General features: G+C 36.7%; 6 protein-coding genes and 1 pseudogene across 6 annotated transcripts; 3 read left to right on the forward strand and 4 right to left on the reverse strand.

Annotated features, from left to right (window-relative positions):
- Nucleotides 1-4,953: 4,953 nt before the first annotated feature.
- On the reverse strand, nt 4,954-6,088 carry LOC145584306 (uncharacterized). Its single transcript, XM_081641174.1, has 2 exons — nt 5,434-6,088; nt 4,954-5,309 (listed from the first exon to the last, which is right to left on the reverse strand). The coding sequence occupies exons 1-2, from the start codon at nt 6,086-6,088 to the stop codon at nt 4,954-4,956; spliced, it is 1,011 nt and encodes a 336-aa protein (XP_081497300.1).
- An 11,270-nt stretch (nt 6,089-17,358) lies between these two features.
- Nucleotides 17,359-20,272, forward strand: LOC145584307 (uncharacterized). Its single transcript, XM_081641175.1, has 3 exons — nt 17,359-17,532; nt 18,083-19,356; nt 19,825-20,272. The coding sequence occupies exons 1-3, from the start codon at nt 17,359-17,361 to the stop codon at nt 20,270-20,272; spliced, it is 1,896 nt and encodes a 631-aa protein (XP_081497301.1).
- Nucleotides 20,273-31,225: 10,953 nt separating this feature from the next.
- LOC145585321 (protein PHOSPHATE-INDUCED 1-like) lies at nt 31,226-32,534 on the reverse strand. Its single transcript, XM_081642030.1, has one exon. It carries the CDS (start codon nt 32,495-32,497, stop codon nt 31,568-31,570), a length of 930 nt encoding a protein of 309 aa, XP_081498156.1. The 5' UTR covers nt 32,498-32,534; the 3' UTR covers nt 31,226-31,567.
- A 10,201-nt stretch (nt 32,535-42,735) lies between these two features.
- On the forward strand, nt 42,736-43,971 carry LOC145586515 (protein PHOSPHATE-INDUCED 1-like). The gene has a single exon (XM_081643365.1). It carries the CDS (start codon nt 42,827-42,829, stop codon nt 43,790-43,792), a length of 966 nt encoding a protein of 321 aa, XP_081499491.1. The 5' UTR covers nt 42,736-42,826; the 3' UTR covers nt 43,793-43,971.
- A 3,740-nt stretch (nt 43,972-47,711) lies between these two features.
- LOC145584308 (uncharacterized) lies at nt 47,712-50,345 on the forward strand. The gene is made up of 3 exons (XM_081641177.1): nt 47,712-47,720; nt 48,169-48,432; nt 49,571-50,345. The coding sequence occupies exons 1-3, from the start codon at nt 47,712-47,714 to the stop codon at nt 50,066-50,068; spliced, it is 771 nt and encodes a 256-aa protein (XP_081497303.1). The 3' UTR covers nt 50,069-50,345.
- A 3,978-nt stretch (nt 50,346-54,323) lies between these two features.
- LOC145585322 (protein EXORDIUM-like) lies at nt 54,324-55,669 on the reverse strand (annotated as a pseudogene).
- Nucleotides 55,670-59,493: 3,824 nt separating this feature from the next.
- On the reverse strand, nt 59,494-60,745 carry LOC145585323 (protein EXORDIUM-like). Its single transcript, XM_081642031.1, has one exon. It carries the CDS (start codon nt 60,661-60,663, stop codon nt 59,728-59,730), a length of 936 nt encoding a protein of 311 aa, XP_081498157.1. The 5' UTR covers nt 60,664-60,745; the 3' UTR covers nt 59,494-59,727.
- Between the last annotated feature and the right edge of the window lie 203 nt (nt 60,746-60,948).

Consider the following 60,948-nt stretch of genomic DNA (forward strand, 5'->3'; position numbering starts at 1 on the left):
GGGGTGTTAGTTGGTGGCTTGGTGATATGTGGATAATTAATCATACCACTCTCTCTCATTGACTTAATCACTTACCCTTCAACTTTATTAATTAAGCCTTAATATCTTTTGTCTTAGAGTCCGTGTTAACCCATTTGTTGCACATAATGCGTGAAGGAGGAAGTACAAAAAAAAACTTAAAAAGATTATTGCAAAGTCTACAGTTTGACTACTTAATTTTTCACTTTTTTTCCTAAAGCAAATTACACCAACTTTCAAATGTTGTTCCTAAAAATTTCTTTCAAAAAAAAAAATGTTGTTCCTAAAAATTGAAACGTAACTTATACAAAGTATTATCTAATGAAATAAATTAAGCAATTTATTATCTGCTAATTTTAAATGTCAATATATATCTTGATGTATGCAATGATTGAATATCACATCATGCATAATCGGTTGTTGTTGGACGATTAATTAGGTTCCCAAAATTTAATGTTGATCAATCTACGAGTATATACTTTATAGGGTCATTTTTACTTACAACATTTAATTTTACACTATTTGTACACTTTTCTTAACAAGTTTTTGTGATATATGTTAAACAAAATGTTCTAAGTTTTTATTAGATTTGTATAAAAATATATTTCGTACAATTAATAGATCAACTTTTTATAATGTTAACATATATTAATAAAAGATTAAAAAAGACAATTGTTATGACCAATATCATGTATTAATAAGCTTGAAACTTTATGTGCGTGATGTAGGGATGTTCATTTGTCTAAGCCGGATCGGACCGGACCGGACCAAAAAATAGAATTTTAAGAACCGAATATCGGACCGATTAAGCTGGGACCAAACTCAGACCGGATCGAAAGAATCAGCCCAAAACCGGACCGGACTGCTTTGGACCGATTAAAATTTTTTTTTAAAAAAAGAATTCTAAATTTTTAATAATTTTATGGAAAACTCGAAAAAAATAAAGGAAAAACTATATTTTAACGTCTTTTTTTGTATGTTTAGTACAAAAAACCTCATAAAATTGAAGTTTTCTAAGCTTATTAACGATAATCTTAATTATCATTTAAGGTTTCACGCATATTTTTATTAAAAAAAAATCGATCTGGTCCAAAACCGGTTTTTATAGGGTTTTGCGGTTTTGGACCGGACTGAAGACCGGAAAAATAAATTTCTAAACCCGAAAACCGGACCGATTTGTCCGGACCGGTCCATTTTTTCGGTCCAGACCAATTTATGAACACCCCTAGCGTGATGGTGCAAGTAAATATTAATATATGAAATATTGCATATTAATTACATTTTAAACATAATTGTTAATGTACATTTTAACTAGTACGCTTGTCAATGTATATACAACTTTGACTCATTTGATATTTTTTAATGAGCAAACATTGGGTGCACCTAGCACCCGAGGATACATTAAAAATTTTATGTCTTACCCTCGAATGAATTCTCTTATAATTACATTCAATTACGTTCAAAGCTCGTCTTGCAAGTAAACACGTTAGTAGAAATATGAGCAATCAATATCATCACAAAAATGTATTTATTATTGACTATATCTCATATCTCTAAGCTCTAACCGAAGTAGAAGACATTCAGAGTTCATGTGTAGGGTGATGGAAGAAAACAATTCAAATAAGAACCAATTAAAGTTATAAAAAGAGAAATTTTCAAAAATAAAAAATAAAAAAATTGCGTGAATCGGTGAAGAATACATACGTCGGTGCAAAAAATTAATTAGACATTACTCAAATCATATGTGACATAAGCAATTATGCAAATATATTAAAGTAGGCAATTTGCCAACTTTCTTTTAACACCCCTACAAGTTTTGTTCTTTTTTTTTAAAAAAATTATTAATTTGAACATAAGACTTATAATTCACTTTAATATCTAATACTTTTTTAAACAACACCACAAAATCTTTAAAATCAACGTAAAATTATAGGTAATTGACACAAACTCATTATTTTTTTTTCAGGAAAAACGGACGGTGCTTTATATTATTAATTTATCCATCAAAATATATGGGGTAATCTCACAAGGACTATGGTTCTCCCATATCTGTTCAACACCAAAAGGCACAATGCGGGCTAAGTTATGAGCAACAGAATTGCCCTCCCGCTTAACATGACACCAAGAGATAGAATCGAAACTAGAGCTAGTACATAGAATATTCTCAAGCAATAAATCGAGATCAGTGAAGTAAATAGAACCCTTGCAAAGTCTGTTGATAAGAACTTGACAATTAGATTCAAGAATGATGTGGGCAAGATTATACCGTTTAGCCAACCTCAAGGCCATGATAGCAGCCTTACATTCTGCAATGAGAGGGGGCCAGAAGGCACGAATTCTTCTTGTGGCAGCAAACATCACATCCCCCTGCCCATCTCTAGCCACCACTCCCAATCCCACTCAGCCATCATCTCGAATTGAGGCATCACAATTGAGCTTTATGACCTCTGATGGTGGAGCAACCCACGTCTTGGAGCTGCTGGCTTTCTTTCTTCCACCAACACAGCCATAAATCTTCGTAGTGTAGGGTATGAAATCGTCTGCTAATTTCTTCACTCGGTCAATTAGTGCAGGGTGGAAAGAATCAGACCCTTTGAAGATCTTATCACTCCTCCTATTCCACAGGCACCACATCAGAATTGCACTTTTACACTTCAATTGCGACTTGTATTTGCCCCAAGACTCAAAACAGTCAATGAAATTCATATCTTGCGGCCATAATCTAAGCTCTGAACACCCACACTCTTCCCATAAATCCTTCACTGTACAGCAATCAAAAAGAGCATGGCGCATTGTCTCTGGAACACCAACACACCAAGGGCAGTCCTCTGTTTCAGCCATGTGCCGAAACTTTAAGTAGGCTCTAATCGGAAGTGTACCTGTACACATTCTCCAGAGAAAGTGACAGATTTTGGGTGTAACCTCAAGCTTCTAGATTTCAACCCAGGACTTGTGAAAGTCGTCGAGGTTACATGATTTGCCCAACATATATGCAGTCTTCACTGAGTATCTCCCGTCCACTGAAAATGCCCAACTCGGTATATCTGAAACACTTCTCGTACTTAGTGGCAAAGCAAGAATGCAACGACTATCATCCTCATTGAAAGAGTTCAAGACCCGGTCTTCATCCCATTCTCTTGTCTCGTGCTTGATTAAGTCACTTACTCTCTGCAGCTCGTCACAAGGAGGAGAGGAAATAAATCTACTTTCTTCACCAACAATCCAGGGATCCTGTCAGATATTCACTGAAGTGTCATCCCCGATTCTCCATAAAATCCCTTCCTTGATCAAAGCCTTGGATGACCATATACTACGCCATGAGAAGCTGCTTGACCACTCTAAACGTGAGTCTAGAAAGGTCTTTCTAGCATAGTATTTTGCTTGAAGCACCCTACTAAGAAGAGAGTTCGAGTGACTAACAAGCCTCCAAGCTTTTCTACCCAAAAGCGCATCATTGAAGACATTAAGGTCGCGGAAACCCAAGCCCCCAAGACATTTGGGAGTACATAAATCACTTCAACTCTTCCAGTGAACTTTCTTTGAATTGTCATTGTTGCCCCACAAAAACCGAGCCATCATACGGTGAATGTCATGAATAATTCCTACTGACAATTTGTAAACACCCATAAGATATGTAGGAATTGCTTGAATCACCGATTTGAGGAGAATTTCTTTACTAGCTCTAGATAGTAATTTTTCCTTCCAACCATTCAATTTTTTCGAGATTCTATCAATAAGAGCCACGAACACCATCCGCTTAGACCTCCCGATGATTGTAAGAATGCCTAAGTATTTCCCATGCTTGTCAACTCGCTTCATGGCTAGAACTTCTAACAACTCCTCTTGCGTATCAACATTGACCCCTTTGCTAAACGAAACCTCCGATTTTTCATAGTTAATTTTCTATCCGGAAGTTGCCTCGTATGTGTTGAGAATTTCAACAATTTTTGAGCACTCCCTTTGGTTGGCACGTGCAAAGAGTAGACTATCGTCCGCAAAAAGATATGGGAAATAACCGGCCTTTGTCTACTAGCTCTTGCTCCATGTAAAGTTCCCTCTTCAATAGCTTTGTGTGGTAGACCAGAAAAAGCATCAGTAACGAGAATAAACATGTAGGGGGGAAGAGGGTCCCCTTGTCGGAGACCACGAGAGGGAGTGACAGAACCGCATACACCACCATTGACAATGAAGGAATAATTCACCGTTGTCACACAATCCATTATCATGGTAACCCATTTGTCCGCAAAATCCATTTTAAGAAGGAGCTTTTCCAGAAAAAACCATTCAACTCTGTCATAGGCTTTGCTCATATCCAATTTCATCGAGACCACTCCCTTCCTTCCTTTGCACCGAGTCTTCATGGTATGAAAAATCTCCAAAACAATTAAGGCATTATCAGTGATAAGCCTTCCCGGAACAAAAGCACTCTCATTCTCAGAAATGATTCCCGGAAGAATATCCTTCAATCTCACAACAATGGCCTTGGAAGCAATTTTATACAAAACATTACACAAGGCAATAGGTCTGTATTCCGCCATATATGAAGGATCCTTAGTTTTCGGGATCAAAACAATGTTAGTATTATTTACAGAGCTAAAGGAATCATTACCCTATAGAATATTACTAACAAGACGAGTCACATCATCACCAACAATATGCCAAAAATTTTGATAAAAATAGCATGCATACCATCGGGTTTCGAAGCTTTGCAGGGATGCATTTGATTCAGAGCAGCGAAAATTTCATCTTTCGAGTATGGGCGCAACAACATCTCGTTAATCTCCGAATGATTTTGTTAGGAATCGCATCAAGTTCTGAGTCGCATGCTTCATTGGATGGCCTCCCGAAAGTGAAAAGATTATGGTAGAATTGTTGAACAATGTCTTCCAGCTTCTCTTCCTCTTCTTTCCATACTCCGTTGTCATCAAAGTGACCCTAGATTTCATTACGTTGCTTGCGTTGAGATGCTTTATGATGGAAATATTTTGTGTTCCTATCCCCTTCCTTAATTTCAGATACTCTCGAACGCAAGTACCAATATGCCTCTTGTTTGTCCAATAGATCATCTAATTTTTTCTCCAACTCTACACATCTAGCTATCGACTCCTCAGAAATGTCATCACCTTGCGCCTCTTTAAGGGCCTCCTCCATATCATCAACCTGCTTCCCCAATTTCTCGAATTTTCGGCTGCTCCAAACTTTGAGATTACTTGCCACATTCTTAATTTTCTCAGTTATTTTGTCACCAGAGTCCCTCCAAGAGCTACGAACAACTTTCTCACACTCGCGGTCTAACAACCAAGTTGTCTCAAACCGAAAGCCTTTTTCTTTTTTCTTTTTTTTCTTTTTTTTTCTTTTTCTTCCTCCTGTGTTCCCCAAATTTAAGAAAAATTGGAGAATGGTCAGATTTAAAACGGATCAAGTTTTCAACAACCGGCTGTAAATGTAGCTCGAACCATGCACTATTGGCAACAAATCTATCAAGCCTCTCTTGAATGATGGTATGGACGGACAAGCCCTTTTCCCAAGTATACCAATGGCCCGTGAAACCTAAATCTTTCATATCACAATCATCCAAAGCTGCACGAAAATCAAGTAATGCCCGTCTCTCATTATCCACACCCTCTTCTTTCTCATCGTACCTCAAAATCTCATTGAAATCACCCCCAAATAAAATTGGACCATCAAAATCAGAGCACAAATGACGGATGAGAGTCCATGTTTTATGTTTATTCCTTGTCTCCGGCCATCCATACAAACCAACAAAACGCCAATGTACATAAGAACTAGTTCTAATGTCACCACAAATGTGATTTTGAGAGAAAGAAATCAATGTGAAATCAATATTGTCTTTCCAATAAATACACAGACCACCAGCTCTACCTACACTACTGACTCCAAAGGCATATGGAAAACCAAAACTATTTTTATTATTTTCAGCAATGCTTTTATTAATCTTAGTCTCAGACAAAAACAAAATATCAGGAGCTAAAGAGTTGCACCACTTATGTAGCGCCTGAACTGCACGGGGACTAGCTAACCCCCTGTAGTTCCAACATAAGGTACTCATTGGACAGGGCAGGGTTGATCAACATCAACCTCCGCCGGACTAGTAGTAGAAAGAGACACCCCAGGGATGGATTTAAGCCGCCTCCCAACTGATACCTCTTCATCTGCCACTTCAGAATGTGTCACATTTTCCTCCTGCTTTCGCTTCCCAGATAAGGTAGGAAGATCGCCCATAGAATTGTCTGTATCCCTGTCAAATCTCTTCCATTTCTTCCTAGCAACACCAACCGAGTTGAGAGTTACCTCCCTGTTGTTAGTGCTAACCTGCTTGCCATCACAATTTGAGGAGTCAAAAGTTGCAGGCTGATCTACCAATTGAACAGGTGAGTTTTGAAGTCCAGACATAGGAACACTCTGAGGAAGTTCAAAGCCTGGTGGAGTAATCTGAGAAATGGTGTTCGGTACAGTGACTGAATTAGCATTGGGGTCCGAGAGCCCAATGTTCTGTCTCGCAGTCTCATCTTCCAGGTTGCTCACAGACGGACTCGCTTGGGGGGTGAGAAGAGCTTGCGTGCTACTCCTGGAGGTTTTTTCCGAATTACACTAAGGTCGTTGTAGCCAGGAAGTTTGGCGGTAGAACCCTTAATCCAAGACAACCATGATTTCTCCTTTTCCCGGTCTAAAACAAAGAATTTCGGGAGCTTTTTAGGGGAAGCTCCAAGCCAAGGACCATATTCATACACTACTCCATTCTTCATGGCAGCCTCATCAACAAATTGGCATTTAATGTCAGTATGATCCATCCTACCACAGTAGTAACAAAAGTCCGCGAGTCGTTCATATTGTATCCCACACCACTCGAAGGAAATCTACCATTAGCAATTTTAATACCTCTTCGGAGCGGCTTGTTAATGTCCATCAAGACCTTGACCCTTAAGTACTCATCCTATCCTAGGGGGTCAGAGTCATCGTACTCTAAGAAACCTCCCAGATGTTCTCCAATATCGTAAGCAAAATCAGCAGATCGTTTGTTAAAGGGAACATCCCTAATTCGAAACCAGAAAGGGGATTTGCCAAATTGAACCTCTGATGGTTGTTTGTCACCAAAAATTTCAGTCAACAGAAGTAGCTTTTTGTCAAAAAACCAAGGGCAACCTTCAAGAACTCGAACTTTATCCTCTTTGCTAAAGAAATGGAAGACGAAGAGATTAGTTTCCACCATTCGAATTGCTACATTGTCTCTGACCTTCCAGACATTAAGAAGGGTGCATTTCATTGCCTTAATGTTAAAAGGTCTATTTGTTAAAAGTTTCCCGACTAAAGTCAAAGATATCTTAGCTTTTGTATCCTCATCGTCACTAGTTGTAATCTCACCTCCAAGAACTCTGTTTTCCTCTTCCGTCAGGCTCAATTTCTCCAAATCCTCTAACAATTTCGATTCCATACTTGAATTGCAGGTCAAAATCACGAATCTGAAACAGAACTCAAAAGTACCACAGAATAACGAAACTCACGAAACTGCCCTAGTCGAGGGACGAGAGAACTTTAACCCTAGACGAGGGACTGTTACATTAATTTTATTATAAAACAGTCTGACACAAACTCATTATTGAAATGTCCATAGTTAATTATAAATTATTAAAGGAAATAACAAAAGTATCATTTGTTGATTTGATATTCACATTTCATTGTTAAAATTTGTAGCTTCTATTACATAATTTTTAAAAATAAGTAAATTTAAGAATTATATATACATACATATATATATATATATATATATATTTCAAAAAAAAAAAAATTCCACATGTCACAAATTATGTTAAGTTTTTTTTTTCTTAATGTTTTTTTGTTTAAGTTTATAATTGTTAATTTGTGAGAGTGAAGGATAGCTCAAGTGGTTAGAGCTTCTCTCTCTATTCCAGGAGATCCTGTGATCGATTCTCACCTTACTTTTGTGGCTCTCTAAACACCAAAAGAAATAATTGTTAATCTGTTTATTTGGGAAGGATGCATTAAATCTTCTATTGTACTCCATAAATAATCATTATAATATATATATGTAAAGATTTGTTTCTTAAATATAAATTTATTTATCTATTTTTTTTTTTTTAAAAAAAACTAAGGACACACCAGGAGATGACACATGTCATTGCTGGTGTGTCTTTTAGTGTGTGTGTGTGTATATATATATATATATATATATATATATATATATATATATATATATATATATATATATATATATATATATATTGATGCTTGATTATTGATTGATTGATATCCAATACAAACATTTAATTATTATGAAGTATAAGTTACACTAGTACGTACATATTTATCTTAGAAATTACTACATGTGTAAAAATGACTAGAAAAAAAAATTACAATTAATTTGAAACTGAAAATATCCATGTCCACATATAACAGATTATGAAAGCAATGATGCAAATGAATTAGGTAGCTTGCCAACTTCCTCCACACACCACTAAATGTTTTAATTGATATTTTTTTTTTTTTTGAGAAACCTCCCCAACAGAGGACTAATTTATCATATCATGCAAAGCAAAAGAAATTACATCACTTGGTAAGTTATCAACCCACACTCTTAGCCCCAAAATCCCATGGTTGGAAATGAGCCAAGTAGTGAGCAACACAATTACCACTACGTTTAACAAAAGACCACTTAACCTCTTCAAAACAAGAACAAGCATCTAAAATATCATCAACAATTAAATGGAAATTGCTACGCCCTCCAACAGCTCCACACAAAGCTTGTATGGTAGTCAGGCTATCACTCTCGACCACAATCTTCTTAAAGCCCCTTGCTTGCGCCATTTGGATCCCGAACCATACTGCTTTAGCTTCTGCATCTTTCACACTCCAATTCTCCCTAAATTGGTTTACAACGCAGCACCTCACATCCCCTTTATCATCTCTGGCAACTGCACCCAAACCAATCCCCACATCCCCCAGCAAACCCGCATCAACATTAACTTTCATCCAACCCTCAGCAGGAGCACTCCAACTAGCAGTGTGTTGCACAGCACCCCGAGGGACCTCTCTACTCGTAGCAGCCCTCACATCCCTCACTTCTCCACACACCTTCCTTGCATATGCAACTATACTCGTGGGATCAGGTTGGGTTCCTTCAATCACGAAGGAATTTCTAGCACCCCAAATAGCCCAACAAATAGAAAAAATAATCTTTACATCCACCTCATCCACCTCCTTCAATAAATACTCCCACCAGTCCACCACACTTCTAAAATTTTGATTGAGCACAAAATTGTAGCCACTGCAAACCCATACATCCCGAGCCAACGCACAGCCTTTGAGAGCATGGAGCACATCTTCTACCTCCTTATGGCACACGTAGCAAGTGTCATCATAGCCAGCAATACGAGCCCCTATCCCTTTGCGTGTAGGGAGTGCATTTTGACACGCTCTCCACATAAACACCTTCACTCGAGGTAGCACATTCACATTCCAGATTTTTTTCCAAATCAATCTCGGGGACGAAGTTGCTTCTTTCTCCTTCTTCCAATCATCATCAAACAAAGCCCTATATGCAGACCTAATCGAGTAAGTACCATCCTTTTCAAGATCCCAGCAAAGAGTGTCTTCTGGCAGCCTAGAGCTTAAGGGGATACTCAAGATTCTCTCTTGATCAATAGGGAGAAATGTTGATGAAACTGTTGTAATATCCCAACACTTCTCAGCCGAATTAATTAAGTCACCAACCACCAAGTTCGAGTTGTTGGTACCTCTCGAAGAGAGCACTCTCAAGGACTGGGAATTAGGAATCCACGGGTCATCCCAAACTCTAACCGAACTCCCATTCCCTACTCTCCAACGCAACCCTCTTTTTACCACCCATCTTGCTTCCCAAATACCTCTCCAAGTATAACTTGGACAATTACCCAAATCAGCTTCCATAAATGAAGAAGAAGGATAATACTTACCTTTGAGCACTTGTTCAAGAAGACTATTCGGCTTTAATACTAATCTCCAAGCTTGCTTACCAAGAAGAGCCCAATTGAATAATTTGAAATCACGGAATCCCAACCCACCTTCACTCTTCGGTCTACATAATTTCTTCCATGCCAACCAATGAATCTTTCGTTCCCCTTGCTTTTGACCCCACCAAAATTGAGCTACCAACGAACGAATCTTGTCACAAAAAGAGGATGGAAACTTAAACACACTCATCGCATAAGTAGGGAGAGATTGGGCCACTGCCTTTATCATAACCTCCCTACCCGCCTTAGATAGAACCATGCCCTTCCAACCTTGCAATTTCTTCCAAAGTTTCTCCTTCACACCCTTAGTAATCACTTTCTTGGACCTACCAACAAACGTTGGAAGACCCAAGTACCTGTCATGTATATCAACAAGCTTTACACCAAGCTTGCTAGCCAAATCCACACGTCGTCCCTGAATGACCCCTTTTGAAAAAGAGACAGTCGTCTTATCAAAATTAACCTTCTGACCCGACGAATTTTCATAGAGGCTAAGGACATCTTTAATTGCAGCTACATCATCATTCGAAGCTCTAGTGAAGATAATACAATCATCGGCAAATAATAAGTGATTAATCGAAGGGGCCGCCGGGGCAATACTCACTCCCTTTAAACTACCTCTCTCCTCCGATCTCCGTAATAAATCATAAAAAATTTCAGCACAAAGAATAAATAAATACGGAGAAATAGGGTCACCCTGCCGAATTCCCCTACTCGGAACAAAATCCTCAGTAGGCTTCCCATTCACCAACACTGAAAAAGACACAGACTTGACACACTCCATAACACACGTGCGCCAACCATAATCAAAACCAAACTTCTCCAAGACCACCTCTAAAAAATTCCACTCTATCCGGTCATAGGCCTTAGACATGTCTAGCTTCATAGCCATACTCCCCTCAACTTGAGTCGAATTTTTCATATGGTGGAACAACTCAAAAGCAACCAAAATATTATCAGTAATCAATCGCCCCGGGGTAAAGGCACTTTGATTAACAGAAATAATTTTATCAAGGAAAATTTTTAATCTGTTTGCAAGCACTTTCGACACAAGTTTATAGGCAACATTGCACAAAGAGATAGGCCTAAAATCCGACATACTCTCCGCATCTTTCTTTTTTGGAATAAGAGCAATAAAATTTTTATTTAAATATGACGGCATAGGCATACCTCGCAAAATAGAGAGCACAGTACTAGAAACAGCCGGGCCCACAATATTCCAATATGATTGGAAAAATAAAGGGCACATTCCGTCTAGACCCGGAGCTTTAATCGGATGCATCTGGCTAAGAGCAACTTTAATCTCATCCTCCGTATACTCAGCACACAACACTTTATTCATATCATCAGTGACTCGAGATTGGAAACTTTGCACTGCTTGCGTGATCATGGTGGGATTTGAGGTTGAAAACATATTTTTAAAATATGCTACTGCCACTTCACTAATCTTCTCATCACCAACCTGAACATTCCCATTATCATCCACCAACCTTCGAATCATATTTTTAGCCTTCCTACTCGAAGCTCTCTGGTGAAAAAGCTTGGTATTTCTATCCCCCGACTCCAACCATAACACTCTCGATCTTTGGCACCAATAAACTTCTTCATGTTGCACCAACCTCGCAATATCACGCACAAGACACCTCCTTTTCTCCAATTGAGCCGCAGATAATCCCCCCTCATTTAGCTTGCTGAGTTGTTTTCTTTTTTTCCTCAACTCCTTGAAAACTTCACCAAATTTTTTCAAGCTCCACTCCTTTAAATCTGCTGCACATAAGACCAACTTCGACTCCAAATTAATACCCCCTAGCCACGCATTTTCAATAACTCCCTCACATGACTCCTCTGCTTGCCAAATCTGCTCAAACCGAAAAGGTTTATCCTTCGGTCTCTCCTTCTCCTTATTACAAAGAACAAGCTTGATTGGTGCGTGGTCCGACCAATCCCTATCAAGATGAAACAGGTGAGCATCCGGGAAGCAAGACATCCATTCTTCAATTGCTACAGCTCTATCCAGACGACACTGAGTATTCTCTCCCTCCTCCCTCCCATTATCATAAGTATACTTGTACCCCGTATAAGGAATATCCCGAAGTCTACAAACAGCCAAAGCTCTTCTAAAATTTTCCATTTGCCACTCCGCTCTATCATTTTTCCCCAACTTTTCTGAAGAAAACAAAATCTCATTAAAATCACCCAAACAAACCCACGGCATCTGAGATTGAGCAGCAAGATCCTCAAGCAATCTCCAAGACAAAACTCGATTCTGTATCTCCGGCCACCCATAGACGCCCGTGAGCCTCCATACTACATCCCCCAAGCCATCCCTCACCTCAACATCGATATGATGAACCGACATCGTTCTAAGAACAATATTAATCCCCTTGTGCCACAAGAGAGCCAAACCACCCGACCTCCCCATCGAATCCACCGCTAATCCCTCAAAATCACCAAGCCTTCGTCGAACCTTATGAAATTCAATCGAACTCAATTTCGTCTCTGACAGAAAAATCACAGACGGGGCCTCTCTCCGAATAAGGTCTCGGAGTCCACTAACTGCAGAGGGGTTACCCAGCCCTCTACAGTTAAGACTTAACACACTCATTGAGCTTGGCGGGGTTGCTCCTCGGCAACCTCCGCCTTCCGCCATCCATATATAAAAGCATCATCATTCGAAAATTTTTGAGATTTTTTGGCAGTCCCCTGCTCCTTACTGCCCTCCCTATTACGCTTCCCTAACTCAACATGATTTTGTGCTTCAGTCATAACACTATCATACTCTCCTACTTGCCTAGCCACTTTCTTCCATTTTTTGCCCTTGTCAACACCCCTACCATCACTTCCTGACCCACTAGCAAAATGAAATATTGTGTTTATCTCCTGCTTCCCACCATCCCCATGATCAGATTCGAGAAGAGGTAAAGGGTCCTGTACTACCTCCTTATTACATACTAAAGCATTCGAAATATCTTCCTCAAAACTTTTCTCCTTCTCATCATCAATAGGACCTGTCACAATCTCATGAGTATCAACATCAGAATTTTTAGTCACAAACTGAGTCTTCTTTGCAGCCACAATTTCACCAAGCTCCTCCAAATCTCTGATTCTCCCTATTCGAGGAGAGGCACGCAGCCATCTCCCCCACCCCAGTCTCTGCTCACGGCTCTCCTCAGAAACAAGGCTACAGTCCCTTTCGGCATGTCCCATTCTTCCACAGGCAAAACAGAAGAAGGGAAGTCTTTCATATGCAAACTCAATTCGCAATTCTTTCCCTGCTTTGTCCAGAATACGCTGCGATCTTCTAAGGGGTTTGGTTACAAGCATAACCTTCACACGCCTAGAATGATCCAACCCCAACACATCCTCCTCAATCTCGATAATTTCACCCAAATTTGCAACCAAAGCCTTCACATCCTCATTCGAACGACAATTAAAGGGAAGATTTTTCAATCTGATCTAGAATGGGGAATGAAGCAGGGGAATTTTCTCAGGTTGTTCATCACCTTATATCTCCTTCAACAACACCAGCATATTATCGAAACACCACGGACGTCCTTTTAAAACTTTCTCCTTATCACGCCAATGGAAGAATTGAATTGCATACAAATTCGGTCCAAGGATCCTAATTACTAGATTGTTCGTAGGAGCCCAGGATTTCTTCATTGTAGCCCTAAACGCTTCAACGTTATAAGGGCGTTCAGTCAAAACCCTCCCAATCAGAAGAAGGTCAAAATTATTTGGTTGATCAGTCGATCGCACTCCACCCAAATCAACAACACCAGCATCATCATCATCAATTCGCAAAGACGAGCATTTAGCAATGATCTCCTCTGCCATCTTCTCAGAGAACAAGAGAATGGTAGAAGAGCCACAAAGAAACGCGGCAGCAAAACCCTTTCTTTCGAGGGAGTTTTTTGCTAAATCTCTGATTTTGTTTTAATTGATATTTTATTTTATAAATAATATTGCTTAGGATAAGAGCAATAATTTTTTATTCAAAAGAAAAAAGGATAAGACATTTAGACGAATGATCTAAAATTATCTTTTACGTTGGTTTCGACTTTAGAGTACTGTTTATCTCTCCTAACAGGTTTTTTCAAGTGCAAATGACATAGAGCACAAAATTTTTTTTATCATTATTAATATTTTTTTTTTTGAGAAAACACAAAAATTAGCTACCTTAGCATAAATTAGTATAAAATAGATAAATAAAAACATAAAAATATACTTGTATATACTCCATCCGTTTTATAATAATCGCAACACTTTGGCCAGCACATATGTTAATGAACAATTTTGACCATTAATATTTGTAATTCTATAATATTGAGAAGTATAAAAGGTTAATATAATGAAGATATACTTAAAAACTAATTCAAAAAATATCTTACATGTCAACATAGTTTTTTATATATTGGTAAATTAAAAATAGGAAAAAGTTATATAAAGAGACACATATAAGAAGCTAAAAGTGGAAAAAGTAGACATTAAATTAGCATTTATTACACCGATTTTCTTGTGAATCGTCGATAAATTCTCAACTTAGGCCGTGTTTTGTTCACCTTATTTCCACTTAATTTAGGAAAAATAAGTTCAGATAAGGGTTAATAAATGCAGATAAGATAAGTTCAGCTTAAATAAGTTCAAATAAGTTGTGAAAAGGGTTAATCAGGGTTACCCAACTTCAATTTATAACTAAAATATGTTCTAATAAGGGCTAATAAGGCCCTGTTCTGTTCAATTTATTTCCACTTATTTCAGGAGAAATAAGTTTAGATAAGGGTTAACTAAGGTATGTTCTGTTCATCTTATTTTCAGTAATTTCACGTGCAATAAATTCAGATAAGTTTAATTCAAGTTTAATAAGTTTTGATAAGGGTTATCCAAGTACAAATTACAACTAAAATAAGTTTTAATAAGGTCTAATAAGTTCAAATTCAGGTAAGTTCAGATAAGTTCGGATCAGTGAAAATTAGGTGAACAGATTACACCCTTCAGATAAGACAAGTTTAGGAAAAATAAGTTCAGATAAGTTGTGATAAGAGCTAATCAGAATTACCCAAGTTCAATTAATAACTAAAATAAGTTCTAATAAAGGCTAATAAGTTCAGATAAGTTCAAATAAGATCAGATTAGTCCAAATATGATCAGATAAGTAAAAATCAAATGAATAGAACATACCCTTAATCAGATAAGTTCATTTAAGATCAAATAAGTTCAGATAAGTAAAAATCAAGTGAATAGAACGCACCCTTAATACTAAAAAAAGAAAGAATATAAAAATACTCCGTATAATCAAAGTAGACATATAAATAGTGCGAAACTCAAAGTGTTACGATTATTACGAAATGGAATGAGTATAACTGTATAAGCTTAGTAAAAGACTAAAATAGGAATTAATTAAGTGAAATTTGGAAAATGATATGATTGACAATTTTTTTTGGTGTTTAGAGAGCAATAAAGGCGGTGAGAATCGATCCCAAGATTTCCTTAAAATCGGGAGAGAAACTCTAACCACTTTAGCTATCCTTCACTCTCGATACGATTGAGAATAACTAAACAAAATTACATCAAATTAAGCGTATATTTGTCAGTCTAATACATGTATCTAATGCTTATGTGGTTCATTTGTTTGGTGTCAATTACTCGTTAAGTCGTTGTGTAAGAGTTACAGTTGAATTGAATATGAGTTAATTCTCCATCCTCTTCCCTGTCGTTTCCTTCACCTTCCCTGTCGTTTGGAACAATCGTACTATTAGGTTCGCAGTGTCAAAAGGATATGCATAAAAGGGACAGTTAACTTTAATTCAATTCAATATGTTTCGGTGTTTCCACATTTATTGAAGGCTGAAGCTACCATACCACATTAAATATGTTTTTTTTTAAGGGCTACATTAAATATGTTAACTATTCTGCAACAGTTTATTAAAGTTAACCCAATTATTTATGAGAGAAAGAAAAAAAAAAAAACAAATATGGAGTATTGTTATTTTTTTTTTTTTTTTGACACAATGGAGTATTGTTAATCTTGGTGGCAAACTTGTAATTATAGTTGTACAATTTTTTATTTTATTCGTATTACTAGTTTAGTTTCGTGTGTTGCACGAATTAAGTAGCTATTATTTGTTTAAAATAGTTGTTAATATTCTTTGTTTGAAAAATAATGTAATCACAAATTTATTAATTTATTTTAAAAGAAGTATTGTATTTATTTAATCATGAAAATTTGAAGAAAAAAAAAGGGATGATGTCAAAAATAGTTTAGGCGGGAAAATTTTTCATAGAAAGTTGACATGTGTCCTTCTTTAATGATGTCAGCATATTTTGTTTTAGTAATAGTTAATAGATTGCATAATGGGAAGTTTAGTTTACTCAACTTGCATGTGTAGTAGACAATGACAACAATATAGCAAATAACGAAGTTAACTGTTGGATAATTATGTTGTAAATATTTTTGTATTAATGAAGAATTATGTAGAATAGTGTCGTATGACAATTTGTATGACTATTGGATTGTATTTTTGGATAATTGTAACTCTTCATTGGTAATTGTTAATGTAGATAATTGTATTATTTCATTATTAACTATTCATTAGTTATAATGGATAATTATATCTTTTCATTACTTGTATCTTTTCATCCATGCTTCTTTGTCTATAAATAGTTATTGGCTGTTTTGATTTATGAATATAGAATATTAGATTTATTTACTCTCTCAAGATATACATGCATACAGTTGTGGTTACTCTAATCTAGTTTGTTCGTTGGTTTCTTATAATTACAATACCATTGTATGGGATGATATCTGGATATGACCGATATCTTGTAAAAGCACGTGACCAAACTCTGAACAATTGTGAGAAGGCGCCGATATGCGCCAGAAAGCAGACATATCGGCTTGTCGGAATTCGGCACGTGGCAACAGAAGCTCGACACTTGGCGCAGGAGGCTTTGCATGGATGAGAGCCACCTGTCAAGGTGGATCATTATAAATAGTAGGTAAGACCTCATTAATGGGGATATAAAAAAATTACTCTCTCTCTCTCTCTACTTTCTCTCTTACTTATCTTCTCCTCTTAAACACTTTCTGACTTTGTCATCGGAGTGGTTATCCCCAGACCACCCCGGGGTTAGCTAACTTCTTCTCATTGTGTAGGTTCTCATCTTGCCGATAGGAGTATCAGGATCTCAGGTCCGAGTTCTTGGGGGAATCAGATTCAGACAGAAACAATTTGGCGCTAGAAGGAGGGGACATTGATCACTTCTATCGCCTAAGAACCTCACACAAAACATATATATAGCAATGATAATCATGGCCGGAAATAATGAAATACCAGTAGAACAACCTCAGGTGGAAATAGTGGATGAAACCCATACCTTAGAGGGTAACCAGTTTCACATGCCGATAACCTCCCCTGCGGGTGGAGGAGAGGCAGAGGATCCTATGGCGGCATTCACGTCAGATGAATTGAAAACGGCAGCAAGGGTGATGAGTGCAATGAGTAGGAAGAGAAAGGAGGCTGAGGCGGCACAGGCTGAAAGGGGGGCCGCTTAGGCCGACAAGGAGCACCGCACCGTAATCAAGAGGAGCAACACAATCAGTTGATGAACTCGCCGAGGAGATCCCGACATGAATCGCCGATAAGATCGCACACAATGTCACAGCGGGTTGAACAATCCTCAAGTCGCACCGTGAGTACCAGAACCCAGCAGCAGAGAAGTTCGCAAGTAGATGAGCAGGCAGTGCGAACAGTGGTGCAGTTAAGGGTGTCCCCATTTGCCCAACATATTTTAGAACAGCCAATGGAAAAGGTGAAAATGCCGACTTGTAGGTATGATGGAAGAGGGGATCCGGCAAGATTCATAACGTCCTATGAGGGGCACATGATGCTGTATACCAACTCGGATGCAGTCTGGTGTAAGGTCTTCCCGACTACTTTGATTGGGGCTGCAGCCGATTGGTTTAACAACCTTGAAGTTGGGTCAGTAGATAGTTTTGAAAGATTGACCGAGATGTTTGTGGGTCAGTATGTCAGCAACAGTGTGATGCCCTGGAAGTAGTGAGGAATCATCTTAGATCTCTTCCCACAATTGCCAGGCCCGAGAAGGGAGAAGTGTTACGGCTATATATTTCAGCATCGCCAAAAACGGTAGCAGCCGTTCTATTAGTAGAAAGGAAGAAGCAGCAGCAGCCGATATACTTTGTCAGTCATGTCTTGAATGCGGCAGAACGCAGATATCCAGTGATAGAGAAGATGGCGTTAGCAGTAGTAGTGGCAGCTAGGAAGTTGAGGCCTTACTTTGATGCACATCCGATAGAGGTGTTAACCAATCACCCTTTAGAGAAATCATTGCATAAAATGGATACGTCTGGTAGGTTACTGGCATGGGCAGTTGAGTTGTCGGAGTATGAAATAAGTTATAAGCCTAGAACATCCATTAAGGCTCAAGCATTGTCGGATTTCATTGTTGAAACCACATACACCGATGAAGAGGAAGAACTGGGAACATGGAAGGTATCAGATGATGGATCAGCAACTGCCACGGGGTCTGGGGCTGGAATTGTGATAACGGCTCCAGACGGGAAAATGTTTGAATATGCCATGAAGTTTAAGTTCAAGGCAACAAATAACGAAGCCGAGTATGAAGCTGCAATGGCTGGAATGCAGTTGTCAATAGCGGCAGAGGCAAAACGGCTGGTTTTAACAACTGACTCTCAGCTGGTATCAAGTCAATTTAGTGGAGAATATGAAACTCGAGAGCCGGCAATGGTGAAGTATTTGGAGAAGATGAAACAGTTAGTAGCGCAGTTGCAGTACTTTGAGATAAAACTGGTTCCGAGATTGAAAAATGCTCAAGCAGATGCGCTAGCAAGGTTGGCAAGTTCAAGTTTTAACGACTTGGAAAGGACGGTCATGGTGGAGGTTTTAAAGCAGAGAAGCATAGATGAGATGTCGGCAGAAACTTTGTGTGTTGATGTTGGGGACCAATGGTATGATAAAATATTGGCATACCTCATCTATGGTGCGAGGCCGACGGATAGGGAGGAGTTGAAAAGATTAAGGAAAGACAGCGTGTGGTTTGTCATGTACCAAGGTCAGTTATACAAAAGGGGGTTTTCACTGCCATTGCAAAGGTGTATAACGGATTTTGAGTCAGCAAGGTTGTTAGAAGAATTGCATGAAGGAAGCTGTGGTAACCATCTCGGGGCAAGAGCCTTGTCCAGAGAAGCAATGAGAAGGGGATACTACTGGCCGACGATGAATGCAGATGCAATAGCTTATGTTAAAAGATGCGAGAAGTGTCAAAAGTTTGCCCCAGTTATCAACTTGCCTCCTAATGACCTGACTCCGATATTAAATCCAATCCCTTTTGCCCAATGGGGGATGGATATAGTAGGCCCGTTCCCATCGGCCACGGGTGGAAGAAAATTTCTGATAGTGGGGATTGACTACTTCACAAAGTGGATTGAGGCAGAACCGGTAGCAAAGATAACGGCATCAGAAGTGAAGAAGTTTATATGGAAAAGCATCTTCACAAGATTTGGGTTGCCGATGGCGATGGTCTTTGATCATGGAACCCAATTTGACTGTAAGCCAGTCAAAGATCTCTTAACAATGTACAAGGTGAAATTTGCTTATGCAGCAGTATGCCATCCACAGTCTAACGGCCAGGTAGAAGCAGCAAATAAGCAAATAATAACGGCAATTAAAAAGAAGATCGAAGATGCAAAGGGTTTGTGGGCAGATTTGATACCAGAGATATTGTGGACAAACAGGACAACAATTAGAGAGGCCACAGGTGAATCACCTTATACTTTAGTTTTTGGAACAGAAGCAGTGATACCAGCAGAAGTTGGGTTGCCGACATTTAGGGTTCAGCATTACTGTGAAGACCAAAATGATTTACTCCTGCGACAACAGTTAGACTTCTTGCCGGAGCTCAGGGAAAAAGCAGCAGTTAAGTCAGCTGCATTTAAGGAAAGAATGTCAAGGGCCTACAACAGAAGAGTATCTCATCGGCCGTTAAGTGTGGGAGATCTGGTACTGCGAAGAACAGCGGCAACCGGTAAGGGAAAGGAAGATGGAAAGCTGACTGCAAGTTGGGAAGGACCTTATCGAATTAGAGATGTCGTCATCCAAGGATCGTTTTATCTAGAAACTTTGGATGGGGCACCCCTGAAGAATGTATGGAACTCGGCTGTATTGAAGAAATACTATGTGTAATGTACAATTTTCATATGAAGCTGATATCAAAAAGGGTATCAGTGATGAACGAAGAAGTATTCAGACAATATGTGTTGGAAATAGGCATCCTCCATTTAACAGAACAACGTTAAATGGGACGGACAGCTCAAAACCGCTTCCGTGAAGTTAATAGATATACAACCTGATTAGTTGTATACGTTAACTCACGAGGTTGCTGGTTCAAAATATAATACGGGCAAAATCAATTCGAGTATACGCCGATATGAGGCGTAGCTCAGAAAGTGATCGCCGAGAGGGTACCTAACTGGCTGAAACAACAAAGCAGTAGGTGACCAATGTTATAATCTGGACCAGCAACAAATGATTACTACTTAGTATACATAGTTCTAATACAAACTATGTACACTGGGGGGAGTAAGGAATGAGATAGATATCATGCTTTGGTAATTTTTACGTGATAGTTGTTAAGGCCGTTGTAGTATGATTATGATATTGTCAAGTTTGATAATTGCTGGAAGTTGTCAGATATCAGACAACTCTCTGCTGGGTGTCAAGTAAATTCCTATCTTTTGTGAATTGTTTTATGTATTTTATCCCTAATTATATTTCAGTATGATAAGAGATGTTTAAATTTGTAAACAACTGATAAATGACAGAATGTAATGAAAATGAGTTAAGTTTACATAACAACAAAGTTGACAATCGACAGGCATCACCACAAAAAAGGGGTATATGCCGATAAAACAGCATTGTCGAAATAAATGTTGAAACATACAAAAGACGATAAAAGGAGAGTTATAGCTGATAAGGTCCAATAATACAAGACCCACAAGAAGATGTCGGTGATGACTGCCCGCCCCTTCAAGCTTGTGCATTCTCAGGCACTGGGGAGTCCAAAATGCTGGGATCTTTGGGGCCGTCATCAGCACTTGGCACCAGATTGTACAAGTCCTCTTCAGAGAATTGCTGTGCCTCGAAGCCGGAAGGGATCTTGTAGGCTTCCTCGTTGAAAGCCTTTTCAACCTTAGCCCAATCTTCCTTCTACCAACCGGCAGCGTGGGCGACACATCTCTGAGCAGCCGTCCAACCTCCATCGAAACGATCTTGGAGCTTGGAGCAGAACTCATTGGAAGCTATATAACAGCCAACCGCTCTCTGACGAATACCAGGTTTGTCAGCTTCCATTTTTTGAACCTTTTCTTCAAGGCTCTTAATTTTAACTCTGGCATCGCGGAGATCTTTTTCAACCGAGGGAAGGCGCTCAATGGCCTTATTATTCTCGGTGATCTGAGTCTTCGGACTCTGCACCTCTACCTCAAGACTGGCGACCTTCTCCGCCTTAACCGTCAGCTCCGACATCTCCTTGTCATCTCTCTCTTTTATTTTCTTCAAGTCATCTAAGGCTCTTTCAGCATTATTGATGATTTCCTGCATGGCACTTTGGCTGGAAGAGGCCTGATGATGTTTCTCCTGATAATAACGGTACATCTCAACGAGCTCTGTACCAGACATGACAGCCTAATATATATATATATATATATATATATATATATATATATATATATATATATATATATATATATATATATATATATATATATATATATATATATATATATATATATATATATATATATATATATATATATATATATATATATATATATATATATATATGAACAGTTAAGAATAAGGTAAACAGAATAAGTCTATATCGAAGCCGTACACCAAATGTAAAAATATATAAAGGAAGAGTTAGGGTACCTTTATCATGTTATGCATGTGAGTAGCAGCAACGGGGCCGACTGGACCAGCAGGCCTGTCCATCGGCAGAGTGAGATTGCTCAAAAGCCGATAACCGAGATTCCAACCTTGCATTGGGTCATCGGTAATCATAGACTCATTCCGGCCGACATCCATGTTGGGTTTCCAACGGTCTCCGGAATGACCAGCAGGAACGGCGAAACCCTTCAGAACTTCGTCTAGAAACCTTCCAGAGACTCGTACATCCATTGATTGGACCGATACGTCAGGGCCGGAATACTTGAATCAGAGCCAACTGTAGTAGGGGCAGCTGTGACGGTTGGCTGAAGCGGACGAGGGGACTCGGCAGAAGTGAGATCTTCGATCTCAATCCCCTGAATAACCTTCTTCACAATGGCCTCAGGGCTCTTAATTTTGGTGGTGGGTGGAGTCTTCTCGGACTCCGATTGGTCCTTCTTTTTCCCACCACGCCCTTCAGATTGTCTGGGGCTGGAGATCACAATTCCACCTCGCCGATTGGCCAGAGATGTCGTCTTTCTCTTCTTGGCATTGTCATTGGCCATGATCTCAGCTCTTCTTTTGGCACTAATAGCTGGAGCGCGGCCGCAAACGGTAGCAAGAGTATCGTAGGGGCTTGAAGCTTTAGAGCAACGTCTGAGAACTCTTCTCCCGTTGGAAGATAAGCCGAGTTGCCTGTTGTCCAACTTGTCAATACCTGAGAGCAAAGAATGTAAGTTCAATCAGCTAGGTATAGATAATTTTTTTTTAAAAAAAAAGAAGAAAAAGAAATTCAATAAAATAAACAGTACCATAATGGTCAGTCCAACAGAGACCGACACGAGACAACGGCGCGTTGCCCAGAATGTAACTCACATTCGGCACCCACACCTTAGGAACTATGCGGACCTTGCCGTCACCTTCATCAAATTCTGAGACGTCAAAATGATTGACGGCTCTCTCTTCATGTTTACCGAGATCCTTCTCGGGAATTGAGTCAAAGCGAGGATGAGGCTGGTAAAAGGTTCTTCTTAGAGGAAAGTCCTCAGGAACCGACATGAAAAAGAACCTCACTTGCCAGCCCTTGCAACTTGTCAGTTTGGGGTGGACGGTATATTTGTGAGGTTGGGTATACAAAGACCACCACCCATCCGACTGACCGTCCCTCTTCAGAGTAATCAATCGTCTAAAAACGTTAAGGGTTAGGGGATAGTTTCGATATAGCATGACCCAGATGGTGGCAATAACGGCCCGAATAGTGGGAGGAGTAACCTGAACTAAACAGACGTTCCAGGCCTTCAGGATTTTCGCCACAAAGGGATGTAAAGGAAAGCGGAGGCCGAAATCTAAATGCTTCATATAAACGGCCACGGAACCTGCTGGGCAATCTAATACCGAGGCTCCAGAAGGGGGAATTGACAGCTCATACCCGTCAGGTAAGTTGAAAAATTTCTTAGCGCGACGGCAGTAATCTTTTTCAATTGCCGTTTTCCTAAAATCGTCATTTATTTTTGCCTTGGCCACTTTTCCATCTCTTGCAAGGGTAATGGGTTGTCGGAATTCAGCTCCGTCAGTTTCAGAGTTATAGCCCTCGTCCAGGTTCTCTTCCTGGATAACCTCTGCCGTCATGTCAACAATGTCTTCCCTGCTCTCATTGTTGATACTACCTTCTTGAGTCTCGTCATCTCCTAAAACCGAGTTGACGGCTAAATCATGAACGGGGGATGACGGACCTTCCTGGGGGTTAGCAGGAATATCAGCCACTGGTTCTTCTTCGGAAGAACTCACAACCTGACCTTGCCCAGGTCTTTTGCTGGATTCAGCTGCCTTAGCGGCCTCGGCTGCCTTAGCTGCTTTGGCGGCCTCAGCAGCCTCACGGGCAGCAGCTCGAGGCTGATAACTGGTACTCTTTACCCTTGGCATGGTGTTTATACCTCTATTGCCAACGTTAGTGCCGTATTGATTAAAATAGCGTTTCCCAGCAAAGCTGCGTAAGTGATAACGAACACTAACAGGCTCAACGTCAAGAATTTCAGTATCGGTAGGAATGTCAGGGTTAGTGGGATAATAGGCACGTTCGCGGTGGGCAATAGTCCTATGTAGCATAAAAGCACGTTTCTCTTCTTCAGAAGATAACGTCTCAAATGGATAATCAATATTATCAGAAAGGGAAGATGAATTACCCTGATTACTACCGATTTCTTTGCCTAGGGATTTCCTAATTAAACGACGCCTAGCAGTACTAAGGTTAGGGAAATTCTCTTCGACACTATCTTCAGACATTTAATTCAAAAATGAGAAAATAAAACAAACATGCAAAATCAGGGGTTAGGGAGCGGCAATACCTTTGACGAAAGTCGCTGATACGATGTACTTAAAGGTGAAAAGTGACGAAGAAGAAAAGCACGCCGAATATACTGAGAAGTGTAAACCGAAATCGAGAAAAGTCAAAAAAGTAAACCTTTGGTTGAAGAACAATTGAGACTGAGAAAAAGCTTTGGAAAAATGAGAAATGAAATGAAAAATGGCGGAATTTTGATCTAAAAGAAGAAACTGAAAAGTCAGTTGAGGTGAAAGGCGGTTCAGAAATCCAACGGCCCTGAATCGACAACCAATTTCAAAAAGTAGCGGTAGGATTTATGACACGTGTACTAATTTTCCCGCTTTTAAAAAAAAAAAAAAAAAAAAAAAAAAAAAAAAAAAAAAAAAACCGGTTACGCTTCCACATTGTAACAAGTAGACCTTGTCTGCTATCGGCACACAAGGTCACTTGGGGGGGAAAACGGAGTTTTTCGCTCCCATATATTTTGTAACAAGTAGACCTTGTCTGCTATCGGCACACAAGGTCACCTGGGGGGGAAAACGGAGTTTTTCGCTCCCATATATTTTGTAACAAGTAGACCCTGTTTGCTATCGGCACACAAGGTCACTTGGGGGGGAAAACGGAGTTTTTCGCTCCCATATATTTTGTAACAAGTAGACCTTGTCTGCTATCGGCACACAAGTTCACTTGGGGGGGAAAACGGAGTCACTAGAACAAAAGGAGTCACTAGAACTTAACAGAGTAATGCGTCAAGGAGGTATAAAAAGTATAAATTTAAGAACTAATGCCAAAGATAATGCAAATGCATACAATATGGGATTATAATACTATACAAAAGTTGTCCTGAAAGTTACAACAAAAAATTAATAATAATAAATTAAAATAAATCTTCTCAGCAAGAGAATATAGAGCTTAAAAATAGAGGCAAATCTTCTCAGCAAAAGATGTGAGTCTCTAAGGTATCCTCAAGCTTCATCCGATGCAGTGTTTGAGTATAAGCCAAGCGGGTATAACGAACTGCAGCAACGGCAAGGTCGGCAATAAAGTTTTGTTAATGCCCAGTGCTTGACAGAGTACAAGAAACGTTATCACATGAAACTTCCAACATAAGGTAAAATTTGAAGAATGAGAAGTGGAACCCAAAGTTTGTCTAGTTAGGTTAAGTTTGTTGGCTACATTAACTGAGGACGATGATGTATGATCATGCGTCCTCACTTGGGGGGGTTAATTGTATGGGATGATATCTAGATATGACCGATATCTTGTAAAAGCACGTGACCAAACTCTGAACAATTGTGAGAAGGCGTCGATATGCGCCAGAAAGCAGACATATCGGCTTGTCGGAATTCGGCACGTGGCAACAGAAGCTCGACACTTGGCGCAGGAGGCTTTGCATGGATGAGAGCCACCTGTCAAGGTGGATCATTATAAATAGTAGGTAAGACCTCATTAATGGGGATATAAAAAAATTACTCTCTCTCTCTCTCTACTTTCTCTCCTACTTATCTTCTCCTCTTAAACACTTTCTAACTTTGTTATCGGAGTGGTTATCCCCGGACCACCCCGGGGTAAGCTAACTTCTTCTCATTGTGTAGGTTCTCAGCTTGCCGATAGGAGTATCAGGATCTCAAGTTCGAGTTCTTGGGGGAATCAGATTCAGAAAGAAACAACCATTTTATAAGAAACGAAACCCGTTCTATCCTGGGAGACAATTGCTTAATAACCTTGGGTATCGTAGAGGGAGCAAAATTGTTTTAAGGACACAACGTGATTTGTTGGGCTCGGGTCATAATATTTTACATTTTGAATCAAGGATAAAGGTATGTATTATGTTTTATTTGTTTTATATATTAGATATATAATTATTTAATTCTTAATACTAGTTTTAGTTTTCGTATAGTATTAATAACATTAACTTCATCCGTTAACATCCATGTCACAAATTTGTCATCCATGCGTAGGAGAGAGAAACCAGATTTCGAGCTTTGGGGTAAAAAAATGGACCTTAATGGAGGATTTTTAATGGAGAACGAGGCTAACCCTATCCTTAAGGATTCACCAAACCCATAATTACTCCTTTTTTCAAAGGGTTTTCGTTTTATTCGGTAGCAAAGCCGCCGAAAATGGTAGTGTTGGTGGAGATCGAGGAAGGAAGAAGAAGATTAATGAAGAAGAAGAAGAATCAGTATCAATGGAGGAAGAAGAAGAATGAAAGAAGAACAAGAATACAACAAACGTCAGTTATAGTTGTTCAATGGCTATTAAATAGCCATCCAAAGAAGTATGTACCACTTTATGCATGTACCATGACTTCCAAGTGAATAGCCGAAAATATTCCCAAATAAACGAGGTATCGTTAATCTAGCAGATGAACTGGGTGAGCCTCGATATTTATGAAATAAAAGTAGCCTCATTTACTAATTCAAGTTTCTCCATTTTTTACCATTAATAAAAATAAAATGCTATACATAGCACTAAAAGCTAAACAAAAGAATCTAAAAAAGAAAAATAATAAACTAATAATGAAATATATTCATTAATTACACTTTTTTGGCACGTGATTTTGTTATGTAACTTTTTTTTTTTTTTTTTTTTGAAACAATTGTCATGCATTTCTAAACGTATACCAAAAAAGGAAATATATTAAATATTTATTTGTAGCCTTAAGCATTACATATAGCATTACCCTTAATAAAATAACTTCACTAGTTTATAAGAGTACAATTATTTTTTTATTCAGGAACTTTTTTATAATCCCGATTTACAATAAAACTAGTGCATATCGAACAATTTTAGATTAATTTTTAGCAAATTTGGATTTATTTTTAATCTAGCTTCTTTGCGGTAACTATCAACCCGATATAATTCTAAAATATATAAATGATGAAATAATTTTTATACGACTGATATTTTACTTTAACTCATTGAGATAGATTTTTGCTTATTTAAAAAGATGACTATATCGATAAAACATAACTTACTTATACGGCCCTAGATATTGGTTATTGTCGATGAGCCTGCCGTCTGTAACCCATTGCACAAATTAATCACATACGGCCCAATAAAATGCCTACAACGATTAGCAAAGTTTTGCCTAGACCCATATGTAGGCAAAACTACCTACACCCCCCTCAAAACGACACTGTACACAATTACATACCACTACTTCTCGTTTCACGATAATATTTTTCACCAATATCTCGTTTGGAGACCAACTTTAATCCTTGAACATTATGATCTTAGTAGCTAGACTTTATTATTAATCATTCATCATATACCATTCCAAGTTGGTTATGGGCATAGGGCATTATGGCAGTGATTTGAGTTTCAATTCTATGTTTAAAAAAAAAAAATTATTGTAGGTACGGTATAAAAGAGACCGTGTGAAGAGATTTCCATAACATCGATTTTAATAAAACAAATGATGATCCTAACTCATGGGCAATCAACTCAATAAACAAATTGCAATGTTGTTGTTATTTTGACAACGTGATGGTGAGATGATCGATGGTGGTTGTTGTGACAGCGGCGGTGAGACATTGATGGCTGTGGTGGCAGCAGCGGCAACGGTGGTTGTTGTGGGTGAAGTTGAGTGGGTTAGAGGGGAAATCCAATGACGGAAAAGAAGAGAAAATATTAATGAGTGAATTTGAAATCACCATTGATGAGTTCGTGGTTTCACCAAAGAGTATATAACTTTTTTTTTTTGTAAAATCCCTTTTTTTTATATATATAATTATAAGAAGCATATAAATTTTATAAATGAACATATAACGATTTGCAAATGAACATGTATTATTTTAAATAGTTTGTTTACGAGGATTATAGATTAAAAAGCATAGAATTTATATCTTTGTACTTATTATTGGAAAAAAGGGAGGGTAGTGATAGATGATCGAGGAAAAAATATGGATATTGTTCATTTTGATAAAAATATATAAATTAAAACAACTATATATTAATCTCAAAGGGAATTGAATAAATAATATACATATACGTAGTATAGCATTTTACTTTTCAATTTATCACACATAATTCTTGTCAAAACAAATGTTATTGCATATAATTGTTCTTTGAATCATGAAAATGAATATATGTAGCTTAATAATAATAATAATAATAATAATAATAATAATAATAATAATAATAATAATAATAATAATAATAATAATGCCAGATTGTATCTCGGCTCCCCACTAATTTCTTGTAAATTGATTGACTTTGTAGGTTTTTTTGATATAATAATAATAATAAAATAATAATAATAATAATATATCGAAGTATGTGAATTATCATGTATGAATATTGCAAAAAAGCATCTATTAAAATGAAATGATCATGTATTAGAATGAAAATGAACATTTTTAAATATGAATATGTACATAAATAAAGTGAGAATAAATTTTAGTATCAAATGAAATGATCATTTATTGGAATGAAATTGAACATTTATCAATATGAATTTTTTTTTTTTTTTTTGACAAAATCAATATGAAATTATTCATGAATAAAAGTGGGAGAATTTTGAAATAGCCACGTAGTAACATCTTAGGTCATCCTAATTAATGTTATTATTGTTGATCATTTAATGATACGATATTGAACATTTAATAATATGATAATGAATATATAATAAAAGAGATAGTAAAAGAAATGATTAAGTGCAAGATTTTGATGAACTAGTAATAATGTGATAATGAACATGTTCATTATTCTAATATAGTATGCACAAAAAATATTTTTTAAAATTTTAATAACAATTTTACGATAAATCTAGCAAATAATATCTGCTATTGTATAATTATGACATAAGAAGTATAACTTGTTTGTTAAATATTATAATATAGTCGTTGAAGATTCGAAATTGACAAATATTAATGCTCAATCACCGAATTAAGTTGTTATGAATATTTAGTTTTTTGTTTATGAACATGTTGCTTTCCTAATATGAACAGTTTATATATAATAGTTGGATTTTGCTTCATTCCAAAGGATGTGATTTATAGTATTATTCAAGGAAAATTAAAAAGTTCATTTCCTTCTCAACTAAATCAAAGTAAAATTGTACATGACAACAATTGAAATATTGGATAAAAAATATATAATACAACTCCACACATAAAATCAAACACAATAAACTTCTCGATTCAAATTCAAAAACTTCAAGCTCTTCTTATTGGTTTATATATGTTGCTTGCATCCCTTCTTGGTTTCTTTCTTTTGCCGTCTTCCTTTTTTTTTCTTGTTAGTGTGTGGTCTAACTCACTATATCCACGACTCTTTTTATACCTGATAGATAAAACATACTTCGTATAAATTATTGGATTTGAACAAGATTTAGTGTTGAAATGAACCAATATATATATGAAAATAACAATTGACACAATCGAAATAACTTTATATGGATGAAGAAGAACATCTATTATTATATAAATGAACATATGTTAGCTTGGAAATGATCATGAAAGATAATGATCGAAGAAATGAAACGAATTTATTAAATAAGCGAATAAACATGATTTATATTTAAATAATCATTTATTAATATGTGAATAAATATATACAACTCATCCTATTTCACAATGATTGAAATAATAATAAATTAACATCAGATTATCTCAAAAAGAACACTAACTTATTTCAAAATGAATATCAACTTATCTCAAAATGAGCATCGAATTTATATAATTAAAATTTTGAATTGAGGAATTATGCATATATACTCATAATGTTCATAAATAAAAAGTGGTGTCTAATCATTTTAGTTAATCTGGAAATTATATCATCATAATGAACATAAGTTAGTAAGTTACATCATGCTTTTTCAATGTGAGCACATATGATTTATTGGAAGCATTATAGTTGCTAGTTTGATCTAAAAATTAATCACATAACAACAAAATATAACATAGAAAATAAGATCAAATAATAATGTGACCAAAAAAAAAAAGGCAAATTCAATCAAATAATAATGTGACCAAAAAAAAAAAAGGCAAATTCAATCAAATAATTCTATCACAAAGTAGCAAATAATGAAAAAAAAGTAAAATTATTACTTTAGTTGAAAATAAACTTCAGAATAATATATATTAACATAAATTATATATTTTGTTACAATTAAATAAAAGATTGAGAAAAATAGGGCTTATATACAATTTGCTGCAATTGCCTCCCTTTTATACATCTTCAACTGATTGAAATCGGAGAGTTTATATTTTCTAGTATGAATTAGACTGGTAGAGAAGAAATGGATGAGAGAGAAAATGAGACATTGATTGTGAGTGTGATTTTTTTTTTATTTTTTGTGGCTTGGGGAGTTGGGGTAGCAGTTTGTTAGGCCACTTGGGTATGGGATGCGGGAGGATGTGAATGAGGGGTGTAGGTAGATATCCCTAGTCTTGGGTGTAGGGTTTAATAACTAATATGGGCCATTAATTAATATTTGATACCCAGATTTTTCTATTCAAGCCCATCACTGTAAACTTGTAGTTTAGCTGGGCTGCAATATCTGATGATAATGTGAATATGTAATTTTGATCAACAAAAAACTAAAGAGCTGACGATCTCAACTGGCTTATGGAGAGAACTTTAAACCTGGCCAAATACTCAATTATAATCCATTTACGTATATATCAACTCTACTTATTGAGTAAGAACTTTTTTTTTTATTTATTTATTTTTTTTTTTTTTTTTTTTTTTAACTATTGAGTTAGAACTTTGGAAGTTTAGTACTTCATATATAGTAAATTTTTTTTTTTTGATTTTTTTTTTTAAAAAAAGAGAGCCACAAGAATGAGTGATGATCAAAATCGATCCCAACATCACTAGAAATCGGGAAAGGAGCTCTAACCACTTGAATTATCCCACACTCTCATATATAGTAACTCAATGCTAATAAAAATTATTCCAATATGAGTCAAGTTTAAGTAAAAAATTCAAAATCTTCACATGCATTCATTTAATTTCAATTACAACATCTCATGTATGTTGTGGGGAGAAATAAAATTAAAAAAATAAAATAAAATAAAATAAAAAATTAAAAAAAAAACATTAAAAAGTCTAGAAATTTGAATATACATGTCTAATTACAAACACATTATGTACTACACATGCTAACCATCCCAATCTGTAATCATGCATTCATGCAACATTATTACAATCTTTATTATTTTCATTCCTTATTGAATGGCTTTCAACGGTTCCATTGCCTTTAATTACTTGTCCAACTTTCACTTAAGGGTCCAACACGTAGAGGTAGATGGATCAAACAAAGCGGGCAAAAGGTATTTCCGCCCATTTAGTCCATTGGCATTATAACTTGCACCCGAACTCGAATCTATCAGGAGCTCACCCGCATGACCCGGGTAAGCTCCTTTTCCATACACTCCGGTGCAAGCAGAAGCTACCTCAAGCGGAGCTTTTGCTTCACCTTGGTAATACCCGTTCCCAAACGGGTTTGTCACGGTATTAGCCAAAAGCATGGCAATATTTACCACCATGCCATCTACTCCCACGTCAGCATTGGGGGCCACCAATGGTGTATCTTGTGGGCCATAAATGGGCTGATGAAAGGGCCAAGCACATTGGCCCGGGCATTGACTTATTGAATTACCTACCCATATATACGTTGACTTTGTCTTATGATCAGACCCATGTGACCCACAACTACTCACACAGAACCCCTCCACGGCTACATCATCAGCCGTGAGGACGAGGGTTAGCCCAATTGATTTAGAGTTCACTCGCCGGGCTAGCTCGGCGAGTTGAGACTTTTTTAAGTTTTTCCCTAGGGAACACTTCTCGTCATCATGTTGCTTTGACAAAATAACATGTAGTCTATCTTTACCGGCCTTCTTCATGTAATTAGTTTGCACGGTATGCCACCATAGGCCCACTGTTGGGCCCACAACACGGTCGTGTTTTCGAGCAGGTCGGTCAAGAGAGAGAAAGAAGTCAGAGACAATTGTTTTTTGAGAAAGGGAGAATTTTCCGTACCAAAGGACGTAAACGGGCAGCTGCCCTTCAAGTAAAGGGCCATTATGGTATTTTAAGGGCATAGGTTGTGCTTCATAGAGTGAAGCCAATTTTTTCACTCCTAAACTAAATTGAAAATAATTAGTTGCTAATATAAATATTAAAAGTGCTAAGAAGGAAGACATTTTTATTTCTAAGTCAAAGAATTTTGATTTGATTTGTAATATTTCTGTTATTGAGAATTATGAGAGTGTAATGTATGTAAGTGAGTATATATATAGTGGGATTTGGTGCATGTATGTAGCTAGCAAAGAAGAGTGGGTTTATTTGCTAAGTTTTGATGAGTAAATTACTTGAGTTGTCAGGGAATAGGGAATCACGAGAAAGATGACAGCTAATCATTTGGATTATAAATCATCACATTAATCTACTTGTATTTTAGGGATGGATATTATTAACTACTTAGGCCTTGTTTTTTGAGCTGCTCTGCTGATTCAATCTGTTCTGCTCTGCTGATACCTGCTCTAGTCTATTCTGTTCGCCCAGAATGTCAAAAGAATAGGGTCTTATAGTAAGTGAAAGCTCACTATAAGAAGGTTTAATAAATAAAATGTGCCAATATGATCTTTATACATCTGAAAATATTATATGTGACTATTATTTTTGAATGCATAAAACTTTTTTTCCCATGTAATAAGTAAGATTAGGAAAGTGATGACGTTAATGCATTGGTTTTCAAGCTACAAAGTGGAATACAGAGGAGGGTTTTGAGAACTTTGAGGTAAGTTGATAAAGGTTTAGAGTTGTTGGGAAAAAAGATAGCATGAGTAAGAATAGGAGCTAACCTTAGCATGTGTCATTAGAGTTTTCCTAGGTAAAAATGCTTAATTTCAAGAAAATATCATCATAATGTAAGATTATAATATGGTCATTACTTAAATAATTAGATTAATGAGATTTATTTATGCATGTGTTAATGTATTAGGAACAGAAAAGGGACCACATAAAGAGCTATGGTATAGAGCATATGATCCATACTTGTTTAGCCCCATTTGAGAAATGGGCATATGCAATGTATTTGGAGCATTATGATGGACATACCCAGAAGAGCAGACCTAGTTAGGTCCCCCATTGTTAGCAATGGGATGTAATAATTTCACATACCCGTACCATGCTTGTCTGCTTCTTTGTAGATCCTAGGGTACATGAATGTGCCTTAAGGTTCAACATTTACTCAACCATTATTTTTGAGATATTTCAATTCCTAGTAGTAGTGATTTGATATTAAGATCGAAGCATATCATAATCGTTAACGAAAATTGACTTTTGTCCTTGACTAGAAATCAAGAAGTAAGAAGAGTAGGCCAGATAAGTTTAGTATTTTCTTACCTGTATTACCCTCGAGACAATACTACTGAACCAGTCATAATTAAGAATCAGTAGTTAAACATGTGGTAAATTTTAGGCTTAGAGCAATAACTATGGTATTTATTATTGAAATAATTATTACTTGAAAAATAGTCTCTAATTAATTGTTTGTGTTGACCGCTGAAAAAGGGGCATATATATTTGTTTAGTGTTAATTAAGGTAGACGTATATATACTACTATTAAATTCCTAATCCAACAACATTAAACAATGAACTACCAAAACTAATCCAAATACTTGAGCAAGTTTTTGAACAAGTGCATAGTTTTATAGTTTGGTATCAATGAAGCTCCCTAAAAAAGAATATTATGTATTACCTCCGTTTTGTATTATTTGTAACGTTTAGATTTTTTTTTTCTCTATTTTATGTCAAATTATTACAAATAATATAAAACGGAGGTAGTATTTATGTGCATCACTAGTAAGCGGATTTAAAAGGGAAACCCAAAGTGGGGAAAAACTATACTATTATTAGAAAAAACATAGAGATTTTTACAACATTGATTTCACCTCACTAGTTCTACGACTTCTACCTAAGGGAAACTTTTGGTTTATATAAATAAGTGTTACTTTAATGAACTTAAATTGTATCAACTTCGACAACTTGTAAGAAATTTACTACCACTGCACGTTATCTAGCATAATTTTGTTCAGATGAAATTGATTGAACCTTCACTACATGTCCATGCTTTATGGTATGTAGGAGTTTATATGTTTGGTCTAATATCCATGGTATTAATTTTGCAAAATTGAAGAACGTTTTAAATGAAAGTGATTTGTGAAGATGACTTGTTAAGGGGCTACATCCTTTTCCTAGAATCCTAGCTATACTAAGCTGTAAACCAACGAAGATTCGTGTAAGTCAAAGTTAGTGCGTAGTGGCAGTGTGGCACAAGTCAACACTTATTTATTATGAAGCACTTTCATATCTGCCCTTGATCTTAAAGAGTAGAGTATGGTTAATTACTTGCCGCTTAGCATCATCTTTTAGACCAAAATTGCACTTGATTAATGTTTGCTGTGACGTTTACTGTATTAACAATAGCACATACATAGTACTAATTTAATATCTGTTTTTGTTTTTCCTTCTTTCCATACGAGTAGCGCGCATTTGCATAGGTAAATTAGGTCATAAATGTGGGACTTAGGGCCTGTTTAGTTTGTCTTATATTTGCTCAATTTCTCTGATCTAGTCTGGTCTGATCTGAATGTCAAATTTGATCAAACTTTAACCTTAAATATACGATAATCTATACGAAAAAAATATATCAAGTTGGGTCTTGTTAGATTTGTAATAATGTGTACTTTATTAATATGTGATTTTCAGAATTTTTTTCATTAGGAAATTAAAGATATTTTGCGAAAAAAAACTGCACATAAAACGATGATCTGATCTGAACTTATTTTTTCTGATCTGAACTTATTTTTTCAAAATAAGGTGAACTAAACAAGGCCTTAATCAAAATAAAAAGTAGAGGCAATTCTTTATTCGGGCATTTTGTTGGGAAATATAGGTATAGTTGTGTTTGATAAATGTGGAAAAAGTCAACTAACAAAATAATAAGAATGAGAAAAACAATAAAGAAGATAAACAAAAAGTACAAATATTTATGTAGTTTGGTCGAATTAGACCAGCATCCACATGTGGGGAATTCAGAGCTTTTTTACTATAATGTTGAAAGAACGAAAAATTATACAAGGAGTCCTAAATCTTAATGGCTCAAAAAGTACATGAATGGTCCTTTTATAATGTAAGGAAACTATTCCATAAGTTATGCACAAAGACCGCAACAACTAGCTCAAGCCTACCGCAAGCCTCCATGAAGACAAGCTATAAGCCTATAACTCACTCGCCAATAATCAAGCCATGATGATGCGTGAGCTATAGCTCACCTCCTCGTCGCATGACATCTTCCTTGCCTACGTACTAGGGGTGAACATGGTATGGTTTGGTGCGATTTGAGTCCAAACCAACGAAACCGCAAAATGTGATTTGGTCAATTTTTCAAACCAAACCAAATAAACCATAATAGTATTGAAATCGGACGAAACTAAACATTCTAATTAAAAAAAAAAAGAAAAAAAAAAGAAAATACTTGTAGAGTAAGTAAAAAGAGATGAAGTAACTTTAAATACTGTAGCATATCTCAGATAATTGAAAAAATTTATGGAGTATTTACAAACCAATCGCACATAATTATGTCAAAATTTCATAAATATTAGAAATACTAAAAATTAATTACTGTAATTAATTAATCGAACATTAATAGCACAAACCAACACACAATTATGTCAAAATTTAATAAATGACTTTGAAAAAATATACTCCGAAATCAATTCTTAATAAGTATAATTAGGGCTACAAATATCATACTTGTACCGAATATATAATACTCCGTACAAATTAAAAACCATGTACAGCTAATGAGTTGCTAGGACCAGCTGCACACTAATAAGAGATCCCTTCATATAATCGATGACATTTTAGTAGTAGTTGGTTTTGCAGAGTGCGTGAACTCTCCGTGCAACTTATGAAGACCATATTTAAGTACCCTAGGAGAATATTGTGTAATTAATTAATTATAATACTGCAATCTAATAATCTGTCTTTATATTCTTATTTGTACTAAATTGCTAACACCCTCCTTCATCCACGCTAGTGGCTAACATTTTTTTTTTAAATACAAGTTGCTAATTATCGTTGCTTAGTGAATAGTGATTGGATTAGGACATTGTAAGTGGACACTAATACGGGTTTCAATGTCTAAACTTTGCTTAGTTTGTAGACTTGAGTAATATAAAAAGTATACTGTACTTCTTCATTTGTTTGTTATACTCCTCTTGATGCGTTGGCATTTTCACTATTCTTCACAATTATTACTACACGTAGAAAACAGAGTTAATTAGAGTAGTCTTTAAATTATCCACAAGCTAGATGATTTTATGGCCTGGTCTTTTGTTTTAAGGGTATTAAGAGCAAGATTGCAAGAACAATGCAAATGATGAACAAGTATGCTAATTAAGCAAACTTTAAGAGAATATATTACATCTCTACAAAGTGTCACTACCTATCCAAATGCGGTTTTAATTGGTGATTTTAATCAAGTGGAATTTTTAACGGATAAGGTGGGAAGAAATATGGCTATTCCCGGTCGGTTAGATATTCTAGACTGGAGACTTGATACCGGTTTAATTGCTATTCCGTTTACTGGACCTCAGTTTACTTGGACTAATAATAGGACTGATTCGGACACTATTTTCGAAATGTTGGATATAGGGCCTATGCTACTTCTATTTGGATGGATAAGCATCCGGATTCTTCTGTCTCTCATCAGCCAATTTTGTTTTCGGATCATGCGGCTATTATCTTCTCAGATTCAGCCGCACCAGATCATGCTAGGCATCCGTATCGTATCGAAAACTGGTGTTTAACAGCAACGGAAGTTCATTCCATAGTGGTTTCGGCCGTGTCTCAATTTTTCGCTAGGTCACCACTGTTTTCTCTATCTCGGAAGCTTGCTCTGCTCAAGGATAGGCTTTTGGCCTGGTGTACTGCTAATAAAAGGGTTTGGGGGATTAATTGGAAATCTTTGGCCATGGAGATAAATCAAGAAGAGTTCGATTTGACAAATACGGTTGGCAGCAACCTTTTTATCACTACAAAGGAGGAAAAGATAGCAGCAGTTCATGCATCTTTTCTTTATTGGAAGCAGCGTGCCAAGTTTCGGTGGGATGCTACCGGAGAAGTTCATTCAAAGGCACTTTTCTCTTTGGTTCAGGCTTGTCGCCGACGAAATGCTATTCATTACTTGAAGGACTCGGAGGGTGTATGGGTTACGGATCCTCAGGGTGTTCGCTCCCTTGTGCTTTCTTTCTACAAGGATTTATATAGGCCTTCAGGCTCATTTGCAGTCCCGGATAACTCATAGTGGGATCAATTACATTTGCCTTCTCTTTCTGCTTCGCAGCAGAGGCATCTCCTTCTTCCTTTTCCGGCCGCCAAGATTCAATCAGCTATGTTTGCCATTAATGACAATAAAACTCCTGGTCAGGATGGTTTTTCGTTGGCTTTCTTTAAGGTCCACTGACAAGAGGTCGGCTCGTTTGTTGTCGCAGTTGTTCAATACTTCTTTGCTCATGGTTATATGTTGAAGGATTTGAATTGTACCTTTCTTGTCCTTCTTCCCAAGGTGGATAACCCAGAGTTGGTCTCCCAGTTTCGGCCCATTAGTCTGTGCAATGTGCTTTATAAATGCATAGCTAAATGCCTCACAGGTCGTCTGTGCCAAGTCTTGCCCGCTCTAGTGTCATATTTTCAGAATGCCTTTGTTCCAGGAAGGCTTATGTCTGACAATGGTTTATTAGCTCACGAGATTCTGTCCTTTATGAATGCTTCTAAGGCCCGCAAGCGGTTTTACGCAGCTCTTAAGCTCAACATGAATAAGGCTTATGATCGGGTTAATTGGACCTTTCTTTTGCGTACATTGCAGGCCTTTGGGTTTCCACCTTATTGGATCTACATCATTCATCAGTGTGTTTCGACGGTTTCTTATCAAGTCTTAGTGAATGGTAGGCCTTCGTCCACTTTCCAACCACAGTGTGGTTTGCGGCAAGGGGATCCTCTCTCTTTGTACCTTTTTGTCCTTTGCATGGAAGTGTTCTATGCCATGTTGAGACGCGCGGAGGACTCTTCTCAGCTTCAGGGTATCCGTATTTCGCGGGGAGCTCCCTCCATCTCGCACTTGTTTTTTGCGGATGATTCCCTGTTATTTTTCCAGGTTTCTCCAGCTGCCTGTGATAATCTGTTACAAGTGATTCAACAGTTCTGTGAAGTGTCGGGTCAGATGATCAACCTTCAAAAGTCCTTTGTCAAGTTTAGTCCTAATACACCTTCGGATTACAAGGACTATTTGGCGACGTGTTTGAAGCTACAGCATCAACCATCTCTTGGTTCATATCTGGGACTGCCGGTGGATTTGGGACGCAGCAAGGTCTCTGCTTTTCAGTACCTAATAGATAAGGTTTCCGACCGTCTGTCTTATTTTTCCTCTCTCCACCTATCAGCAGCAGCTAAGTTGGTTATCATTAATTTAGTGTTGGTGGCTTCGTTTAATCATGTTTTGTCCGTCTTCAAGGTGCCGGCCTCGACCTGTAACTTTATTGATAATATGTTAGCCCGGTTTTGGTGGGATCTTCTTCCTCTTCGAAGGGTATGGCATTTCGATCAGCCTCGCTTCTGCATCTTCCGAAAGGTTTAGGAGGGTTGGGTCTCCGTAGCTCAGCCTTGGTTAATCAGGCTTTGCTCGCCCGTCAGCGTTAGTGTCTTTTTTAACATCCTCAGTTTCTTATTTCCAGGGTCTTCCGGGCCAAGTACCCTTGTCTTCGGTTGCTTTTTCTAGGTTATCTTAGGGGTGTCGGGGCCAGATGGACGGGCAGGCTGTGTTGGAAAAGGATTTGGGTTGGAAAGTTGGTTTGGGTTCCAGGTTCGAATTGTTGGTGATGATTGGGTACCCGGAGGTTTGTTTGTTCGACCGTCTGTTTCTGAGTCGGATGTTCCGACTCATGTTTCTTCTCTTATTATTCCGCGTTTTGGCGCGTGGGATACTTCTAGGATCCATCAGCTGTTTGACACTCCTTAGGCCCAGCGCATTCTGGCGCTTGAACAGCCACATCGAGCCATGGATGATTTTGTATATTGGAAGTGTTCTAGGGATGGTCGTTTCTCTACCGAATCGGCCTACTCTCTTCTGGTTCGATAATCCGTCGTATCGATTGTAAGCACTCCTATTCCAAATCAGTGGTGGAAATCCTTTTGGGGTCTTCCCCTTCTGCCTCGCTTTAAGGTGTTTTGTTGGAAGCTGCTTCATGATGCCCTTTCTTTATTGTCAACCTTAGCTTCCAAGGGTTTTCCGGTGGTTCCGGTCTGTCCTTTATGTCGTACGGACCTTGAAACGACATCACATCTATTCAGACACTGTCCGTTTATTCGACCCCTTTGGGATTCGACTCTCCTCCCTCTGAATGATAACTTGCCGGGAGCTACTCCATTTAATACCTGGATAGAGTCTGTGGTCTCATACTTTAGGGAGTCTAAGGATCAGGTGGGTCTGACATCCTTTGTTTCTTTTCTGTGGACTATATGGATTGTTCGGAATGGTTGTGTCTTTAGGCAGGTAGTTTGGTCCCCCTCGTTATTTTGTCATCTTTCTCAAGATTGGACAGCTAGAGCTATTCAAGCGCAAGAGTTCCATCATCATTTTACTTCTTTAGCACGGCCTTCCCTTAATCTATGCCACGAGTTGGTACCTTTGTGTTAGCAGGGGGATCTCTCATATCGCCTTGATCATTGTTTAGTTTTTGATGGAGCCTGGCTTTGTCAGGATAATCGGGCTGGTGCAGGTTAGGTTGTGCGGGGGGTTGCTTCGGATACAGTCCTTGGTGGTGGGGTGCGAGCCTGTCGTGTTAGTAATGCTTTTTAGGCAGAATTGCAGGCTTGCTTGTGGGGTCTTCGATTGGCCTTGCGTAGGGACCTTCTTCGTCTCATCATTTACACAGACACTGCTCCCCTGGTTTCCTTGTTTCGACTCTCTGAGCGATTTGACATTTCTTGTTTATGGTTGCTCCAAGAGATTCAGGACCTTCTCCCCTAAATTTCGGCCTGTCAGCTTTGTAAGGTGCCACGGAAGTGGGTTGCTCCTGCACATTGGTTGGTTGCTGCTGCTCGGGATCGCCGCTTCCTTTGTTGGACTTTTTAGGTTTATTTGTTGTTCTTTGTTTTGTTAGTAAAGTGTCCAAACACTGTGATATTATCCTAATTGATATTTTCCTTTCAAACATGATTATTCCTATCAAAAGTAATATTACTCGTAAAAGACAAGTGGGGAAACAAATTATTGTAAACAACATTTTAATCCTTACGTCGTTCTTTAAAGATTGTTCCATTTTTACATTTTATTCCTAATAAATGACTCTAGTAAATGTATTAAATGAATATCAAAATTTCATCATGTATATATAATAGATAAACTAGCTATGAGGGGTTATGGATTTCATGCTAATCAAATGTAAGTGGCGTAATTTTTCGAATAACACATAAAATGAGATACGGAGTAATCTTTAAGAAACGGATGAGTAATTTATAGGTTTACTCGATCTCTTCGTCTTACAATTAAGATTTTTTTTTTTTAATGATCAAAATTTAAAAACTTTAATTCAACCACAAAATTTCATTATATTTATAGAGTGTGAAACATAAGTTATGTGTACAAACTCTGTATGAGACTGCATAACATAAAATAGACAATGTATTATGAAAAATCCGTATTATTTTTATACAATCAACATCCCTTGCCCATCTGGCTGCCATCAAAGAAAAAAATGTAATATAGTGATGAGGTAGTAAAATAAAATGAAAAATCCAAAACTCCTGAAAAGCATGGATGATGATCAACTAGTATGATAAAGAGCAAAAAAACACAAAGTGTAACGTACTCCTCAAGTTCACAAAATTGCCGTGAAGGTGAAGGCCGGTGAGGTGTGAGTATGTGAGGCTATTCTTGACATGTATTGTGAAAAGTGGGACCCACCAAAAATCCATCTCATCCATTGGATACTTGAAACCCATACACGTCATTATCCTATTCAAAGCCAAGCCAGCAAGGCTAGGCTTATTTCTTTCTTTGCTTGGTATTTGCCAGTTGGACTTCTCACTCTTCCCCATATAAACTCCATTTACTTACGGTTACCTTCCCTTAACAGCCTGTCTATTACCACACTCTCTTTCTCAACGTCTCTTTTTCTCTTTTCCTTTTCTACCCTTTTTTTTTTTTGTTATCTTCGCATTTTTTTTGAACTCAATTGTTGTTATTCCTAAAACGTGACTTTATTAAATGTTGGTATTCCTTTGCAAAGAGCTCAATTTTATTCAACTTTTTTGACTTATTACATATTCCTCTTGTTTTTAAGTTGACACATTTCTATTATCACGCTTGTCAATGCATGTTTTTAACGATTAATATCTAATTATCAATATTGTACAATTATAAAAAGTGAATATTAATAAAATATACATTGAAGTAATTCAAACAAGATCCCACATGAATATATTTTATTGTATCTATAAACCACAAAAGCAAGTCAAAGCGTATTGTGTGAATATTGTAAAAGTCAAACGGTGTCAATTAAAAAAAACGGAGGAAGTATTATTGTACACGTTTTATTTTGTACTAGTAAATAAATTTAAGAATTTTAATAAGATAAATATAATGGCATTGAGATGAATCTAGCTAGCTAAATTCTACTATGTATCTAATTTTACGGAGTACTTAATTAAGGGTCTGTTCTCATACGATTATTTTTAGTTCAGTTTAGTTCAATTCAATTCAGTTTAGTTCAGTTCAGCTCTAATAAATTCAGTTCAGTTCAGTTCAGTTCAGTTCAGCTTTGCTCTAATAAGTTCTGTTCAGTTCAACTTAATTCAATCAATGAGAATATGCCCTAAATCGTACAATACGTGATAATAAAAAGTATAACTTATCCAAAAAAATAATATCAAGTTACAAGTCTCACAACATTACAATTTGAAGAACACAAGAAAGTATAAAGAGTGCAACTAATTAAATTTTATTCTATCTACATATTTCACATTTGCCAAATTTCCACCATTACTTTATTGCTTCTAGGCCTTTTTTTTTTTTTTTTTTTTTGTTTCATGGCATTACATATGGAGTACTTTATTTAAAAATTCTCTCACCCTCTCTTGTTCTACACACTTCCCCTTTTCCAAGGGCAGCATGGAGATTTCAGTTGCCAGCCAATACAGCCATGGGGACCCACGACGCGTATCTATGAAGCTGTAACCTTATGTAATTTCGTCCTTTTCCATACTCCAACGCTTTTAATTTATTAAGCCTTCCCTTTTTTTTGTGTCTTTTTCTGACCTCCTTTCTTTTATCTCATCCAAAATCGACCTATATAAACCCCCTCACTCCTTTCTCATTTCACTCATCCCACTTCTCACTTCCCATTTTCAAACACTTTAAAAACAAAAACCAAACTTTTAAACAAGCCCATAAATTTTTTAAAAAATGGCCTCAACTACTCAAAAATTCCTTCCAATCCCAGTCATTTTCTCACTCCTCCACATCATCTCCGCCGCAAGAAACACCATTCACGACCAACAACCAATAGTCGATGATTCCTCAAACTCGATGCTCCTCCAATACCACCGTGGCCCACTCCTCTCCGGTAAAATCTCCGTCAACCTAATCTGGTACGGAAAATTCACCCCTTCTCAAAAGGCCATCGTATCCGATTTCATTACTTCCTTATCTTCCACCAAAAGCCATAAAACCAGCACCAACCCATCCGTTGCCACGTGGTGGAACTCCATTGGCAAATACTACCACCTTGCCAACAAAAAAACCTCTTCACTTTCCCTCACTTTAGGAAAACAAATCAACGACGAATCCTACTCACTAGGAAAATCCCTAACCAACAAACACCTAACCGAACTCGCTTCTAAAGGCGCGCAATCCAACGCAGTCAACGTAGTGTTGACTTCATCCGACGTGGCAGTCGCCGGGTTCTGCTCAAGCAGGTGCGGGACCCACGGCTCAGCCAGCTCCAAAATGGGCCGAACCCACAGCAAATTTGCCTACATCTGGGTCGGAAACTCGGAGACCCAATGCCCGGGTCACTGCGCTTGGCCATTTCACCAGCCCATTTACGGCCCACAAAGTAGCCCATTGGTTGCGCCCAACAACGATGTGGGCTTAGATGGGATGATCATTAACCTGGCCTCATTGATGGCTGCAACCGTGACTAACCCGTTTGGAAACGGGTTTTACCAAGGCCCAAAAGAAGCTCCACTTGAAGTAGCGTCAGCTTGTCCTGGGGTTTATGGAAAAGGAGCTTACCCGGGATATGCTGGTAATTTACTAGTGGATAAAACAAGTGGTGCGAGTTATAATGCAAATGGGGTTAATGGAAGGAAGTATTTGTTGCCTGCTTTGTATGATCCTTCTACTTCCACTTGCTCTACTTTAGTGTAGAAATAAAATTAATAATTAAGGTAGAAAAAAAAGTAAAATGTAATATTGAGATTAGTGAGGTAGTAGAATTATTAAATTCATTGATTCATTTTGTTTACTTTGTTTCGGATTTGCGATTTTTATTAATACAAGTAATATTTTATTAACAAATGGTTTAATTTGCTGTTATAAGAAAGAAATTTGTCCGTTTTATTTTGTCCTAAATAATGTAGTACTGGTATTTTTTTAGTTGTTGCCTTGTTGGTACACTTAATTAATTGTGAGGACTGAGAAGTCGGTAGAAATGCCACTGGTTTGCCAGCCTTACTTTGGAATTTGGAATTTATGATAATTAAGTTAGTTAAAAAAATCGTGTAATTGTAAATAAAGCAGTAAAATTTCAAGTGGAGGTGAGATGAAGGGATATAATCATAAAGGTCATTTGAATTTTGATAAAGATCGCACATATCACATGTATAATGTGTGTTTAAACATAGAAAGTTATACTCCGTACCTCAAAATAGAAATGTTCACTAATAACTCAAAAGTGGTGTAAAGTAAAGTTATGCTTCTTCATTCCTTCATTCCAATTTGTATAATACTCGGTAGGGTAATGAATAGAAGTTTAAGCTTATGTTAATGCTTATGCTAATGATATTTCAGCCCAAATTAATTCGTATATTATTTTCAATTTCTATATATTATGGACTTATGGAGTATCACGCCGTAGTTAGGACTATTAGGTATTACTAGAACTTACAAATTCTTTGGATGAATCCAAATTTACATAAATTCATCTCCTATACATAATGAGTAATTTTTAACGGCATTTACTAACTTTTCAAAAGAATAAATTTATGAATTTACCATATTAGGTTCGGTTTACCACTATTATATGAGTAAATAAGCTATTGTCTATAGTTACGAGTATTTTTTATTAAAATGTAGTACTCCGTAATACACAGAGGAATTTCTTACAAAAGATTAGCTTGGACAATACAATGGTCAATTTGGTCATGTGAATTAGGTGACATCTAGAGTTTCACTAAGCTCCAAGTCTCCAACATATACATCCCATGTTGTGGCCATTAGGTTCATGCACCCACCGAAAGTATTACTATTGCCTAACGCTCCTTCTTCCTTAAGATTCTCCGCATTATTAGACATCAAGACATTTGAAAATTTTAAGGTATATCAGCCTATATCTTGTTTGATACAGATAAAAAGAAGCAAAAAGAACATGTAGTTGTTTTGTAAAAAATATACAATTGTTTTGTAAAGAACATAAAACTGTTTTGTAAATAACATCTAATTTTATATATTTTTTTAAAAAAATCTAAATAACATGAAAATATTATGTAATGAACATTATTTATATATATCCACCTTAATACTAAAACAAAATTTAAAAAATATTTCACAATAAGCAATGAATATTATATCACAAATAAAAGTACATTACATAGACGATCAAAGGACATGAATATATGTTCTTTTCAGTCTTTTTGGTGCAAATATGTTCTTTTTACTCGGTATATGTTCATTACATTTTAATAGTATGTTCTTTTCACTATAATTGTATGTTCCTTACATATGTAAAATATGTTCTTTCCGCGAAATGGTTGTACAATGCAAGGTAACCCACGCCTGTAGGAACCACATATTGCCAGACATGCAACGGCTAATCAATTATTTGGAATGTTTTTATGTTATAAGTTTTTTTAAGCAAGGATCTATTTGGATTTTGGAATGCTGACAATCTTGCCAAGTCATTCTTGTATCTATGTAATTGTTCTATTTGTCCTTAAATTATTGAATTATTTGGTTTTAGGCCCATGTCTCATAAGTATTTCCTCTGTTTTTTTAATTGCATCACTTTGCAAGTTATGAATTTATAAGCAATTTTTGGAAATGAGAGGGAGAAAATAAGAAGAAAAAAAAAATCCATGTAATAGGATAGAGCAACGACGGAGCTAGGATTTTCAAATTGGGGGACGAATTATGAACGTCCTATGATTTGACAAAAACCTTTAAAAAAATACTTGAACACATAAATTGTTTAATACCTATCATTTTTAAAGAATCTCCCTTTTTTTTATCCTACAAAAAATATAGAAAAGGAAAAGAATTTTTTAAATTATACTTTGCTTACAAAACCTAAGGTAGAGGGCTACAAAGGGCAGGGGTGAAAATCGATCCCAGGATCTCTTAGAATTGAGAGAGAAGCTTAATCACTTGAGCTATCGCTCACTGAAACGGTAAAACTTGGAGTACACACATATAACACCAAACACAAAAATTACTCCATAATAATGTTTGGAGGCAAGGTTTTTATATAAAAACAAAAGAAACACAAGAAAATCAAAATTTATTACAAATTCACTACAGATTACTTGTGGACTAAGGGCCTGTTCTGATGAGCTGAACTGAACTAATTGGAGCTGAACTGAACTGAACTGAATAAATGAATTGTTTATAAGAGAAGGAAATTAGAAATTAAACTGAACTGAAATTAACCTGAAAAGAAAAGGTCCTTAATTAAAGTTGCACAAAAATGAAAACGAGGAAACAAGGAATTTTTAAGATGATAGGAAAATGGGTTGAGTGATGAAATTTATATATGAATAATCGTAAATTACTTCTATAATCAATACTTGTATACTTAAGTAATCAACAAGATTATCCTTGTAGTACATGTGTTGCATCCAAATTAAAAAAATTCCCGCCATGAACCCTTTTTTCTCCCTTAAAAAATAATCCATGACAAAAATACGTGCAGATCGGTGTAATTAATGTTAATTTATCCTAAATATTTCCTTTTTTTTTAGTTTTTTATACATAGCGCTTAGGGTTATGTTTATCATTTTTATAAAAAAAATTCATATTATAATAAAATGTAGGACATTTTGTAAGAAACTACTTAATATAGCCTAAATTTTGTGAGAAACTACCTAATAAAAAAAATATTGTAAGAAACTATCTAATAAAAGATAAAATGTTGTAATATACTACCTTTGACCGAAATTCCACCGTTGACTTAATTTTAGAATGTTGATCCACCTTAGAACACCCCAAAACCACCGTTAGGGTTGGTTTTCAAGGTGGTAAGGTTATTTTCGGGGTTGTTGGAGGATATTCCGAGTTGGTGAGGGTAGATTAGTGCTTCGGGATGGTGGTTTTTAGGGTTAGAGGTGGTGGTTTTGAGGTTGAAAGGTGGTTTAGATGTGGTGGAGACGATTTCAAGCAAGTTGTGTTAGTTTTGGGAGTGAAAGCGGTGGTTTTGGGAGTGTTTTGAGATCGATCAACGGTGAAAATTCGGTATAGGTAATGTTAGGTAGTTTTTTACAACATTTTACCTTTATTAGGTAGTTTATTACAACATTTTTTTTATTAGGTAGTTTCTCGCAAAATATGGGTTTTATAAGGTAGTTTTTCACAAAAAGCCCTAAAATGTATTAAGTAAATTACATTTTACTATTACAGAAAGGATAATTAAGAACATTTTACTAAACTAGTATTTCCTTATTATGAAAAAAAATTACTAACACTGTTTTCTAAATAAATTAATAATAATAAAAAAATATTAAGGCTTTGGGAAAATTAAACAAGTAGTAAAATTTAAGATTTTGAACTATAATTGATGTAATAAAAAAAATAGGAAAAAAAAAAAAAATTCGTTGGTAGTAATTATTAAAACGTGAACCATCAACTATACTAAAGGCCTAATCGGCAACTCTTAAAAAAAATAAAAATCTAGTCATCCCCTCTATATATTTTTCTCTCTAAGGTTCTTCAAAGGTGGAGAAATTTGACTATTTTCAATTCGACCCTTTTCCTTCAATTACTTTACGTTTTTGTTATTGAATTTAATAAAACTACATTCGCTTAGTAGAGTAAGTACCCCTATAGTGAGTTTAAGTTTAGTAAGTACAATAACGATATGAAAGAGGTATGAAAAATGTACAATTTGCAACAACGATCAAATTCTGTTAAAAGGATGTTTTTATTTGATTCAATTGTCATGTACTTATTAGACATCACTACAAGAAATAGGTCATTTTGCGACGGAAACCTTGCAACGGACCAAAATTCCGTCGCAAAAAGGGTTAATTTGCGAGGGAATAAATTCCGTCGCAACTTTGCGACGGAAACAAACTTTTGCGACGGAATTTCCGTCGCAAAGTTTGCGACGGAATTTATTCCCTCGCAAAAGTTTGTTTGCGACGGAAATAATCGTCGCAAAACAATATTAAAAAAAAAATAAAAAAAAAACATTTTGCGACGGATTCTGCGACGGAAATTCCGTCGCAAAAAGTTTTTAAATTTTTTTAAAAAAACTGAAGTTTCGCTGAAGGAGAGAGAAAAAGAAAACGAAGAACAGAAAGAGGAAAGCGTAGAGAGAGATAGAGGAAAGCGTAGAGAGAGAAAGAAAATCCGGCCACTTCACCGCCGCTGTCGCCACCGGAACGACCGGAATCCGGCCACTCACACCTACTAACGCCCACCCCTTCCGTTCACTCCCACTCACGCGCACTCACGCCCACCCACGCCACCCCCTCCGTTCAAGCCCACTCACGCCCCTCCGTTCGCCGGCGGTGTGCAGCCACCACACCACCCTCCTTCCGGCAGCCGGATTTCCGCCACAACACCCTCAAATCCCGGTGAGTATTCCACTATCCCCCTTTGTTTTTGTTTTCAATTTAATTTTAATGTAAACCCTAACTTTTTCTAATTATGTTTTTTAATTTAATTTGTAACTAAATTTTATTATTTAATTACTTGTGTTTAGTGTAGTGTAGTTTAATTTATATTGCAATGTTAGAATTAGTTTAATTTTTAAGATATATTGCAATGTTAGAATTAGTTTAATGTATGTTAGTTTAGTTTAAAATACATGTTAGATTAGTTTATAATGTATGTTATTTTAGTTTAAAATATATGTTAGTTAGTTTATAATGTATGTTAGTTTAGTTTAAAATATATGTTAGATTAGTTTAAAATATATGTTAGATTAGTTTAAAATATATGTTAATTTAAAAATACATGTTAGTGTATGTATGTTTATTTGAATGTGGGTAATTGTGTGTTAATTATATGTGTTTCATCACTAGGCATACATTCACTAGTGAGATAAGATGTCCAAGGATGGGTTAGGTTGGAGTGATAAGGACCCCTGGATATATGTCATCTAAAACCTCATGTAGGTTTGATTTTATGAAGAAAAGAACTTAGCTTGATACTTTGCTACTATTGTTTGTGACTGATATGATTATATGCGTGAGTTGTGTAGAAGTTGTGACAATGAAACGAACAGAGCGTAGCGGTAATAACTAGTTTTCGCCCATTTTCAAGCCACTTGTTTCCTATATTGCCACTTATGAACTATTTCAAGCCTCGAACTCAAGTAACTATGTTAGGTAGGTGTATTATGGTCAAAAATAAGCTCATTTGATAACAAATGTGAGAAATAGGCAAGTTAGAACCAAAAACGCCCCATTTTCGCCCATTTTTTCTAGTTTTAGGACCTAGTGAACCTATATTGCCACTTATAAACAATTTCAAGCCTCAAACTCAAGTAACTATGTTAGTTAGGTGTATTAAGGTCAAAAATAGGTTCATTAGATAACAAATGTGAGAAATAGACAAGTTAGAACCAAAAACGCCCCATTTTCACCCAATTTTCCTAGTTTTAGGACCTAGTGAACCTATATTGCCACTTATGAACTATATCAAGCCTCAAACTATTGGTTCTCATTCTTTATTTTTATTTCTGCATTGTATATCCTTTGTTTGTTACAGGAGGCGTACCAACACAGACAGGAGGAATCAAGAACCCAGGGTTCCCAACTGTCTGAAAATGAAATTTTCTTTGAGGCGGCTGGTGGTCGTAATAAGAAGGGTCGTGTTAGAGGTCTTGGTGTTGGTGCTGACTTGTACTACGGCACATCTAGGGGACGAGGATCGGGTTCTTCCAGCCAATACGTACCGTCGGTCATAACTCAAATGCAGGAAAACTTCCACAAGGAGTTGAATGAGAGGGTGGAAGCAATTGAGAGCCAGATCGATAGCCGTGTGGCGGAACAGCTCGATGCTCGAGTGGAGGCTCGAGTGGCAGAACGGATGGCTGAAATCGAGAGGAAGAACAAGGAGTTCTTAGAGGAGTTAGCCAGTAGATTTACAGGATTGACCACTCCTTTCACTTGTTCTACGATTCAGCCTCAGATTCGAGACCCCAGGAACGACCCGGGTGGTGGTGGTGGTGGTGGTGCAGGCCAAGGACAGCCAGCTTGTGTTTAGTTAGGTGTCATTTTTCGATTTTTGTATATGGATGACATTGTAGTTTAAAAAATTATATCATGTACCGTACTTGGTAGTTACGGCTACGTGTTGTATATATTTGAATTATGTTAGGGCGTGGACTTTTTGACTGAAATTATTTTAAATGCACGTATTTTATTAAACAAGATTGCATGAATACAGGTTCCAGGAAAACAAAACAAAATACAAAAAAATTAAACAGGATTGCAGGAATACAGGTTCCAGGAAAAAAAAACAAAATACAAAAAAAAAAAAAAAATTAAAATTACAATAACTTTGCGACGGAATTTCCGTCGCAAAATTTGTGACGGAATTACATTCCGTCGCAAAATTTGTGACGGACTATTCCGTCGCAAAAGAATCCATTTTGCGACGGAAATACATTCCGTCGCAAAATTTGTGACGGAATATTCCGTCGCAAAATGACTCCTCTTGCTACGGAATTTTCGTCGCAAATGTTGTTTTCAGCTACAACTACCTTTCCGTCGCAAAATCCGTCGCAATTCGTTTTGCGACGGATATTCCGTCACAAAAGGACTGTTTGCTACGAAAGTTCGAGCGACGCCATGCCTGTGACGGAAATCCGTCGCAAAGTCACTTTGCGACGGAATTTTGCCAGTTTGCGACGAATTATTTCCGTCGCAAAACGGCCCTTTTCTTGTAGTGCATAATTTTATTTATTTATTTTTTTTTTGTGTTTTTTTGTTTTGTTTTGTTTTGTTTTTTTTTCTAGGTTGGGCATTTCATTAAATCAAATCAATTTCTGTCAACGACAAAATGCTGTTCGCGAAATGTACTATGAATAACCACACGTATCCTATCTAGCAACCATACAAGCAACGATCTTACATGCCCTTCTCAGTTCTCACATGATGTGATGAGAGATACTAAAAGAATCATACATAGTAGAGCTAACTAAGGATCGATTCTCTTCGGCTTAATTTTAATTTAATTCAGTCCAGTTCCTAATTTTTCTTCTCTCATAAACAATTCAGTTCAAGTCAGTTTAGTTCAGTAAATCAGAAGAGGCCCTAGGATATGTCATACACAATATAAGTTGGTACTCCATACATAAATTAGGTACCCTATAAATCTATTTATAAATATCATATGACTTTTTATTTATGAATTGATTTTTAAAAAAAATAAAATATTGTAGTCTAGTTGGGCCTAGATTTAGAGCAAGTTTAGTCCCAAGTGTTGACATCATCATCTTGAGTCTTAAGACTCATGTTTAAGACTTTTCCCATTTTTTTTTCTTAAATCTCAAACAAGTCTCAAGTTGAATCTAGAAATTTTAAGACTCAATTAAACACTTGAGATTGAGACCTACTTCACCCACCTTACTTTTATTTTTATTATCCTTTTTTTTTTTTTTTTTTTTTTTTACACTTTTCTACATATAATATGTCATATATTTGAGTGTTAGGTTAAAGTGATAAATTTATACAAGTCTTAGTGAGTTTTAAAAAAAATTTGATGACATCATTTTCAATGAGAACCACAAAAAATGACGTGACATCGTCTTAAAACTACAGGCTAAATTTGCTCGTATGAGAAATTGAGAATATCGACAAGAGAGAAGCTTTTCTGAAGCATTGAAACAGAACAGAAGAAGATGACTATCCCGAAATGCCGGAAGAGTGGGTTATGCGTAGTTTTTCGCAGAAACAATTTTTCATTTGGATCATCCTTTTCAGGTAACTCCATTAATCCATTATCATCTTTTGCAGATTACACTCCTTTTCAATTTCCTTCTGTTTTTTCACGATTTTGATCTTTGACTATCCTTAATTTGGCTGCATAATTATATAATTTATCGTTGGAAAAAATGTTGCAGATTTTACAAAAAAAAATCCAAACTATTGATACAGCATTGAAAAAACTGCAGAATTATATCATGTTTACTGCATAATTTTGGTTATTCTGACTCTGATATAGTAATGATTTTGGTTATTAGTTAGCAATTTGATGCCTTTTTCACTGATCTAAATTCAATTAATTGACAGTATTTGATTTTCGGGGAAATTTTTTAAGTAGAATATTGAAGTTGCAATAGTAAATTACTCTACCACATTTTTAAGATATCGGTTAATTTGTTATTTTTTTGTACGGTATGAAAGAGTTTCAGATCATAAGGGATTAGATGGGAGTAGAGAGCAATGGTATGGAGTAAAATTGTTATAAATTCGAAATATGGTTAATATTCTTAGATTATGAACTAATGATAATGTAGTTGGTTGAGAGTATGTTTTGTGAACTTAAGATTTTTTTTTTTCCCTTCCAAATGACGGAATTCATTTGTGGATTGTAATTGATGTATTCAATAATGCTTAACTCCTACACTCGAGAACATGATGCGCATCATGCACCTAAACTAACAAAATTTTTATAATTCAAAATAATAAAACATGAAGTGGATAACATAAAAATGGAATTGTGTACAGACAATGGCGGATCTTGGTCCAAGAAATTTGGGGGCCAAGGTTCGATCCTCCAACCTTTTGCTAAAAAATAACAATATTTAACCACTATGCCGTAACTCTTTAATTGTAACAATTAGGCATTATATTACTTGTAACCAACAACTTACAAAAATTAAGGGGGGCCGGGCCCCGACCTGCCATAACAAAGGTCCGCTCCTGTGTACAAAACATGACAATGTAACAAAAGATTTAAAGAATAACATGGAAGTTGAATATGGATTTTATGTTTGTTTTTATTTTTATTTTGTAACTACTTGTTCCTTTATTTTGAAATGTATGTTTTTTTTAAAGCATGATACAAATCATGCACACACGTGAAAGTATTTCGAGGGCAATGATAAATAGAATTGTCAAATTTATCCATATTGTTTGTAGAAAAAAATAGTTGTGTAGTCAATTTAAACACAACTCCATATAATTGTAATTTGTATACTACGTATATTTTATTTAAGGTCACTGGTTTAAGTTTGATATCATCTCCGAAGCTACAAATATAGCTTTCCTTTGGAGCATTAAATTACTTTAACAAAATGTTGCTGATATTTTAATATATTGGAACAACATTGGGGTTAGACTTGACAATGAAGAGTCTATTAGTCCAAGTAACAAAGGTCAAGCAAGGTGATCATTAGGAACTAAATTTTTAATAATGGAGATGGTAAGGGTGAAAAATAAATGGAGAGTTTGAGAGTATGAACATGGTGGAGCGGATGGTGTTGAGCCGATGTAAGAAGGAGAAGAGGAGGAGATATGGCTAGGAGGAGGAGGAGATTAGTTGGTGGCTAGGATTTTGGTCTAGTTACACTGAAGACTGAGAAATACACTGAAGATATTTACATCTATGTGGATATAATCATTACATACTCTATTAAGTGAAACAGATGTTACGTACCCGAGTTAGTGAAAGTTGGTGAATGGATTGAACACTTGAAATTGAAAATGAATGCCATGATAAACACTTTTGAGTTTTTGAGGGTGGTATTTCGGATCCAAATTAATGTATTTAGGATTGAGAATGTTGAGATGCTGAAATGAAATAGATGCTAAGTCTTTATATATAGGAAAATATGATTAGAAGAAAGCTGCAATGAAGAAGTGGGCATAGTCATTACAGTGAGTTCTGTGCTGAAAAACATGAATGTGTTCCAAGTTCAAAATTGGGCTGCTAGTGAATGATGAGCCGACTTTTATTTAGCTATTTCGATTTGTCTGACTTGCATGGGGTAATGTCCTTTGTATCCTCAATTTGGTATCAATATATGTAAATGGATAATAATGAATGTTAAAACATTGGGACTTTGGGAGAAAGTATTAACAGAAGTGGACACTTTGAAGCATACATGAATATGAATACAGACTTTAGGGAAGAAATAACTAAATTCAATAATATATATGCAATCTTTTTCTCCACCGATCTATCTCCTAACTAGAACTTAATTGTTGACGATATAATTAGAAGTTTAGTAATTGTAGTTTCTCATCAGTCATCATACACAAAGGATACAGAGTAGATAAACCAGAGTTTAAGCTCACCTAACAGCTATGTATCATGACCTGGAGTACTGCGTAAATCTGAATGGACAAGTAAATGAAGTTACAAAGTTACGGATGGAGTGATGATTTCAAGGTAGACAATGGCAAAATTTTATTGCAACATGTGTCACTTAAAGGATACATTACTGAGAAAAACATATAATCTGTATTTGCTTCATCACCCTAGTTAGTATACATATTTATACTTTTCCATCTATACATTATCTTGTAGGTAGCTTTTGTAACTTCTCAAACAGTCAAACTAGAGTTGAGCAGGATGAGGTTGTGGGATCATACAATGCAGGGAGTAGATACTTCCTCTTGTTGATTCCATTAGCATTGTAGCTAGCACCAGTTGTAGGATCCACCAAAAGTTCTCCGGCGTAACCAGGATAGGCCCCCTTTCCGTAGACTCCTGGACAGGCTGAAGCGGCCTCAAGCGGGGCCTCCTTTGGGCCTTGGAAGTACCCGTTTCCGTATGGGTTGGTCACAGTCCCTACCAGAAGGCTAGCTAGGTTGATGACCATGCCATCCAAGCCAACATCATTGTTGGGTGCAGTCAATGGTTGGCTTTGTGGGCCATAGATGGGCTGGTGGAATGGCCAGGCACATTGACCTGGGCACTGTGTCTCCGAGTTCCAACCCAGATGTAGGTGAACTTTTGTAGGCCATGTTTGGAAATGTTGGTGTACCCATGGGTCCCACACCTGCTCATGCAGAAACCTTCTACTGCCACATCAGCCGCAGTTAAAACTACGTTGATGGCCTTAGACTCTTGTGGGCCCTTTGCGGCCAAGGCTGTAACCTGCTTGGTGGTGAGACTTTTGCCTAGGGAGTAAGTCTCATCGATGACTTGCTTGCCCATGGAGAGTGAGAGCAAAGCTTGCTGTTTGGGATTGGCCAGGTGGTAGTACTTGTCAATGGAATTCCACCACATGGCAACAGATGGTTGGCTTTCAATCTGTGAAGGTGTCAGGGAGGTAACAAAATCAGAGATAATAGCCCTTTGGGTAGGCTTGAACTTGCCATACCAAACAAGGTTGATGGAGAATCGGCCATGTAGAAGAGGACCATTATGGTATTGGAAAGTCATCGGCTGAGTGGAGGACTCTGCGAGCATCCTTGTTGCTAGGGTTGAATTGATCATAAGAGAAAGGAGAGTTAGAGGTATGAGCGAGTATATGTATATTGATGCCATTACGCTCTTTTTGCAAAGTAGAGAAACTCTGATTATAATTAGTGAATTTTTATATTAGGATCTTATGAAAGGGAAGTTGGAAAACTGAGGATGAGATAGTAAGGAGAGATTGTGGGTTTTTACACCCTGAGGAAGAAGGGCGCAGAAGGAAAGTTGTAGGATGTCATGTGAAAAGCCAAAAAGAAAGTTCTGTAGTAAGCATTAAGTGTTAAATCTTTGACTGAGAAAAGTGTGAAGTATGTGATGTTAGATTGTTGATTAAGTAGAGAACAAATTCCATTGCTACTCATTGGCTTTGCAAGTTGCTGGACAGTGAACAATTATTGAAGAATAATGTAAGTAAGATATTTCTTGTTTTTTGGACAAAAGGAAGACCAACCTTGCAGCAGCTCAAGTCATCATTGAACTTCTAGAAAAGCTGGACCATGATTATGTGAAAAGTTCACGTTTGGGTTTTGTATGCTTAAGTTGCAAAGCTGATTTTTGTATTCTATAATTCCAAGTTATGTTTATCAAATACATTATTATAACAAACATTTTTAATAAACTTGTGCATATTTTTTGTTCTATCGGATTGGAACCTCACATAGGCAATCCAGCCTAACTTAATAAATTAGGCTTTTTAGAAGTGAGAGGGGTAGACGGGAAGGGTAGGAGAACCTCTATATTTAAAGTGTCTCTAATAATTTTTGAAAATTAACGTGATAGGGAGGGGAAAGTAAATGCTAAGTATGCAGTTTTTACCATCCATTTTAGGAGGGGTAAATGCACTTGTCCGGTAGAAATGAGAATGTACCCTATTATTTACGCTGTAAACATAGTCATTTGAAGCTATGTGCGGCATATGGGTATGTTGGTCCTAAGGCCTAAGCATTCTATCTCTTGCCAAAACATAAGTTTGCAAAGGAATGATTATAGCAGAGTTTAGGCTCACTTAATTATGTTGTTCCAGGAGTACTGTTTAGATTTCCAAAAAATGGATAGTTAATTTGTGTTACAGTCCCAACTCCCAAAATAACTTTTATTGCAACATGTGTAATCAATGAATAATACTGTAACAATTGAGAAAGTTTATACTCCGTAATTTTTATTTTGTTTTTCACCCTGATAGGCTGATGTATATTTTTATTCCCTCTTATCTAGTTATCTCTATAAATAATATTGCAGGTGGCTTCTGAAATTCTCAAACTAGAGTTGAGCAAGATCAGGTGGTGGGATGCTAGGATCATACAATGCAGGAAGCAATACTTCCTCTTGTTGATTCCGTTAGCATTGTAGCTTGGTTATGGGTATACTAAGAGGTTGGTCACAGTCCCTGCCAAAATGCCAAGTTCATGACCATGCCATCCAAGCTAACGTCGTTGTTAGGCGTGGTCAATGGTGGGCTTTGTGGGCCGTAGATGGATTGGTGCAATGGCCAAGAACATTGACTGATAGTTAGGTGAAGTATACTGTTGAGTATTGAATCAGTAGGGACAAATTTTGCTGCTATAGTTAGCTTTGGAAGTTGCTAAGCCAAAATAATTATGGAAGAATGTTGGTAAGACGGCTTGCTTTGGACAAATTGGAGGCCAGCCTTGTGGCATCACAGGGTCAACAAAGTACATCAAGAATACAATATTATAAGCGTGACCGTGGGCAAGATAATAGCTGGACCTAAGTATGTGGACACTTCATGCTTGACCTCACTGGTAAGTGACTCTTTGTACTGTAAACTCGTAGTTTATTATCCCCTCTAAAATCTGCATGGTTTCTATGACTTTTGTGGTTAAAGCTAATTTGATTAGCGATTAGCTACGACTGTTAAGCATATAGGCCATGTTTGGTGAATAGCTTATAGCTGAAAGATGAAACTGATTGTGTTAGCTGATTTTGACTGGCTGATTGTATTAACTGATTTTAGTAGCTAATTGTATAACAATGTTTGGTAAATAGCTGATAAGTTAAAGTTGTTTGAGTATATAAAAGGACCAATAAGCTAATTGTGGAGTAGGTAGTTTAGGTAGAATATTAAATTAAATGGGGGTATAAGTGGTATTTAACCATAAATTAATGAATAAGCTAATTGAAGAAGCTCTTAAAAGAGCTTTTTTAAAAAGAGCTTATTTAGTGAAATGAACTCTTTAAATAAGTTTCTCACCATAGACCTTAACTTAGCTTATTTAATAGTCAATAAGCCAATATTGGCCAAATAAGCTAATTTTGCTCAAATGAGTTGTTTACCAAACACAAACATAGTTTTTATACTTAGATTGCGCTTCCTCTGTTTACATTAATTAATTTTGAAAAAAGGCTTATAGGTGAATTTGTGCTAGTCATAGTGAAAACCTTGATTGATTATCGTATTGCATCTGTTAATAGATATCTCAATACACGTTATACATTGATACTGATTGATTCCTGATCTTTGAGATTTGTATTAAATCAAATGAAGAGCAGATGGGGTTGAATATTTACTTAAACTAAATTTTCTTCATTGCATTAATTAGGGCAAAAGCAGTCAAACTCATCGGCCATACTCATCCACTGGTGGGCTCTTCAACAGTCATATAGACCCCCCGAACTTGCCAATGATAGTATAGACCTACCCTTAAACATTGTATAATGATCAAATTTGTACCTAATTGCATGGTCTAACTGACCTAATACATATCCCTAAAGACAGGAAAATGACTTATAATAGTATTGTGATTTATGAACTTAATCTCCTTTGGCTGCTTTCTTGATGAATCAATGTCAAAGTTTCTTTGCTTGTCATTAATGAAGTAGCTAGTTTGTCCCTCTTAATGAATAAACATGACTATTTTGCCAATGATTTAAAAGAAATAATTCATGTAAGGCAAGTGGATGTGTTCCCAATGATTAGTCTTAAGATTTTTGTATCGACTGGATTATTACTTTCTGACCAAATAGTTTCATCTTGAGATTACAAAACATTGATATCATCCAAACATGTTATAGCCATTTCTTAGGAATTGTATTAGTAGAGTAAATCCCATGAAATGTAAATTCTCATGGGAATTTAATTTCTATGTGAACTAAATAAGCACCGTGTAAGTTTGTATGCAGTACTGGATACTAATACTTTTGCGCAATTCTCATGGGAGTAGTTTTATACTCTTCCACGAATGTTTTGCTTCTTAAGTAGGGTGTCACATGGTGTCATTTAGATCAAGATATGGTTGTTACTTGTTAGTCATATTAGACCTGCTTTGGGTCTAATGTAAATTTAGTTATTTAAATAACCAATCAACTTTAATCATATTAAATTTTGAGCTCCATCAATTCAAATCGGACACATCAATCAATCAAAGCCTTAATCCCATTAGTGGGGTCGGCTACATGAACCAAATTTGATTATTCCGTGTAATCATCGACAAATATCCTCCTCCTCCATCTCTTATAATCCAATGCCTCATCCTCATGCAAATCGAAAAACTTTCTTTTTAACTCCTTCCAACCAATTCATTTTCGGTCCCTGTCCCTTGTTTAATCCCTCCATAGTCCCACCCTTCCACTCTTCGTACCGTGCATCATCGGTTCTCTGTCTTACATGCCCAAACCAACGTAGACGATTCTTCCTTAGTTTGTCTACAATGCCTGCCACACCTACCTTCTAGAAAATAACCTTGTTTTTTTATTCCATCTCTTAGAGTGTCCTACACAACCACCTTTAACATTCGCATTTCCTTAAGCTTCTTCTTTTTAATGTGCTCCTTCTTATGGAGTCGGACACATTGGTGAGAGTTAAAATTACGTCACCTGAGTTCGGTAGGTATTAGCCTATCAGGTCAGTCAAGCTGGCTGTTTTGGCTCTTAAGTCTTTAACAATAGGGTCAGCTAAGTTTTGCAAGCTTTCTATTTTTATTTTGTTTAGGGATGTTCAATCTTCAATGCATCTGAATTTGAGCTGTTTGAACTTGTATTGCCTTTTTAACTTATCTAAACTTTGAAATTATGGGATATTTGTCTAAATTAATAAGTTATATTAAGTTGAAGTTAACATAACCTTAGCTGTATAAATTGAATATATAAGCTGATCAAGTTTGGTTGTTTGGGTCTCCTTTATACTTGAAAATTTCCATTCTTGTAAAAATATATCTTGCACAGAAACTTAATTAACTTAAAATTTAGTCCCAGTTTATTGGGATGATTTTGTAGTGTATAAATGTGTAATCCCATTGATCTTTCCAAATTTTTGGCCTTTTTTGCACCCAAATTTATTTGTCATTTTATAAAGTTTTACTTCAGCAAAGTAAGTAATCAATTCTCAGCAATTTAGCTGGCACAAACACACGAATTTCTTAGCAAAACCAACTATACAATGAAAAATTTAATTATACATCTTAAACTGAAGTGTGGAGATTTCTAACATTGCTAGTGTCTTTACAATAGAAAATATCATTATATCTTATAATTTTTCAGACTAAAGTTGAGCAAGAAGAAGTGGTAGGATCATATAAAGCAGGGAGCAAATACTGCCTCTTGTTGATTCCATTTGCATTATAGCTAGCACCGCTGGTTGGGTTTACCAAGAGGTTTCCAGCATAACCAGGGTAAGCGCCTTTTCCGTAGATACCAGGACAAGCTGAAGCAGCCTCAAGTGGGGCTTCCTTAGGGCCTTGGTAGTACCCATTTCCGTAGGGGTTGGTCACGGTTCCGGCCAAAAGGGATGCCAAGCTGATCACCATTCCGTCGAGGCCCACATCGTTATTAGGTGCAACCAAGGGTGGGCTTTGTGGGCCGTAGATGGGCTGGTGGAAGGGCCATGCACATTGACCTGGACATTGGGTCTCTGAATTGCCAACCCAAATGTAGGTGAACTTTTGAGTCCTACTTTTGGAAATGTAGGATGATCCATGGGTTCCACATCGGCTCCTGCAGAACCCGTCAACTACCACGTCGGATGCGGTCAATATTATGTTGATTGCATTGACTTGTTGACCGGCTTTAGAGGCTAGCTCTACAAGGTGCTTGTTGGTGAGGGACTTACCAAGGGGGTAGGTCTCATCTATGAGTTGCTTGCCTAAAGAAAGGGAAAGAGTGGCGGTGGATTCCTTGGGATTCGCAAGGTGGTGATACTTTCCGATGGAATTCCACCACGTAGATACAGATGGTTGGGCTTCAGGTTGGGAGGATGTAAGGGAAGTAATGAAGTCAGAAACGATGGCACGTTGGGCGGGCTTGAAGTGGCCATACCAAATAAGGTTGATCGTAATCTTCCCATTAAGTAGGGGACCCTTGTGGTATTGGAAGGTCATAGGCTGAGACGACTCGGTGAGTGGCCTCGCCTCTACGGAAAAGCCGAAGAGGGTGAGGAAAAGAGCAAGGCATAGAATTTTGGGCAAGGATGCCATTGATTGATTGTTAATAGTCTTAATACTACAGAAAAGGATTGTAGAATTGAGGAAAGAGTGATTTGATTAAGAAGTGTTATGAGATGCAAATGTTGAGTGATGAAGAGAATAGAATGGGAGTTTATGATATATATAGTGTGCTGAAGTATGGTAAAGGAAATTTTAGGAAGAAGTATACACGAGTAAAGCGTTGAAATTAGGAATTGGGGAATTGTATAATGCTAATACTACCAACTAACAGCGGCTAAGCTAAACAGTGAACACAATAAAGTAATACCGTGTTAT

This window comes from Chenopodium album, chromosome 16 (assembly GCF_948465745.1).
Source record: "Chenopodium album chromosome 16, dcCheAlbu1.1, whole genome shotgun sequence".
NCBI classification, from domain to species: domain Eukaryota; kingdom Viridiplantae; phylum Streptophyta; class Magnoliopsida; order Caryophyllales; family Amaranthaceae; genus Chenopodium; species Chenopodium album.

Excerpts from the sequence above, each read along its gene's own strand:
- LOC145584306 (XM_081641174.1), bottom strand. The coding sequence starts at position 6,088 with ATGAGTACCTTATGTTGGAACTACAGGGGGTTAGCTAGTCCCCGTGCA. Across the intron at positions 5,310-5,433 it reads GGTTGTTGAAAACTTGATCC|ACCGCGAGTGTGAGAAAGTT; the intron begins GTTTTAAATCTG and ends CTTGGTTGTTAG.
- LOC145584307 (XM_081641175.1), top strand. The coding sequence starts at position 17,359 with ATGGCCGGAAATAATGAAATACCAGTAGAACAACCTCAGGTGGAAATA. Across the intron at positions 17,533-18,082 it reads AATTGAAAACGGCAGCAAGG|CAACAGTGTGATGCCCTGGA; the intron begins GTGATGAGTGCA and ends TCAGTATGTCAG. Across the intron at positions 19,357-19,824 it reads AGATGCGAGAAGTGTCAAAA|GACAACAATTAGAGAGGCCA; the intron begins GTTTGCCCCAGT and ends GTGGACAAACAG.
- LOC145585321 (XM_081642030.1), bottom strand. The coding sequence starts at position 32,497 with ATGTCTTCCTTCTTAGCACTTTTAATATTTATATTAGCAACTAATTAT.
- LOC145586515 (XM_081643365.1), top strand. The coding sequence starts at position 42,827 with ATGGCCTCAACTACTCAAAAATTCCTTCCAATCCCAGTCATTTTCTCA.
- LOC145584308 (XM_081641177.1), top strand. Across the intron at positions 48,433-49,570 it reads CACAACACCCTCAAATCCCG|GAGGCGTACCAACACAGACA; the intron begins GTGAGTATTCCA and ends TGTTTGTTACAG.
- LOC145585323 (XM_081642031.1), bottom strand. The coding sequence starts at position 60,663 with ATGGCATCCTTGCCCAAAATTCTATGCCTTGCTCTTTTCCTCACCCTC.